Raw genomic sequence first — 72089 nt, forward strand, 5'->3', positions numbered from 1 at the left:
GTTTTGACTAGTAGAAATTCCAATTAAAGATATCTCCAATTTGATTATGACTAGACAAAACCCAGTTAGAGATATCTCAAATTATAATTGCACTAGTGGCAATTAAATTAGAGATATCTCTAATTAAGTTTTGCCTAGTCAAAACTCCAGTTCAAGATATCTCTAACTGGGTTTTGTCTAGTCATAATCAAATTGGAGATATCTTTAATTCATCGTTTTTTAAGATATCCAAAAATACATATGTAGATATCTTTAAATAATTTATTACTAGTTAAATTACAGTTGTAGATATCTTGAACTGGAGTTTTGACTAGGCAAAACTTAATTAGAGATATCTTGAATTGGAACTCGTCCTAGTCAAAACTCATTTAAAGATATCTTCAATTTAATTGTAGATATCTCAGTCTGCTTTTTGACTGGGAGGATCTTTCTTTGGAGATATCTGCATTCAGCTTTGTGACTAGGAAGAATTTCAGTGTAGATATCTTGAATGAACATTCTGACTAGTCGAAATTATTTTATAGATATCTTAATTGTGTACTCAAACCACCCCTTTGCTAAGTCCCGCCTTTTCTAACCATTTTGTCTTCGAGGAGCGCGCCAAAAAAAATCTCAGAACGGCCTGACCTGGTTTTCAGGTAATAAAATTACTGTAAAAGTAACGGTGTATGTTATAGTGTTGTCACGATACCAAAATGATGACTTTGATACGATACCAGACTAAAATACCTCGATACCAATACTGAATCGATACCATGGGAAAAAACTAAAACAGTAAAAGTAATTGAAAAATATGACAGAACTTACAATTCATTGTTTTATAAATTAATAAAAAAAAAACTCTGTTCCTGCCCTGCTTTTTGACCATTCCTTCCCCTTTATAAAATAACTGATTACATGCCAGTGTCCTTACCAAGATGTTTGCAACATTGACATTATTATCAATCATGTTAACATTTGCTAACCTTTCACAATTCTGAACAGGTTTGGGATGACCAAAATCTTATTTCATGAAACGAGTTATTTAATATTTTTTTAATGTAATTTTATAATTACAATATAGGCCTAGATAAGCAAAAAAGATAAGCAAAAAAGCAAATTACAAACAAAATGACAAATACTATAAGAGACAAATAAAATAAACAGTGCCTAATTTCTTTCTACTGTAGCTGAACAAATAAAGTCTTCACTCAATAAATTAACTATAGACTGATTCTTAATAAATGGATACATTTATTCAGTCAAGCATTGAGTGATTGTCTATTGCTAGGGAGGAGCGGAGGAACTCTGGGCGGTGCTGAGAAAATGTAGTTCCACGTCACGCAACAGGGGATTCGACTAGGAGCAAGTGCAATTCAGATATCTTCAAATATAATTGTGACTAGTCGTAATCGAATTAGAGATATCTCTAATTACCTTTGCAGATAGACGACGCGTCTTTTAAAAATAGCAATGACATCATTGCAGATATCTTAAATGGAGTTTTGACTAGTCAAATATATTTTACAGATATCTCAAATCGGATTTCTTACTAGTGCAATTATAATTGCAGATATCTCTAATTGTCATTCTGACTAGGCGAATTATAATTATCACTCGTCAAAATACAATTGTTACTAGCTTTAAATATATTTATAGATAGTCAGGACAAAGGTTTAAATGCTAAAACGGCTTGCCATACAGAGCGTTGCCATGGAAGCAGGATTCTAACAGTAGAGACCAAGCGGCAACCTCCCCGTCTCTCTCTTGAAACCAACACGGAAGTGAATTAAACGGCAATTCATCGACTGGCCGCTTGAGGCTGGCTGCAGAAGGGAGTCAAATCTGTATCTCCCGCATGTTAAAATGCCCAACTTTACAGCAGAAAAAAACATGTTTACAGCCTGGTTCTCTCTGTGGCTTTATAGATACAGCTAATTTTGCCCTTCATAACAACTGTGAGGGGGGTGAATTTTTTTAGAACTCACTCGTTTAGTTGATTAATATTTAAAGTTCTGCAAAATTAAGGGTGTGTCCACTTTTGAGTGACAGGTGTATTCCCGCTGATGTAAATGCTAGCCGGTTAGCCGTCACTTCACCTCAGCAAATTCCAGCTGCTGAACTTGCGATCTCTGCCGTGTTTGTGCTTTTTTTCGGGATTATTTCATATAATTTAATATACCCATTACCTCGCCCACGCCTTTGGATTCTGTCGTTGTCGTCGAGTGTCGTTCGATAGAACACCAGCGCTGTATTCCAGTTGTTCTCCTCGGTGAACATGCACTAATGGATGTCTGACAATTTCGTTGCTTTTTGGAGTTTTCAAAAACGTCTATAGATATAAAGGCTACACTCGTTCTGCGGTACCGTTGCTCTGGAACAGATTATAACATGCTTATGTACCGTCAGATGAACTCCTGCAGGTGTCTGTGTTTCTCCGTCCATGCAATAAATGCACATCCTTGAATGAGTGCGGGTCTCTAGCGCATTTACTTTAACTTCATAGTTAATATATCTATGTTTTGACTCATTTGAGAGTTGAGATGCGGCCAAAATCAGAATTTAAAATGGACTGAATAATAAAGCTCTACGAACTTGACGAGCGATGCCGCGCTGAAGGACCATAGACTGTTATAAAAGAGTGACTGACATGTATGCACATAATCACGGCCACACACACACACACACTCTCGGAGTAATATTGTAAAGTTACTGCATAATACATTTTCAACTAGCAGAATAGCTGTACAGAATCACGATACACAGTCTCACTTGTAGCTATGTCTTTTAACTATTATAATATTTCGAAGGGCAAAAACAGGACCTTTTAAATTGGCATTCTGATTTGAATCATCAACTGTCAGTGTCACTTTAGCGCGAGCCCCTGTGCAGTCGCAGACTTGGTACTGTCAGTAGCATATAGCATTGGAGCTAACCTGGAGCTAACTCCACCACGTCGTGCTAGGTGGGCGTGGTTTCAGATAGCCAGGCTCCTCAGCCCCGCCTCTTTGCCCATATTCTGTTATCCGGGAGTGACGAGCGGTGACGCGAGGCCAAGATGGCGACGGCCGGCTCCGCCCACTTTAGGCTTCAAAAATGCTCTTCAGAAACCTACGGGTGACGTCACGGACACTACGTCCATATTTTTTTACAGTCTATGGTAGAGACCAGGGGCCTCATTTATAAAGCTTGCGTACGCACAAAACGGGGCTGAAAACATGCGTACGCCAGTTCCTGCGCAAAAGTTGGGATTTATAAAGAAAAACTTGACGTGAAAATATGCGCACCTCCACGCAAACTCTGACCCATGCGTACGCACATTTTGAAGACAAAGCAGTTTGGCGACACTGATGGTGAGTTGAGGAATTGACTGCGGATAAAGGGAATTAACCCTTTGCAAAATGGCAAAATTAAGTTTGACATATTTCAATATTTACAAGTTGCTCATAAGTCCCAGTTACAACAAAAAATGTTGAGACAAACTTTAAGCTGGCTTGAGAAAGCCGGACCAGAGAGTTTGAAGAAGTTTAAAGTAGTTTGATGTGTAAAGTAGGTTAAAGTTTGATAGATAGATAGATTAGTAAGAAAGAAAGATAAGTTAGTTTGACAGATAGATAGATAGATAGATAGATAGATAGATAGATAGATAGATAGATAGATAGATAGATTTAGAATGGTAGTTTAATTGAGTCTAGGGATTCAGGGAGTTTAGATTTGAGTTTTTGGCTTGTACACTAATGGCCCAACCTTGTCTTGGCTCAATTTGAGCACTCTGTAATGTAAGTCTATGGGATTTTTATGATTTTTTATATACATTTTTAAGAAAACTGAAAGTCAAATCAGTTTGAAAAGATATAACACACCAAGTCAGAACAGTCTGAAGGTCTGACCCGAGTTTGTAGAGTTAAAGCTCTTGGAGGAGTTACAGTTGAAAATTTTTGGGTCAGAAGAATAACATTAAATCACCATTATGGGTGCTAAAGATACATACATGCATGTTTAGTTTAAAGACATAAAAGGAACTATATGCTGAAAGTACTTAAATTTAATTTCTTTCACTTCCATTCTTAAATGGATGTAGGCCTATCACTCATTATGGTTTAAAAAACACAAATTTCCTTGCTCCTTTAATATATGCATGGCTAATGAGCTAATTTGCATTGTCTATATATGGTTGAATGTGGGCGGAGAAAGGGCGGTAAATGTTTTTTTTTTGCATACGCAAATTATCAGGTAGGCTGTGATTTATAAAGTGAAAATTGCGTGCAGGTGTGCGTACGCACGGTTTTATAAATCTGATTTTTTTTTGGCGTACGCCATTTTTGGCTTTTGTGCGTACGTACACTTTTAGTAAGGTTCCTACGCACAGTTTTATAAATGAGGCCCCAGAGCCCGTCTACATTCTCTGGTAGAGACTTGAACGGACTGTTTTCTTTAGCGGAAGCCATATAAATAGTTTTTAAATCGAAACATTCCTTTTTAAATTAATATTTTGTGTCAAATTATTTATTTATTTGGTAGGTAGCCATGTAATAAGCGGGATAATGTATAGCGAGTTGGTTGTTATAGCGAATACAACTCCCTTCAGGCTTCGCTTCGGGCTCATAATCAGCCTTTCGCGAGTTGTATTCGCTATAACAACCTTTACATTATCCCTTATGCCTGGTTCAGATTACACGATTTTAGCCCGATTTTGGCACGATTCGTTTGACGCAGGGTGTCGTGGGGATTCGTAAACGACAACGGGCGTCGGGACGCAAGATTTGATCGTTTTATCTCGTATAGTGTGTCATAGTGGGCGACAACCTACGTCGCGTCTGCGATGCTTCACGACATCACGACAAAAAGACTAGCATGTTTGATTTTTTTTCGGTCCTCCACGACGAGAGTGAGTGAGTGAGCGAGCGAGACAGAGTGTGTGCTAGTGAGTGTGTGTGCTAGGGTGACCACCTGGCTATATTGCTCTGTTGCAGGTCAGACCTGATTTCGCGGGACACGAGGGAGATAACTTACTATTATTATAGGTGAATAAATATTGATTTTATATTAACGTTAGATGTCTTTGCTAGCTTTATAAAAATGTTAGTCTGTCGACGGCGCTGACCGGCGCTGTGAACGTCACTAATAGCCTAATATAAAACTCATTTTAACAGCACGGGTCTATTCAATCTAAATAATTAAGTGAAAATAATAATCCAATCGCTAAAAAGCACATTTCCAAATAAACACAAATTCCATTAGGAAAGACTACAGATTAAATGCGTTCTTACCGGATTCAGTAGCCTATTTTTGTGTCTTTTCCATGCGTGATGGTGAAACTTCGGTGGCTACACAGCAATCTCCTTTTTTAGGGTCACCTGTAACTGGTTTTAACCATGTATATATTTTTTTCTCCCATTCCTTACGAACAAAGACGCTTTTTCTTCTCGGGAGCTCCGGATAGATCCATTTTTCTATTGCAGAATTTTTTTTTTTTTTCTCAGTGTTTGTTTTCCCGAATTCCCGCTCTGGCTAGAACCAATAATAACGGCTGCGCACGTTCAGTGTTTTCTTATTAACTTTTTTTTTGTATAATTGTAATTTAAAAGGACGATTAAATAAAATGATGCAGACAAAATTAAAATGTGGGACACTGCTTATGACTTGCGGGACAAAGCTTCAAACTTCGGGACTGTCCCTCACCCCAGTGTGTGTGTGTGTGTGTATACGTGTGAGAGTGAGTGCGTGTGTATATATGTGCGAGTGAATGTCTGCGACGGCACGCGATGACTGGTCAGAAAGCAACGTGTAGTCTGACATGTTTCTTGTCCACGACACGACAAGATTTTAGGATTCAAAATCGTGTAATCTGACACAGTGACTATCGTAACCGACAAAAAAATCGTGTAATCTGAACCAGGCATTACTTATCGTTCACTTTAGATAGGCTACTGTAGCCTTCATATGGTATGAGTCATATCAAGCATTTTATGATGCCACTGTCAAAACAATATTAAGCCTAGGCATACCTCTTCATGCATTTACTGAACATTTGTGTAATATTTCATGGCAAGTTAATAAACTGAATATGACGGTCCAAGAGCAGACCATGCACCGGTCCATGCATCAGACCGGTGGCGCTGTGCACTTTCTGGTTTGCTGACCATCACTTTTTAATTTTCACTTGTTGTGGATATTAAGAAAATACATTAAATGTTATTACAATTAAGGATGAACTATAACATCATGAAAATGAGCATAGACCTCAACCTGTCCTGTCAGCAGAGTGTCCTGTGTCATAAAGGGCTTTGAAATAAACACACAAACTAACGTTACACACTGACTGAACACACGTGTGTTGATGACTGAGCTGCACCATGTTGCTAACGCTATTGTTAACCGCTTTCACACACGCACACAATATATTATTATTTTTATTTACACGATTATTACTGAAATAACTGCTATTAACTACACATTTACTATATAAAATTCACTCAAAAGGCTCTTTTGCGGCTGTGGCTTCAGTCGACTTCAGTGAGGCGCGGTGGTTTATGGGATGAGTAGTTCCTTCGCTCGGAAATGAAAATATGTACACAGTCTTGTACCTTTGCCTTTTTTTGGATTTTCTCTTCGTTTTTTTACTCGAAATGATATGTTGTATGCTTATGAGTTCAGCCGTAGCTGGTTATCCTCAGACATGCTCTAAAACTCTTTAGATACGGATTTTTCCAAAAGTCAATGGGAAAAATGAATGGGAAATTTACTTCCGGCACCAGAGCTCTCTCGGGCTGTGGGCGGGACTGTGATGCTCTATACACAGACAGTTCAACAGGGAGCGCGCAGCTTTTAAAGGGGCCACACCTTATTTACACTCAGTGGACAGCTTAAAGGGGTCATGACATGGTTTTTTTTATTTTATTATGTTCCCTTAGGTGCAATTATAGTATTACTATAGTTTTTTTTTTACAAAAAACTTTTAAAATGTAGTGATTTATGACCTTTTCCCACCCTGTTTCTCATCCTCTGATTCACACAGTCTGTTTTGGGGGTGTTTCCCCTTTAAGAGTTCAGTGTTAACGCCCACTGTTATGATTGGCTAACGTCAGTGCCTATGCATCAATTATTAACGCCCCCAGCCAGAATATTTGCGGATTCGGCGTATTTAAAGTAATTTAAAGTTTTAAATTCATTACTTACAGTTTGCGTCGTCGTTGTTGAGCCCAGAATAGTCGGCACGGACTTATCTTTGAGCAACAGTTATCTGGCAAAGCCAGCATCATTTTGGGATTTGTTCTCAAAACAGTCATCCTTCAAATGTATAGAACAAACGCTTAAATTAACACTGCCGTGACTGAGACGTCCGCAAAAAATAAAGTGCATCCATTTTTCCCTGACGACTGGATCTTTCGCAGCGTATTCAAAGATGTTGTTTGTCCACAGCAGGAACAGCACATCTGCGGCATCGTAATCTCCCTGTACACAGACCCACTCGCTGTCCGTCGACTGAACACTTGTGAGGCCGCGACAATGATACGAAATGACCGTAGTTGTCTTGCGCTTAAAGCGTAGTTGTCTTGTGCTGGAGGCGGTCATATGCAAACGCGGGTACGTCACTTCGTACCGTGACGTCACTTCTTACCATGGATCCAGAACGAGCTGTATTTAGAGCTTGATTAAATAAATTATTCGTTTATAATGGGGAGGAAGTCTTAAGCTATGAAACTTGCAGGACGTTTTAATGGTACAAAGACCTCTTATATACCAAAAGATCAAGGCAAATTTGGTTTCTTTGTCAGCTTTCACAGCCATACTGGGAAATGAGCAAAACAAAATATATTTTTTTATTAAATACTGTGAGATTTAATCTGATTTCAATGCCACAGTTGTGTAGTATCTATTGTTGACCGTGTTGTTCATGTTTCTACATTTAAAATGGTGTTGACGACCCAATATTGTTTGTGAGAAATACGTATATTTAAACCCACAGTAACTTTTACTTATGAAATGCTCTAACATCTTTTTCTTTTCTCCACCAAAACAGCTTTAGGAGATGGTTCATACTAAGATGCAGATCTACCTCTAGTCCACCTTCATTCCCACACCCACCTGGCCATCAATGTTTAATTAAATATGCAATAAAATATGTAGTCAATAACCAGTGTCTGCCATGCACAATCTGTTCCTTTTTCATTGCAAATGTTTTGGATTGTTCTATTAAAGCTCATTATAATCTTTGAGACCGGTATTAGAGTAGCTGCAACACTTCCTAGAGAAGGGAACTGTCGTGTAGGTGTTCTGACAGAACTCGTCCAGCAGGAGCAAGGTGTGGGTCATATTACTCCAAGATCCTCTAATCAGCACCAAGTCATCAGTGAAAGCCAGAGTAGTTACTAAACCTTATTTGTGACTATATTCAGCAGTTACTAGATTAAATTGTGTCCTTCCTTTTATATATATATATTATTTAAAGATGGTAAAAGTTGAATCAATTATCTGGAAAGTAAATGGCATTAAATCTGTGAGGTAATATGAATCAAATTAACGTGTGTATTGTTTCCTCCTAGGGCTTCTTCCTCATACATACAAGTGTTTTCCTTACCATTGCCATTTGCCACCTTTGTCTTGCTCATTGAGAGTTGTATTTATATATTCTGATTTGTATCCAGTAAGAGGATAAAGTTGCACTTAAATCATTGAAAGCTTAATTAAAATAAATCCATGTTGTATTTATGCTTAGCTTTATTTTTTTCAGTACAGAATAATAAAATAAAAATGTCCCTCGTAAATATGAATGTAGTAAAACAAAATGGATCAATGAAACTGCATTTACAATGCAAAATCTCTTAAAGGTAAAACTATTGTTTTTTCCCCCACATGTACTGGTAAGGGAAAAACGCAACAATGGTTTTAATGCTTGTCAAATTGTACGCTAATAAACTACGAACAATGAGCCATCAATGTATTTGATATAAAAAAAAATCCGTGTTTACATGAGAGTGGCACTGCGAAGCCACGTGATAATAGACCGCCGGCCGCGTCTGCTGATCTGCTCGATCCTACATGCAATTTCAAATGTTGAAGACTCATCGTATAGACATCCTATAGAGGTAAGGAAGACGGCTCAGTAACTATTAAAAACGGTCGTTCGAACGCGATGTTTACCAGATGCTACGATCTTTCACAGACGTCTCCGCGATGTACGTGTGTGCTATCTGGGTACTCATCAGTGATGCGCGGGTTGATCCAAAATGAGCGGGTGCCTGCGGTCACCCGCGGTTACGAGTCATCCAAAAATATTTTTAATGATATGAGCGGGTGCCTGCGGTCACCCGCGGTTACGAGTCATCCAAAAATATTTTTAATGATAGGTCGCGGTCGGTCGGTTAATTTGAAATAAAGATGCCAATTAAACCTTTGTAATTTATATAGTACTAGACACAATGTTCTATGAAATACATAGGTCTACACTTTATTGGCTGAATAACTGCGCGAGGATGACGCACGAGCTAATCAGAGATGACAGTGGGAAATCCTACCTTTTGAATGTTGAGCGCGTTATTAACTTTTGACTAAAAGCTGACGCGGGACAAAATGCCCGATTTCCCAACACGTTGAACTGAGCAATGCCATTGTGCCATTTTAATAGGCTACTTTTAAACGCATATAGTTCAGTAATGTCAGTTTTATGTATTTGCTGAGAGGGGGGGGGATTTTTGTTGGGAAAGTCCGGGGAGAGACGCGCACGTCGATTAGACTGGATAAACACATCTTAATTGTTAAGAAAATGAAACGAATTATATTGTACAAATATTGTACTCATTACTCCGCTACATTTCTATCCATAACCGTGAGTACTGAGTACCCGTTACTACTTCTATATATAAAAAAATTCTCCCTCAATTTGTTGTTTCCCTCTCAAGCGTGACTGGATTGTGCAGGCGCCACTGATTGGGACAGCCTATCAGCAATCAGCTTTCAGGTTCAGGTTCAGAAGTGTGTCAGAACATTGCTATATTGCCTTCTCTGCTGGTTTAGGTTTATTGATTTGATTGATGAAAAAACAGAGAAACTCACATGTACACACAATTGTTAGCTGAATTTTCTTTTCTGATATTACACATTAATGGAAGCTGAGCATTTGCTTTGATGTTCTTGAGTATGCAGTTTGTTTAACACAGTCAGGTTCAAATGTGGTTGCAAAAAATCCATTAAAACTCTAGCAGAGGTTTGTCAGAGTGTTGTCATTGTGCTATTGCCGTGTGGCCAAGTGAGAAATGTTAAATAAAGCAACATGGTGAAAAGATGAAAATTACTTGATTTTACTTTCAATTCCTTTTACATTCTCCAAGGTATTAACATTAACATTTTTCATAACTCCATGTAGGACGTTTCTGTACATAAATGTAAGCACTGTGGCAGTAGTAATGCAATATTTAGAAAATGTACCTGGTTCCACACCGTCCAGGGGGCGTGTTTTCCCGCTGTCCCAACCCGAGACCGAAGCCATGCAAAAATATATCGAGGAGGAGCTCGCCAAGGGTTTTATTCGTCCTTCTACCTCTCCCGCTTCAGCTGGCTTCTTCTTCGTCCAAAAGAAGGATGGCGGTCTCCGTCCGTGTATAGACTACAGAGCACTCAATGACTGCACGGTCAAGTTCCGTTATCCACTCCCCTTGGTGCCCGCTGCTTTAGAGCTTCTTCGTACAGCAAGATACTACACCAAACTGGACCTGCGATGCGCTTACAATCTGGTCCGGATCCGCGATGGAGATGAGTGGAAGACAGCCTTTTCTACGTGCACTGGGCACTATGAATACTTGGTCATGCCTTTCGGGCTTTCAAACAGTCCAGCTGTTTTCCAGTCCTTCATTAATGATGTGTTCCGGGACATGCTCCAACGCCACGTCATCATCTACATTGACGACATTCTCATTTACTCAGACTCTCTAGAAGACCACACTCAGCACGTCCGAGCGGTTCTCCAGAGGCTCATCCAGCACCAGCTCTACGCCAAGATTGAGAAGTGTGATTTCCACCAGACCTCCACGACTTTCCTGGGCTACATCATCAGTCCTTGGGGTGTGGCTATGGACGAAGGCAAGGTCAAGGCGGTGGTGGATTGGCCCCAGCCCACTACGTTGAAGGAGTTACAACGCTTCCTCGGGTTTGCAAACTTCTATCGCCGTTTCATCAGAGGATTCAGCATGGTGGTGATGCCTTTGACTGCACTGGTTCGTAAAGGCACCTCGCGTCTACCCTGGAATGAAGAGGCTACCCGGGCCTTTAGTCTTCTGAAGCAAGCTTTCACTTCAGCTCCCATTCTGCGGCATCCTAACCCTGAATCGCCCTTTGTAGTGGAGGTGGATGCTTCGAGTACCGGCCTGGGCGCGGTCTTGTCCCAGCGTCAGGGAACGCCTCCCAAGTTATACCCCTGCGCTTTTTACTCCAGGAAGCTCAACTCCGCGGAAAGAAATTATGACGTGGGTGACCGGGAGTTACTCGCCATGAAGGCCGCGTTTGAAGAATGGAGGCACTGGTTGGAGGGCTCTACACACCCATTCGTTGTCCTCACCGATCATAAGAACCTGGAGTATCTCCGCACGGCTAAAAGGCTGAACCCCCGTCAGGCCAGATGGTCCTTGTTCTTTTCTCGGTTCCAATTCTCTGTTACCTACCGTCCAGGCTCCAAAAATACCAAGGCAGATTCCTTGTCTCGTCAGTTCGACTCTGAGGTGACCATCCAGACTCCAGAAACCATCCTTAGCCCTGACCTGGTCATTGCCCCCGTACAGTGGGATATCGAAACCGAACTCGAGCTGGCCAACGCCAACACTGAGATCCCTCTAGACTGTCCACCTGGGAGAATCCATGTTCCCGAAGTCCTCCGTGAAAAGGTGTTGAAACTAGTTCATGCTCTGCCCAGTTCAGGACACCCAGGCATCACGGCCACCATTCATCTCCTGCAGAACCGCTTTTGGTGGTCAACATTGTCTCAGGACGCCAGCCGGTTCGTACAGCATTGCCCTACCTGCAACATTCAGAAGTCATCCCGTCTCTTACCCGCCGGTTTACTTCATCCACTACCCATCCCACAACGACCTTGGTCCCATATAGCCATCGATTTCATCACGGATCTACCGCCCTCCGATGGACACACCACCATTCTGACTGTAATCGATCGCTTTTCCAAGGCATGCCGCCTCATTCCTCTCAGTAAGCTTCCCATAGCCCTGTAGACCGCGGAGCATCTCTGCAATCTGGTGTTCCGGTTCTATGGTTTACCCGAGGACATCGTCTCAGACAGGGGTCCCCAGTTCACCTCTCGCGTTTGGACCGCATTCTTCCAAATGTTGCAAGTTAACGTGAGCCTTACCTCCGGCTACCATCCTCAGGCTAATGGTCAGGTCGAACGCCTCAATCAAGAGATCTCTCGTTTCCTCCGGTCCTACTGCCAACTCCATCAAAGGGACTGGAGCCGGTACCTTATGTGGGCGGAGTATGCTCAAAATTCTATCCGTAAGCACTCCACAGGCTTGACGCCTTTTCAATGAGTCCTCGGTTTCCAACCTCCCCTGTTTCCGTGGTCTGGTGAACCCACTAATGTCCCCGCAGTAAACGACTGGCTGAGTCGAAGTGAGGAAACCTGGAATCTGGCTCACACTCACCTTCAGCGGGCTGTCAATCGTGGAAAGGGGCAGGCTGACCGTCATCGCCGTCCCAACCCAGAGTATTAGCCAGGTCAATGGGTATGGTTGTTACGGCGTCCAGTCTCCCTGGGTCCATAATTTCTCACCCACGAGCGCCCTCTCCCGAATTCTAGTGATTGTGCATACTTTTCCCTTAGTGCACTACTTGTCCCGGATTCTGATTCTCTGCTGCCTGCCTAGACCCAAAGCCTGTCCCTGGATAATGAAAGCTCGCTGCCAGCCCACGACCCCCAGCCTGGTCCTACTCACGTCTCAGCCTGCACCCCTTTATTATCATCTTTCTGAGTTACCCTTTGCCAGTCTTTTCTGTTGAATAAATCTGTTGCATATGGATCTGTCTCTGCCCTCTGAGTCATTACAATTATATTGTAATTAATGGCAATTTCATGTTTTGTTCTATTATTGTGCCAAGAAGAGGCACAATCCAACTATTGTTTTATGTGTTCTCAGAGTGAGCCCATAGCCTACATGTGTATGTGTGTCAAATTTGTTCAGTTCATTTCAATTTTATTTATATAGCATGTTTAAAAACAATCATAATTGACCAAAGTGCTCAACAAGGTCCAAAATCAAAGAAACAATATACACAAACAATACACAAAATACAATACAAAATAACCAACAGTAGAAAAAAGGTCAAGATATCAAAGCTCAACTTGAATTGAAAGCCAAAGCATAGTAATGGGTCTTAAGCAAGGACTTGAATGTTTCAATGGTCCAAGCTTTTCTTACATGAATAGGTAGACTATTCCAGAGGTTTGGAGCAGCCACTGCAAAGGCTTGATCACCTTTGTTTCTTAACCTAGATCTGGGCACATCGAGGAGCATCTGAACGGAAGTGTTACGATTTTCAGGATGAACCCAATTGCAGACAGCTTGCAGAACACAAGGTTTATTGATGACAAAAAACAGGGAAAAACAAAACCCACGAGGGGGCAAAACATAGACTGGACAAGGGTGACTAAACTTGACTAGGACTAGAAAGATTACAGAACAACAAACACAGAATCAGAATTCTCACCAGACAATACGTTTGACAGAATATCCACTAGGTCTCACAACATCAAATAATGAACCGGCACAGGACAGCAAACACATGGGGATAATATAGGGAACACTAATGACGAAGACAGGTGAAACTGACTAGACAATAATCACAAGACGAGGATAACAAGGGGGTGGGGTTACGTAACGAGACAACACAAGCACATGGCGCAAACAGGCCATGTGCTTGCACACAAAACATGGGTCTGTCATGATCCTGCCTGAAGACTAGAGAAAATCAAGGACACGAGGGCAGAATCATAACAGAACCCCCACCTTAAGGAGCGGCTTCCAGACGCTCCTCAAGGGGACATTAAACACGGGACAAGACAGACTGTGACAAAGACACAAACCAACAATACATGACAAATAATAACAAAGGCATACACGAATACACAATGGCAGGGTTAGGGTGAAAAATTAAAAACAACAAACATGGAAGGGGAGGCGGAGGAAACACAGAGTTCATGGGGGGTGGTCCAGGGTGGATAGGAGGACTGGGGGTCTTAGGTTTGCAGGGTGAGGACTTAGGGCGAGGAATCCGGGCAGACTTGGAAGGGGACACATGAGGAGAAGCCCTGGGGGAAACAGTCCGGGGTTGAACAGTGACAGGGGGTACAGTGGAGGACTGAACATTACTCTTGACGGTGGAAACAAAAGGTAACAAAACAGGACACATGATAGGGGGTGTAGCAGGCGGCTGTGGAGCGGGAACAGGAACAGACACCGACTCAACGGCGGCCATCTTGTCAGGGGACACCGGCTCGGCAGACGCTGGCTCAGGAACAGTCACCGGCTCAGGAACAGCAGTGTGAGCGGCAGACTTAGGGACAGCGCTCTCTGCAGCAAACCCAGGAACGGCACTCTCCGCAGAAGACTCTGGAACGGCGTCGACAGAAGCTGACTCTGGAACAGCCTTCACTGAAGCTGACTTGGGATCAACGCTCTCAGACGCAGTTGGCTCGGGGCTAAAAGACATGGCAGTTCTGGTAGGAACATCCAGGATCTTGACAAGACTAGACAAATATTCAGACAAAGTCTTGGCAGCAACGACAACTGGCATCTCTTGACGAGCTGATACAGCCCGCAGTACCGCTTCAGCAGCAGAGTCGGCCGCAGCTCTCTCTTCAGCCAGCTCAGGAACAACTCCCTCCAACGCAGACTTAGAAACTGCGCTCTCTGCAGCAGGTTCAGGAACAGCTCCTCCTGCAGCAGACTCTGGAACCTCGCTCACAGCAGCAGGTCCGGGAACAGCGCTCTCTGTTGGCGATAGCTGACTGCCACCATAGTTCCTGGTCAGTCGGTTGTAGAATAGTGGGAAAAGACACACTGTCTGCTGGGTTCTGTAATGGCCGGTTCATTCTGTTACGATTTTCAGGATGAACCCAATTGCAGACAGCTTGCAGAACACAAGGTTTATTGATGACAAAAAACAGGGAAAAACAAAACCCATGAGGGGGCAAAACATAGACTGGACAAGGGTGACTAAACTTGACTAGGACTAGAAAGATTACAGAACAACAAACACAGAATCAGAATTCTCACCAGACAATACGTTTGACAGAATATCCACTAGGTCTCACAACATCAAATAATGAACCGGCACAGGACAGCAAACACATGGGGATAATATAGGGAACACTAATGACGAAGACAGGTGAAACTGACTAGACAATAATCACAAGACGAGGATAACAAGGGGGTGGGGTTACGTAACGAGACAACACAAGCACATGGCGCAAACAGGCCATGTGCTTGCACACAAAACATGGGTCTGTCATGATCCTGCCTGAAGACTAGAGAAAATCAAGGACACGAGGGCAGAATCATAACAGGAAGACCTCAATGCTTTGACAGGTGTGTGGACATGTAAAAGCTCTGATAAATAAGAAGGCGACAACCCATTTAAGATTTTAAAAACAAATAATAATTTTTTTAATTCAATCCTGAAGCAAACAGGAAGCCATGAAGCGTGGCCAAAACCGGTGTAATGTGGTCACGCTTTCTGGTCCCAGTCAAAAGTTGAGCTGTTGCGTTCTGGACTAACTGTAACCGACGAAGGGATGACTGCTCCAATCCAACATACAAAGAGTTACAGTAGTCTAGATGGGACGTAATAAATGCATGTATGACTCTTTCAAAGTCTTTGCGTAGCAGGTATTGCTTGACCTTAGCCAAAAGTCTCAGCTGGAAGAAGCTGGTTTTAAAAACTGAACTAATCTGTTTGTCAAATTTTAAAGCACAGTCAAAAATCACACCCAGATTCTTGGTAAAAGGTCGAATATGGGAACCTAAAGTACCAAGAGCATCTACACTGGCACTAATATGTTCCGCACGACCAAACACAACAATTTCAGTCTTATTATCATTGACACAGAGAAAATTCTGATCCAACCAAATTTTGAGATCACTCAAGCAGTTCAACAAAGGTTGGACACTGTCCTTCTCATTGTTTTTTACAGGAAAATTGATTTGTACATCGTCTGCAAAACAGTGGAAAGAAATGTTATGTTTTTTTAAAAATGGACCCTAAGGGCAGCATGTACAGAGAAAAGACCATGGGTCCCAAAATGGAATTCCCAAGGTGGACAGCAAAACTCACATCTGCCAAGTAAGATTCAAACCATTTCAGGACTATGCCCGTAAGGCCAACACTTTGTTTGAGTCGGGATAAGAGGATAGAGTGGTTGACAGTGTCAAAGGCAGAAGTCAAATCTAAGAGCACTAAAACAACAGATTTTTCCTGAGTCAACCGCTAAGAGAAGGTCGTTATAGACTCTTAGAAGGGCAGTTTCAGTACTGTGGCGGGGTTTAAAACCAAACTGGAACATTTCATAAAATCATCTAAAAATGATTGCAGTTGATTAAAAGCAACCTTCTCCAAGACTTTTGATAAAACCGGAAGTTTAGAAATAGGTCTGAAATTAGACAAAACTGAAGGATCCATATTTTTCTTTTTTAAAAGAGGTTGCACAACAGCATGTTTAAAAGCAGCAGGAACACACCCTGAGCTGAGAGATGCGTGGTGTTCCGTTCAAGATGCTCACGGCCAAACGCATTTTCAAATGTGTGCAGCCACAGGATTGCTTTGCAGCGATCGACCTGAAGGACGCCTACTTTCATGTCTCCATTCTTCCTCGACAAAGACCATTCTTGCGGTTTGCTTTCGAGGGGCAGGCATACCAGTACACGGTTCTCCCATTCGGGCTGGCCCTGTCTCCTCGCGTCTTGGCTAATCCTAGCTCACTCTCGGGACCAGGTTTGCGAACACAGGGACCTAGTGCTCCGGCACCTAGCCCGTCTGGGCCTTCGGGTCAACTGGGAGAAGAGCAAACTTTGCCCCGTGCAGATGATCTCTTTTCTCTGTACGGAAATCGACTCGGTCGCCATGTGCGTGCAGCTTACGAGCGAGCGCGCGCAGTCACTGCTGACTTGCCTGAGAAAATTCGAGGGCAAGAGTGCGGTTCCACTGAAACTTTTTCAGAGGCTCCTGGGGCATATGGCATCTGCAGCCGTGGCAGCGCCGCTCGGATTGCTTCATATGAGACCGCTTCAGCACTGGCTTCGCGATCGAGTCCCGAGGTGGGCATGGCATCAAGGCACATTCCGAGTACCAGTTACTCCGACCTGCCGTCAGTCCTTCACCCCGTGGATGAACCTCAGCTTTCTACGGGCCGGAGTACCCTTAGAACGAGTTTCCAGGCATGTTGTTGTCTCAACGGATGCCTCTTCCACGGGTTGGTAAGCCATGTGCAATGGGCATGCTGCCGCGGGTTCCTGGACAGGACCCCACCGCTTATGGCATGTCAATTGCCTCGAGTTGGTGGCAGTACGTCTCGCTCTGCACCGCTTCCATGCGCTGCTCAAGAACCAGCACGTACTAGTCCGATCAGACAATACCGCGGCAGTAGCGTATATCAACCGACAAGGTGGTCTAGAGTCAGAAGCATCTGAGGTCGCTTCGAGCCATTTATATCCCGAGAGACCTGAACTGTGCAGCCGACGAGCTCTCACGGCTTCAGCCTCTTCCGGGAGAATGGCGACTCCATCCCCAGGCGGTTCAGCTGATTTGAGATCAGTTCGGGGAAGCACAGGTAGACCTGTTTGCCTCCCACGACTTGTCCCACTGCGCCCAGTTTTACTCCCTAACCGAGGGCACACTCGGCACGGACGCACTGGCGCACAGCTGGCTGCGGGGTCTCCGCAAGTATGCGTTTCCCCCAGTGAGCCTTCTTGCACAGACCCTGTGCAAGATCAGGGAGGACGAGGAGCAGGTCATATTGGTTACGGCGCACTGGCCCGCCCAAACCTGGTTCTCCGAACTTGTACTCCTCGCGACAGCACCTCACTGGCCAATTCCACTGAGGAAGGACCTCCTTTCTCAGGGACGGGGCACCCTTTGGCACCCTTGTCCCGATCTTTGGAACCTTCACGTGTGGCTCCTGGACGGGACGAGGTAGGTTTGAGTACCCTACCACCAGCGGTGGTGGCTACCATCACTTCCGCTAGAGCATCATCCACTAGACATGCCTACGCGTTGAAGTGGAACCTCTTCGTCTCTTGGTGCTCTTCTCACTCAGAAGACCCCAGATCATGCCCGATCAGTGTCGTGCTTTCCTTCCTGCAGGATGGGTTGGAGCGAAGGCTGTCTCCCTCCACCCTGAAAGTGTATGTTGCCGCTATCGCCGCACATCACGACGCAGTCGAAGGCAAGTCCGTGGGAAAGAACGACCTGGTCATCAGGTTCCTGAGAGGAGCGAGGAGACTAAATCCTCCTCGCTCTCCTTTCGTTCCCTCTTCGGACCTCTCAGTGGTTCTAACTGCCCTGCAGAGTGTTCCCTTTGAGCCTCTGCAATCAGTGGAGCTTAAGTTCCTGTCAATCAAGACAGCGCTCCTGGTTGCATTGGCCTCCATCAAGAGGGTAGGGGACCTGCACGCATTTTCTGTAGACGAAGCGTGCCTGTAATTCGGGCCGGCCTATTCTCACGTGATCCTGAGACCCCGGCCTGGATATGTGCCCAAGGTTCCCACCACTCTTTTCTGGGACCAGGTGGTGAACCTGCAAGCGCTGCCCCTGGAGGAGGCAGACCCAGCCTTGGCATTGCTCTGTCCAGTACGTGCTTGCGTAGACAAAACGCAATGTTTCAGGACCTTAGACCAGCTCTTTGTCTGTTATGGTGGGAAGCTGAAGGGAAAGGCTCTCTCCAAGCAAAGGTTGTCTCACTGGATAGTGGACGCCATTGCTTTGGCTTACCAGCAGCAAGGTCGACCGTGCCCCCTTGGTGTGACGGCCCACTCCACCTGGAGTGTGGCCTCCTCTAGCGCATGGCGCCTCGCTAACAGACATCTGCAGAGCTGCAGGCTGGGCGACACCCAACACATTCACCAGATTCTATAATCTCCGAGTGGAGCCAGTGTCCTCCCATGTACTCGCGTCAACCAAGCCGGTACTAGGACCCGCTCAGGTGTCTTCGCTTGCTCGCCATTCCACTCCACGGACTGGATACGTGTGATATTCTCGTCTTCCTGCCACTTCCGCTGTACCGCTGGAACAGCCTGAGTTCAGTCTTGGCTCCTTCAGCGAAGAAACATATCTGCATATCTGCATATCTGCCGGCGCACTTCCTTTATACCCACGAGGTGGGGGCGGAGTTACGCTATGCAAATTCAGCAGACCCAAGGCATTTGCTTGCCATTGGCTCGTTTTACTACTTTTCGAAGAGGATAACGTCTCGGTTACGGATGTAACCCTCGTTCCCTGTGGTTCTGTCTTTTTCCAAATTCGCTTGATGTCCTCTTTCTGATGTGATGCTGTGTTGGTGCCTGGCCTTCCAGTAGTTCTGAGGAGGGTTTGGACTGGCAAGCCTCCCTTGAGTTGTTCTTGGATCTTTCAGTTGAGGAAATCAAGTATTTGCACTGAATTGAACTGTGAATGGTAGGAAAAATAATTATTTTCCTCATCTTTTTTTTCTTTTCTCGGATGGAGACCTTTTTCATCATCAACAGATAAAGTACCTTTTTTTACAGACTTTTCAAAGAAATCTCTTCACAAAGACTGAACATTCTGATTCAATTCAATTGAAAAATATTTGTTGTTAAATTGGGTTGCATATTGTTTATTTGGGGTTTACTTTGTTGAAACCCAAAGGAAAAAAAATGGAGACCTAAAGAACCAAAAGAAACCATAGTAAGATTTGGGAAGTTACATTCTGGTTGAAAAAAGAAATGCATATCCATATTTTTATTTTATTTTATCTGTTCATCAACTAAGCGAATCTATTTCTTCTGAAACGCTGGTCCATAGATTGGCATATAACAAGGGGTTTATTCTTCTACTAGTTAATAGCCAGAGAGTAAGCGCTACAGTATTATTAACAAATACATGTAGTTAGAAGTGTATTGTATATTTCCTGTTACACTGCTCAAATCCAAATCAATATTGTATCACCTTAAAAATGGGAGGGAAGGGTGTTATATTCGATTATAGGATTTAAAGGGATACTTCACTGCTGGAAAGATGAATGTGTATTTAAATTGGGTTATTTAAATATTAGAAATGTGTAATTATTTTAGAAGTTGGTGCTTTCTAGACTGAGAAAAGCCAGAAAATTTATTTTTTGGCTCATGTGGATGAAAGACAACAACTCCCAGAAGGCACTTGCTTTGCTGCCCTACGAGGCCACTCCCAAGCCATTCCTTCCGGTTACAGAGGGCAGTATCGGAAGAATTGGTGCAAATGGGCTACTAGTTGATTTGAAACTGAAAAGACACCGTTTTATCGTGAGTCTCCATGACAAGTTAGTCTGGCCCAGCTTGAGTCTGCCCGGGCTCTTCCTCCTCTGCTGCAGCAGCTGCTCCGGCCTCCTCTTGTTCCTCCATCATCAGCAATTGTTCCTCATTGTATTGCGGCTCGTACAGGTAGCCACGAGCATCGGACGTGTCCGGCCGTGATTTCGGGATCGCCCTGGGTGTCCGGGATTTGGCTTTTGTTTCTGCAGTTGCCACTCAGGGGAGCACGGTCATTCGGAAATACTACTGGGTTTCTACAAAGCTTAAAGGGATACTTCACAGATTAGCATTAAGCTTTGTATTAGTAGAAAACCTGTAGTATTTTCAAATTACCATGCTTCCCTGCCTCATGTCCCCCTGAGACGAGATATTTTTTGTCTAGAAAAAATCTTCCTATGATGAAAAACCGTCATTTTGCGTCATCTGAGTATTTCCTGTCCAGAGGCTAAAAACTACATTCAGTAGAAGGAGCTAGTTCCACATGTTTTCAACATGCCTATAGTGGGTGGGATTTCACTCACAGAATATACAAACAAGACATGTCCTGTTTTCCCGGACATGTCCGGCCGGTACTGCCCGGGCTCTTCCTCGCTACTGCCAAGCAGGTCTTGCTCCTCCGGCCGCCTCCCACTCACCCACCATCCCAACTGCTTCCCGCTGCACTGCGGCCCACACAGGCAGCCACAAGCACCGGACCCGCGCACCAGACCAGACCTCAAGATCGCACAAAATGTCCGGGACTCGGCTCCTTTCCACAGTCGCCATTCACTACGCTTATATTATTACATTATTTGACCCTGACACGTACGTGCCAGCTTTGCATGTCATGCATTCTGCTTCACAATGCTAAAACGCACATCAACCGATTTCTCGTTCATGTAAACACTACATTCAGATTCACCGAATTAATTCAGTCCGATTGAATCAAAAGGCGTGCATGTAAACATAATGAAAGGCGACCGCAGAAACCAAAAGCCGAATCCCGGACATCCCGAAATCCGGCGTGTAAATCCGACGCTCGTGACCACCCGCACGAGCTGCAACACAGCGAGGAACAGCCGCGGACGATGGAGGAACCTCTGCTGCAGAGCCCGCTGCAGCAGAGGAGCGAGACCTGCTCGGCGGTCAGGAGGAAGAGCCCGGGCAGACTCGTCACGGAGATTTAAGATAAAACGGCGTCTTTTTAAAAAGTTTCGTCAACTAGTAGCCTATTTCGTATCAATTGACCATTCACAAAGACCCGCCACCCTTAGTTACTGTCGCTATGTCCGACAAGCTACGCCGCTCCTACGCCTCCCATGTTCTCACGCAGTGAAAAATACATCACGGAGCAGAGAGGACACTGACAACGCGCTGACAGACAGGACAGACCAGGTTACTTTTCGGTTACTTTTGATATTAAACATATTAAACAAAGTCTCACTTCTCAAATTTGGTAATTTAAAAAAAAAAGAAATGTAAACAATAAATACCGTTTTGTGGCTTTTTAATGTGTCTGACAGATCGCTGTAGACTAGAGCATCAGTTAAAGCTGCTTGTGAACCGATCATCTCTTCCTTCTAGTTCATTTATACCATCAAATAAACATGAATGAACATAAGAATGAATGTTGTTTTAACCGCGGAAAGGTGTCAGTACACTCCGTTTTTCAAGTTCAAATCCTCCCATGTTAATCTCAGGTTAATCTACTAATTCTCCTGACTGCTTTGTCGGACAAAATGGCAGATGGCGAAGTACGATTGGTCAGATCATCTGTCAATCAAGCTCCCTGCGAAGGGTCAATTGTTTCAATATTGTGCTCTGTAACTGGTAGGCGTGGCCTCGTAGGGCAGCGAAGCAAGTGCATTCTGGGAGCCAAAAATACATTTTCTGGGTTTTCTCAGTCTAGAAGGCACCAACTTCTAAAATAATTTCACATTTCTACAACATACATGACCCAAAAATGCACATTCATCTTTCCAGCGGTGAAGTATCCCGTTAATGCTAATCGGTGAAGTATCCCTTTATTACAATTCTGCGTAGTAATTGTTTCCAATGAGACAAACAACCTGCTGATATTTGGATAGAGAATGTTGCTATTTTAAGCTCCCATTACACCCCTTGGCAGAATACTACTTTGTCTGTCTTCCCATTATAAATGGTTGCTAGTGAGTAACATTCACCATCCAGTTACACTACTTGACCACATGAGGGAGCACGCTAATATTTCTAAATAAAAAAAGGTTATATTTGATTCTCTTTTACAGTTCCAGCCAAAAGTTCTGATACACTGCATGTAATCTGACCCTTTAAATCTAAAGATATATACTTCAGTGCTTGAATTATTTCTTAAATTAATTTTATATTTGTAATAAGTCTAAATGACTTATTACAAATATAAAAATGAATTTAAGAAATAATTAAATAATTAATTGGACAAGAGTGAAGAAAATGCACCCATTAAGGACCCATTACTTAAAATAATCTAGTTTTGTGATTTTAATCCACTGCATAATAGCCATACTTCAATTTTTTTGTCTTCACTGTCATTCTAAAATGTGGTCTAAATGTATCAGTCAACAGGATGACTGTTTTTTTTCCCCCTTTTTGGGTCCACCTTAAACTTTCTTTATCATTTTCATGTCCATGTTAGCAGTTGGCATGGTCAGAAATAAATGCAGCTTTGACAGCGGAAACCAGATAGAGGAATATGGGTGTCCGGTTCAGACGCTTTTCACGTGTCAGGACAGGAGTCGTTTGATTGGGGTCACTGCACCCATGTATCATAATTCAGGACCTTGTATGGAACACGACCAATAAAAGCAAACTTTGGATGTCTTGATGATTGTCTTGATAAAAATATATTAAACATTTTTCCTTTTAAACATGATAAACAAAATATTCAAACATTTAAGTCTTAAAGAAAATGTAGATTATTCTTTCTATTGCAACCGTATGCAGCTGAATTATTCAGTTTGTGGATCATTTAAAATGTTAACTTTGATTAAAAAAGTTAGAAATGATAACAAAGTAAAATTCCATGAGTTTTAACATTCAACGTGTTAAAACATTTAATGCACTTTTCTTTAATTTGTAAAATTTAGTTTTTAGAACTCAAAACACAATATTTGCTGTGTGTAAATCATGTTCTGCTTTATCTGTTTATTTCTGAGCTAAACACTATATACCCTGAAGGTATTTAGGGTTGTGAGTGATGAGAAGCTTTATAGTTGTTGGCTATTTGTGGCTATCAATTATTGCTGTAAAGTCTTGATGAGCTGCTGAACTCAGACTATTTGTACAATGAGAGCTATTCCAAAACAGTTAAAAACACAGCAGGTGTGAAGTTGTCAACCTCTCATCTTAATGTGTTTTAAATGTTAAAGAGTCTATGAAGCCAAGCTGCCTGGCTGGATATACTTCTCTAATACGTTTTGGCATGTTACTGACAGTACTGGCATACAATTCATTCACTCTGAGGGCATTGCAATTCAGGCCTGAATGTACTTTACAAACACATGTACTGGTCATTCCCACTACAGTCCCTTACAAAATTAGCTTGCCTCTACCATACCTTGAAAATGTCTCACATATTTCTCCTCTTTTTGACTACATTTTAATTTAGTTTCAGGCAGGGTTGTAAACATTACTGACATTGACAACATTCAGAATAGCGTTACATTTTTAAACGTACTATGTTTTCCCTTATATTTTTCTAGTATTTCCCATAATTGCACAAGGATTGACCCCACCCTCTGAATTCCTTTTGAGCCACTTACATCACACAGGCATATATAACACGTCCTGTAAGAGAAATGGAAGAGAGCAAGTGTATATATAGTACATGCTTATGTAGACTGTTTGGCTCGGACAAGACTGAGCTGCAGGGCACAACAGGGCAGTCGTCACGGTTGGCATTTGGCAACATTTGCAGGAACGTGCAAATAGGATGCCAAGTTCTGAAACATTAAGGAAATGGCTTTGAATGCGGTAAAGACCTTAAAGCATAGCATATTTAATTTATTCAATAACATCTGACTTTTGCATGGAATGACAAATGTAATTTATTACTCAAAGCCAATTAGTATTGAATGCATGATGGTAAAACATATTTTTTTGACTACTAATTGGCAGTAAATATATTGAAACATATATTAAAACACTTAATTCACTTTTCTTTAATTTGTAAAATGTATTTTTAGAACTCAAAACACAATATTTGCTGTGTGTAAATCATGTTCTTATATATTATTATTATATAGTTTTTTATAGAAACATAACATTGCATACAAACATCATTATTGCCCAGGAAAAAATACAGTTCATTTTAATTAATGTTAATTATTTAGAAAATGTTCTAGCAATAAGCAAGTAAGTTAATTTTGGAAATACATTTAGTAAAAACTCAAAAATGGAAAAAGTAACATACAATGGTGCATGCCCATTCAAACTTGTTCTGGGTGCTTGCAATAGTGTTACTATCCAGTTGCTAAGGTGTTTTCAGTGGTTGTTAGCATTTTGCTATGCTGTTGCTAGAGTGTGCTGGGTAATTGCTAAGTGATTAAGTACTGGCCCAAGTCAAATGAGCCCACACCAAAGTCTCTCTATGAGATTCATTAGATCTGGCTCGGGCCCCTCCTTCATTGCAAGTTTATGGGGTATATTGTTTTATTTATTTTGAAAAGTTTTAAATATGAGCCATTTTTTTGGACTTGAAAATTTTTTAGTTATTGATTTGTATAAGTCAAGTCAAGTCAAGTCACCTTTATTTATATAGCGCTTTTTACAATACAGATTGTATCAAAGCAGCTTCACAGTGATAACATGAAAATAATACAAAAAAAACAATTTCATCATCGTCCACCTTTAAGGCAGATCTATAATATTGTTGAATATTAAATGTCCCTAAATAAGCAAGCCAGAGAGCAAGGCAACAGCGGCAAGGAACCAAAACTCCATCAGGTGACAGAATGGAGAAAAAACCTTGGGAGAACCCAGGCTCAGTCGGGGGCCAGTTCTCCTCTGGCCAATGAGTGAACAGTGTATGATTATGATTCAGGAGCATTACAGGTCAAAAGTTCAAAATGAATCAGAGTATTTGTCCAGTTCCGGTTGGGTGAAGTCGGAGTGGAGAGGAGGAGAGACTGGTTGACACTTCAGGTCAGCGGCGTTGTCGTGTCCTGGCGCTGGTCCTTCATCAGATCTGGATACGGCCTGGTTCCGGTGGACAGCGGTAAACCTCGGGATAGACAGAGAGACTAATATTAGCGTAGACGCCATCCTTCTTATGATGTACCAAGTACATCAGGATTTACGGGAAGTTTTCCCGGTCCTGGCTGTTCTAAACTATGCAGCCTAACATTGAATTATAGAAGTCTACAATGTGTTATGTGTATGCTAGGCCGAAGAGATGTGTTTTTAGTCTAGATTTGAACTGACAGAGTGTGTCTGCTTCCCGGACAATGTTAGGAAGACTGTTCCAAAGTTTTGGTGCTAAATAGGAAAAGGATCTACCGCCAGCAGTCGATTTTGATATTCTAGGTATTATTAACTGTATTTTGAGATCGCAATAGACGCGAAGGACTATAATGCGTTAAGAGCTCGCTCAAGTACTGCGGAGCTAAACCATTTAGTGCTTTGTAAGTAATCAGCAACATTTTAAAATTTATACGATGTTTAATAGGCAGCCAATACAGTGTTGACAGAACGGGGCTAATATGGTCATACATCCTGGTTCTGGTAAGAACTCGAGCTGCTGCGTTTTGGACCAGCTGTAGTTTGTTTATTAAGTGTGCAGGGCAACCACCCAGTAGAGCATTACAATAATCTTGAGGTCATGAACGCATGAATTGTTCTGCATTATTCATTGAGAGCATATGACGTAATTTAGATATATTTTTAAGATGGAAGAAAGCGGTTTTACAGATACTAGACACATAACTTTCAAATGAAAGATTGGTATCAAAGAGCACACCCAGGTTCCTAACCGACAGAGCAGCCATCAAGTGTTAGACAGTACTCTAGGTTATTCCGTGTGGAAGTTTTTTGTCCAATAATTAGAATCTCAGTTTTTTCTGAATTTAGTAGTAGGAAATTACTAGTCATCCAATTTTTTATATCAGCTATGCATTCCGTTAATTTTGTGAATTGGTAGGTTTTGAAGGGTAATTGCTAAGTGATTATTATAAAATTAAAACACGTACAGTACAACAGAAACAAATGAGAACAGTTTGTGTGTTTATGTGTGATTATGAGAAATCAATATGATATGTAAGAACAAGTTTTCTGGTCAACTTTTCAGGTCAGTGAAAAATGTACCTAATTTGCCTGGCCTTTAGGCAAGTTTATTCAATGACTGATACAAAACAAAATTAATAAAGAGATGCTTAAATAATGTGGCAAAAAGGTGTTGGAAACCAACATAGATAACATTGCTAGACATAAAGCTTTTATGCAGTGGGGCTTGTTCAAGAATGTATCCACCTTTTTCCTCTGTCCCATGACTCTGCTCAAATTATGGGAGTAACTTCTATTCATCTGTAAACAATCAGCAAAAGGTTTGCTCTGTGAATGCAATAATATCCATTTTCAAAAACTGGGTACAATGAGATGATATTATTGAAATCACCCTTCAACCATTGAACATTAAAAGTAAATGTAAAATATTTAACTTTAGTCATCTCTGTATTGTGTAACATATGTTGCCTTAATCAAAAAAATTTCATTAAGTGATAATATTTCAGTGATTTACATGAATTTGACAAACAATAAATATTGTGTTTTTCTGCTTTAGAAGCATTCCAGTAAACCCTTCTCATAAAAATCAATATTTTTGTGTATTATTATTATTTTCAATACATTACATTTTAATGCATCTGTGAAAACAAACCTGGAAGGAGATTTGTGGAGAAAAACAAGAGGTTCTTAGTGAGACAGTGCTTATGATTTATGGGGATTTAAAAAAAAACACTGGTTGGATTTTTATCATTATAGGGTGGTTGTGTACACACACTGCCAACACACATTTATTTTCAAACACCATGTAAAAGTGAATTTTGCATAATAGGTGCCCTTTAATGGAAACCTATTTTCCCCTAACCTACCCTCGACCTCGTCCTGCTCGCCACAGTGACTTACCAATTAAGAGAACAATAGCAGCAACAAGTGCAATGACAAGTCCCAGTTAGCCTAGTACGGTGGTGACAGGGAGGGGACATATTCGGTTAACTTATTTTTGTCGTGGCCACAACATATAAACTCGTGGGAACGTGATAATATGTTGTTGCCACAAGATATTAATTTGTGGGAAAGTCATATTAAGTCGTGGGAACATGAAAATAAATCGTGGCCACGAGATCATTTTGTTGAGGTAACGACATCATTACAGTAGGCTATGTCGTGGCCACGCGATGTAAAGTCGTGGCCTCGAGATCATATGTTGAGGGAACAATATATTTTTCTCGTGGCCACGACTTCATATTTTGAGAGAACGACATATATTTCTCATGGCCACGAGTTAGGGAACCACACCGGTCAATAATGTATAAGCAGTCGGAGATGGAGAAGACTGATTGCAACACCATGCATCAGTCGTGTCGCGAGTGAAAATATATCTCTGCTAAACTAATACTTGGCATCTAACACACACACTGGCGAGTAACATCTAAGAATTTATTAGCCAATGGCTAATTACAGACATTATTTAGTCACCCAGACCCAGAGTGAAATTTTCTTGCATTGTAGAGGGTTGTGGAGTGAGTTTCATCGTGTTGACTGTTGTACCCGAACGTGACGCGCTGTTTGAATGCTGAATGAAATTGTGTTTGGTTGGATGGGACAAAACAAAAACCACCTAATTCTGAAAACAGAAACATATTAACTATGTTTTACTGCTTTTGTTGCAGTAGCCATACATCATATTCATGTTTTAATCCAAGGTTTTTGCAATATATTTGCTATGACAATTGTATGACCTTATTATTAAAACTAGCAAAAGCTAATGTCATTTTCCTCACCTCATGCATTGCAGGGTCAACTTTCTGTTTGATTTTTGCTCCGCCCACCCACGTGATGTCACACCGATGAGAGCATGCAATTTTGATTATGTGGTCTCACAACTAAAGCTGAGCCAAAAAGTTTTTTTTATTTTCACTCATCAGGAGAGAAAATAAACTCTGCAGTTATACTGTCCCATTCAACCTTATGTCCCAATCACCATTAATTCACTACACACTCTCAATCTTACTGAATAAGCATGTCTAGTGTGTTTTATCAAGAAATGAAAGCTTTAGCATAAGTTCTGCCGGGAAGACTCAATTACTACGTCATCTTTTGCTTCACTTCTATCCAATCATATTCTCATGCTCACTGTATAAAAGCTCAGTACTTACACATGTTTGAGTTCGCAGATGCTGACGCTTCCATTCACCTCCATCCTCCCCACCACCACCAGGATGGTCCCTTCCCAAACCTTGCAGGGGGTCGGCTGCGCCCCTGCCTTCATCTTCAGGCAGGAATTGCAGATCCGATACCCTCGGATTATGCACTACGGACGGGGCTTGCTGAGCTGTCAATAAATGTACGATTGTTGAAATAATTCTCCCGAGTCTTTCTGGTAGAACTGGAGTATGTCAGAAAAGAAAATGAAGACTCAAAAATATATTTCTTAAAGATTTACCCATTTAAAGTTGTTTTTAATTATTCAGCTTGGATGAAAGTATGGTGTGTTATAAAAAAAACTAAAGTATACTATGCAGAAAATATGATATATAAACTTTATTTTAGTTTATGTAATACACAGGTATAGGCAAGCACTACCCAAATCAAACCCGACTGTGCGGTTTTTTTTTGTCTGCAAAGACAAAAAAAAACTTGTAAACATATCGAAGTATGACTAAAACGACATGATCGGAACTGTTTTCTTGATTGTGTTTGTTGTTTACAATTTACATGCAAATGTTGTTCACCTCCCCGTCTAAACAAACTTTCAAGACCATCAATGACCAACTTCTAAAAACAAATTTATAGTTGTCTTTATAAAAAAATGCCTACTTGTATGTATCCTTGGAGCCGCTACTGTGACGCAAATGCTTCCAGTGTGAATATGTCACCGGGTGAACAAACCCGGAACAAAAAAAATTTGACTCGTTGCCAGGGGGAAGAAATGCCGGTGTAACACCGGGCTGGCTTTTGGTTTACACATGATGGCCGCCAACTATAATGAGCGCCAGCTGAAGTCAATGATTGGCGCTTCATTGAAACACACGCCCGGGAAAAAGGAGTATAAGGAGAGGGGCTTGAAGCACAGTGGGAAGGAAGGTTCTGGCGGTCTTCTCGAGTGGATTGCAGCAGTGGCAGTGTACTGTTCTCATCTGTCATGAAACAGCAAGCTAAACTCGTTCCTTCAAAAAGTTTCCCTCCAATGAACAGGCGATGTGTTGTACTTGGCAGATAATTTTAATGAAGAAAAGGTAAAACTGAAATAACAAACACAACCAAATACAGGTAAGTAAACAAATAAATAAATTCAGCACAAACAAATAATATGTTGCTCCTAAATGGGGTCTTAAGTTATTATATTAAATATACTCACTGACGATGCCCCATTACCGAACAAAGATGGATGAATAGAGATGGCGTTAACTACAACATGTGCCTCTTCAACATGACCGCAACTGCAGCACAACAGGAAATGAATCCACCCACTAGAAATTCAAATTACAAAATAAAACACACACCTTCAAAATAAAGGCATTCTACATTAAACAGTCTCTTGTAACTTTCTTAATTACACCACACTCCCCGCCTGGCATCTGTAGGATGCCATATATACTTTAACCTAAACAACCTCTGACTCCAAGAGTAAAACGACCTCAGAGACCGGTCTCAGGTAATTCCTGGGGGGTTGGTGGGAGGCCACCTTTACTTCCACTTTCCTTACTAGCCCATCATCACTCTGAAAGGCCTTTGCTATTACCCCCATTGACCATTCATGCCTTCTTGCTTGTTTGTCCTTTAGCAGCACTATGTCTCCATCCTTGAGATTTGGCTTCTTGGTATGCCACTTTTGTCTGCTCTGAAGTGTATTCAAGTACTCCAGCCTCCATCTTGCCCAGAATGTGTCTGCTAACGCCTGAACTTTCTTCCATTCATGTTTCAATAGATTGGTATCCAAGAAGTTCCCAGGAGGAATTGGTGGAGTCCCAATCTTCTGCGTAAGCAGCATTGCTGGTGTAAGTATCAGCGGCGCTTCCGGGTCTGAGGAGACTGGTATCAATGGCCTACAGTTAATTATGGCCATGACCTCTGCCATCAATGTGCACAGGACTTCATGGGTAATCTTCAACCTCCCTTCTTGGAGCAACATTGAATCCAGTATCCGCCGTGCCGTTCCTATCATGCGCTCCCAACTGCCTCCCATGTTAGACGCATGCGGGGGGTTAAAGACCCACGTGCACCTTTTACTGAGTAGGTAAGCATTGACACTGTCCTCTTGAGCGTCTGTGGCAAGCTTTAACTCGTTGGTAGCACCAACAAAATTTGTCCCACGATCTGACCTAATCTGCTTTGCTGGTCCCCTGATTGAGAAAAACCTGCGGAGGGCATTTATGCAGCTTGAAGCAGTCATCGACTCAATCACCTCTACATGGACAGCTCTTGTAGACATACAAGTGAACAATATCGCCCACCTCTTGCTGTTAGCACTTCCACCTCTAGTCCGGCGTGCCACGACTTCCCAAGGCCCAAAGACGTCCAGCCCTACATAGGTAAATGGAGGCTCTTGCTGCAGGCGCTCTGGGGGAAGGTCCGCCATCTGCTGCTGTTCCAACCTGCCACGCAATTTTCTGCACGTCACACATTTGTAGATAAGGCTGCTGATGGCTCTTTTTGCTCCCACTATCCATAGGCCACTTCCACGCACAGCGCCTTCTGTGAAGTGCCTTCCCTGGTGTTTAACCTGTTCGTGGTGATGGCGAATAAGTAACACAGCAAGATGATGCTTGCCAGGGATAAGGATGGGATGAGTCTCATCTTCAGGTAGGTTTGAATGGATGATGCGTCCTCCTACACGTAGCAGACCCTCTTTGTCTCTCACAGGATGCAACTTCTTTAGAGGACTACTCCCAGGTAAGTCTTGTTTCCTTTCAAAGCATGTCATCTCTTCTGCGTAAACCTCGCGTTGCACACTCTTTATGATGACGTGTTCTGCCTTGGTTAACTCAGCACTTGTAACGCCTTTCTTGCAGTAGTGCCATCCAACACATTCTGCGTCATGTGCTGGTTCGTGTAGGCTTTGTGCCACATGTAACAGTCGAGCTACGGCTCTTGTCAGTCGACTCCATGACGAAAAGCGTTCAAAGCGCTTAGTGTCCAGTTGTTCTCCTGAGACCTTTGTCGAAAGCGCTGTGACCTTTGGACGAAGTTCCACATCTGAGTCTGGATTGACCAGTTCAAAGGCAATAATGTCCGATGACGACTTCTCAGGTTCCAACAAAAATCTTGGTCCCATCAACCAACTGGTCCCTTGCAACTGACTTGCAGGCACGGATCTCGAGCCAAGATCGGCTGGATTTTTTTCTGTGGCTACATATCTCCACTGACTTGGATGGCTGGACTGTCTGATGCGCTGCACGCGGTTATTTACATATACGTAGAACCTTCGCGATTCATTACTTATATAACCCAACACGATCTTACTGTCTGTGAAGAACGTGATCCTGTCCAGCTTAAGCCCTATTTCCTCTCTGATCTGGTCCGCAATTTCTGTGGCCAACACTGCGGCGCAGAGTTCTAGTCTCGGAATGGTAAGCTCTACCAGAGGTGCCAATTTAGCTTTGCCGAGTACGAAACTGACTTCTGTGCGACCTTCGTCAGTTTCCACCTTTAAGTAGGCAACCGCTGCAATTGCCTTTACCGAGGCGTCAGAAAAGACGCATAGCTCAGTACCTTTGGCCTTAATTAGTGAACATGTAGCATAGGTGCGACAGATGTTCAGATCATTAAGCTCTTGCAGTGAGTCCTGCCACCGTTGCCACTTTTCAAATTTCTCCTGAGGCAGAGGTGTGTCCCAATCTGCACCTTGAGTGACTAGTTCTCGTAGAAGGAGCCTGCCCTCGACCGTCACAGGCGCCAGGAAGCCCAAAGGATCAAACAAGCTGTTAATGGTCGAAAGAACCCCTCTGCGCGTGAAAGGTTTCTGGGGCTTGGGAATGTTAAAGGTGAATGTATCCCTTGTCATATCCCAGGCTACTCCCAGACTGCGCTGGATGGGTAAGTCGTCAACTGCAAGGTCCAGAGTCTCCATACCCTGGGCTCGATCTTCTTTGGGAAAGGCATTTATTACATCGATCTTGTTTGATGTGATCTTGTGGAGCTTTATGTTGTAGCCTGCCAGCAGATTTTGGGCTCTCTTTAGAACATCAACTGCTTCAACCTCAGTCGGAAAGGACCGCAAGGCATCATCCACATAGAAGTCTTTCTTAATGAATTCACAGACATCCCTTCCAAAATCCTTCTCTCCCTCCTGTGCTGCTCTCCTCAACCCGTAGGTTGCCACAGCAGGTGATGGGGAGTTTCCAAACACGTGGACCCTCATCCGGTAATCCACCACTTCACTTTCAGGATTGTTGTCCTTGAACCACAAAAAGCGCAAAACATCTCGATGCTCTTCCTGGACTAGGAAGCAATAAAACATTTGCCTAACGTCCGCAGTTATGGCAACCGGTTCCTTCCTGAACCTAAGAAGAACTCCCAGAAGACCGTTGTTAAGATTGGGCCCCTGAAGCAAGACCTTATTCAGTGAGACACCTTCGAAGCAAGCACTTGAATCGAAAACAACCCTGATTTTACCGGGCTTGTGCGGGTGGTAGACTCCAAAAATGGGAAGGTACCACACTTCCCTTCCCTCTGGTGGTGGTGCCAACTCTGCATGGTTGTTATCCAAAATCCCTTGCATGAACTCCAGGAAGTCTTCCTTCATGCTGGGTCTCTTCTGGAAAGCTCGCTGCAATGACATAAGCCGTTGGTGTGCCTGCTGCCTGTTGTTAGGGAGCGGCTTCCTTGGGTTTCGAAAGGGCAAGGGTGCCACCCAGCTGCCTCTTTCATCCTTAACAAACCCCTTGTCCATTAGCTGTAGGAAGGTCAAATCGTCGATTGAAGGTGCTAACTGATTGTCCTTTTCAGTTCTTTGGAAAACTGTTGCACCAAGGAGGCCCTCTTGCTGCTCCAGAGAATGAGGCCAAGGTTGAGAGCTGTTCTGATGAAGAGTCTGACTGAAATCCTCCTTAATTTTGACAAGGTTCTCACAAGGACGCATATAACTGGGACGGCCATTGTCCATGATACATGTTTTAAATGTGTTTACTTCTGTAGGGGTGTGGGCTCCACCCAGGCAAACGTCACCGACAATGACCCACCCAAGATCGTGCTTCTGTGCAAATGGAGCGTTGTCTGGGCCATTAAACTGCCGACGCACCTTGTGGACCTGGAGAATGTCCCTTCCTAACAGAAGCAAGATGTCTGCAGCGTCATCGAGAGCAGGTATTTGGTCAACCATAGCTCGCATGTGGCTGTGGTGGTACGCTGCTTCTGGGGTTGGGATTTCTGCTCGGCTGTTTGGCACATTATTACACTCTATTAGAGTTGGAAGGGCGATACTTAGCTCTCCTGTGAGTGGCTCAACCATGTAACCATGAGCTCTTCTACCGGTCACCTTGACAACCCCAGCACATGTAGTCAGGATGTATGGTATTCGTGGTCCTTGTATTTGAAAGGTGTCAAAGAATTCTGTCTTGGCCAATGAGACGTTACTCTGATCATCTAAGATCACGTACATCCTTTTACTCTCCTCTGGACGACCTTCAGGATAAACATTAACCAGACATATCTTCGAGCACGACTTTCCTCTGAAGCCTTTACCACAAACTTGTGTACACAGTGGTTTAGCCGCTAGGATTTGTTCATCATTGGGGGTGGTGACTGGCTCCCCGCCATGAACCTCGGAAGGGCTCTGCTCTTCGGAGCTTTTCCGATCCTTGTAAGAGATCAGCTCCTTTGACTGTCTTGGAGCAGGACCAAAGTGCAGTGCAGCCACATGACGTTCACTTCCGCACTCTACGCATTTGATTGAAGCGCCACAGTCCTTTGCCTGATGGGAGACTGAAGCACAGCAGCGAAAACACACTCCCTTATCCCTTAGGAATTTCTTCCTGTCATCCAAGAGCATAGCTCGAAAGCTCTTGCACTTCTTAAGCGCGTGTGGTTTTTTATGTATGGGACATAGCGTGTTCACGTCTTCTGTTTGGTTCCCATCTGTATCTGTAGTTGTTCCCTTGTAGCTCACACTTGTCTTGTGCACAGACACAGGATTCTTGTAATTGAGATTCCCCATCCTCTCCTTTTTCAGAGTGGGTGCAACTGTATTGGTCACATAAAAACTTGGATCGTTTCTTGCCTTGGCTTGTCTCCTTACAAATTCAGAGAAGACTGAAAAGGGTGGGAAATGTACCCTGTGATCTTCCTTATATTTTGATCCAAATGTCATCCATTTATCCTGTAAATGGAAGGGCAATTTTTCTACAATGGGACTTACTCCCCTTGCCGTGTCCAGATAGGCTAATCCTTGGAGATAACCATCTTCCTTAGCAGCTTCAAGTTCGCAAAGTAAATCCCCAAGTTCTCGAAGTCTGTGGTTATCGCGGTTGCCTACTCTTGGGAAGTTGTCCAGTTTTGCGAACAAAGCCTTCTCTATGGCTTCTGGAGCACCATAAAGTTCATCCAGTCTTTCCCAAATGAGGTTGAGACCCAGCAATGGTTGACGGACGTTGGCAGCTTTCATCCTGCGAGCTTGATAACTTGATTCGGGACCTAGCCATTTTATGAGCAAGTCAATTTGTTCGTGGGCAGAGAGATCAAGTCCCTTTACGACACTTATAAATGTTGACTTCCAGCCGAGGAAGTTTTCTGGCTGATCATCAAATTTTGTCAAACCACCTGAAACCAGCTGACTTCTTATTAGGAACTTAGCTAAGTCTGATGTGTTGCTATTTAGATCCTGGCCAGGGGAGGCATAAGGAGCATAGTGGCTGAACACTTGTTGCTTTTTATGATCTGAAGTATGAACTTGTCGCCTTTCTTCAACCTTGATTTTCTGATGTAGGCTTTGAAATTGCTGACTGGAACGCTGCTGGCTATCTAGCTTAGGGGTATGTTGGTAGCCGTCCGGCTGATATAACTTAGAGTGATGGAGATGTGCCTGACGTGGGCTTGAGTGTTTTGGCATGTCACAATCTCCATAAGAGTGCTGTGGTTTAGGACTGAGGGACTCAAATGCTTGACAAATGGAGCCGCGTTCTTTATCCAACGTTAACAGGGCAGATGGCCTCTGTTGACGTATATCAAACTGCTCATCTGGGTGCAAATCATCCCATTGTGAGTGCCTTTCCACATATTCACTCACTTTGTCTTGTGGACTTTGCGATGGTAATGACTCAAAGTCCCCCTGGCTCCCTTGAGAGCGTAATTCGACGGCAGCATTTTCCATGACAATGGCCTTCGCATTAGCTGCCTCTGCTTCTGCCTCTTGCTTGAGCGCATCTAATTCTGCCTCTAGACGAGCTTTTTCGATTTTAATCTTCATTTCCTTTCTGATGAAGGAGGCTCTGGCTTTCGCTGCTTCGGCCTCTGCCCGTGCTGTAGCAGCTGCTACGTTGACCATGGATCGTTGAGAACGTGTAGATCGACGTGCACTAGATGACGTGTGTGATTTTGCATCAGCGATCTTCATGTTGTCTTGTATTTTTGGGGTCTCATCCATTGAAACTTGAGACTGAGGTTCTTTCTCCGAAATCATCTTTTTCTCAGAGGACGTCATTTTACTGTACTGTTCTCATCTGTCATGAAACAGCAAGCTAAACTCGTTCCTTCAAAAAGTTTCCCTCCAATGAACAGGCGATGTGTTGTACTTGGCAGATAATTTTAATGAAGAAAAGGTAAAACTGAAATAACAAACACAACCAAATACAGGTAAGTAAACAAATAAATAAATTCAGCACAAACAAATAATATGTTGCTCCTAAATGGGGTCTTAAGTTATTATATTAAATATACTCACTGACGATGCCCCATTACCGAACAAAGATGGATGAATAGAGATGGCGTTAACTACAACATGTGCCTCTTCAACATGACCGCAACTGCAGCACAACAGGAAATGAATCCACCCACTAGAAATTCAAATTACAAAATAAAACACACACCTTCAAAATAAAGGCATTCTACATTAAACAGTCTCTTGTAACTTTCTTAATTACACCACAGGCAGTGAGCGGCAAGCGCAGGGAAGTTGAGGTTTTAAGCCTGATCGGTGTTCCATATTGGGTCCCCCGAGGCATGCTCAATAAGTGAGTCTTTGAAGAAACCACAAACAGCAACGCAACGAAGTAAGTGAGAAAAACTGCACAGAGAAAGAAGGAGAGTGACTGGCAGAAAAGAGAGTGGAAACCCGCTGTAGGATTCATGTGATTCACCGAGGAAAAGTTAAGTGCACCTGTTTATGATTCACCCTTCTGAGAACACCAAATGTGAAGATTTGCCATCACCCGTGTACAACTAACCTGTGTTTGTGGGCAGTGTGTGTTATCCTGTTGACAGAGCGAAGAACAGTAACTGTAATGGCTGGGAAGATCGTTGAACCCATGTTCATCTTCTGAAACCACTATTTTTTGGATCATCCACCCTATGAAGAGAAGAGAAACGAGTTGATTAATCGCTGTGAAGATAGAGTGAGTTTGCAGTGTCTAGAAGAGTGAAACAAACACGTGTGAGGATTTACAAGAGTGATTTATGCATAAGTGTGGTGAGATCAAACAACTGTGTTTTCTCTGAGTCTCTGATGGATGCAAATTGACCCATATCTTTGAAGATTCTTTCAAACTGATCTGTCCCCTCAGCTGTGTCCAGGGTCCTAAGATTGTGTGCATGGTGCGGAGGAGAAAAGCTCAACTCACCTATATTGCCACAGTTCACGATTGCTGTATTCCACACCAAAGAAAGTCCAGTCTCACTATTTTCCTCAACGATGCCGTTCTATCACACACAGAACGAGAGCGAAGGCTGGTAACGATCCCCGTTTTCTGTCTCACCTACTACTGTCCGTCTCACTGTCAAATTGTCTGTTCCTTGCATGAAACAAAGAAGCAGTTACTGCTGAGAGTTGAGAGGTGGCTCTGCGAGCACGTCAACACATCCGAACCAGAAAAGTCACTGTCTGTCCCACGAGCCTATCCGACGAGTCTGACGACGAGAAAAGTCACTGTCTGTCCCACGAGCCTATGCAACGAGTCTGACGACGAGAAAAGTCACTGTCTGTCCCACGAGCCTATGCAACGAGTCTGATGACGAGAAAAGTCACTGTCTGTCCCACGAGCTTATTCAACGAGTCTGACGACGGGGGAAGTCCCTGTCTGTCCCCCGAGCCCACCTAGAAAGGAGTATACTTACCTGAAGAACGAGAAAGTACCCACCAGCACCCCCTTCCCTCACCTCACCAAAGCTACAGCCACGAACATCCCCACCCCTGCTTTTATCCTTTTTTTAAACTTAATAAAAACTTACCTTTTAAATTCACTCTGTTGTCTGCCTCTTGGTGTCCTCTGGTGTCTGCTCCTCCGGAGTGTGGTAAATAACCCTCGGCCCTAACATCGGTGACAAATACTCTTGCGCAGCTGCAGTGGCAATGTAGTTATGCTGACATGAAGCTGACGCAAAACTCAAGCTTGTGGTGTGAAATGGCCGTTAGGCTACGTTCACACTGTCAGTCCAAATCCGATTATTTGTGTGTCCGATTGGAATCTGATCTAAAATTATTGATGTCCACAATTGTGTATCGCAAATGTAGCACGCCCACCATCCGACTGGCAGTGCTACATATTTTGGGGGCTCGTCTGGGATCTAGCGCCACCTGCTGGTATGCAGGTTTCCAAATTCCAAATTGAATCCAAATTCATATGGACTACAGAAGGGCTAGGTGACGGGTGATGACCATGAAGGGCAGCTCAACGGCGGCAGGAGAACCAAAGCACGGCAGTGACAGGCTTTCCTGGCTGAGGAGGAGTAGTGCAGTGTGGTACAAGCCAAGTGTGAACCCATCAGCAGATGGATTGTTGACAAGATGACTTCGAGCGAGAGAAAAGCAACAGTTTGGGAAATCAAGAAAAGACTTCATCAACTCACCCATGATTAACTGATCAGCCTGGTGGATTGTCTGGAGCCAACTGCAGCACCAGGAAAGCACAGGTTGGATATATCTGATGAGAAGAGTTGCTTTGAGTACATTGTTTAGTACATGAACAGTGATTTTCTGCTAGAGTTAAAAGATGGAGGGTTGTCTCAATTGTTACTGTTAGAAGACAATGCCGATGTGATAATCCAGAAACAGAATGTAAAAACGGTTTTGCATGACACTGAGTCACTTACACCACCACAACAACTTACACACACCACTGACATGCAGACACAGCCGATGGAGTATAACCGATTGGTAGACTGCTATGAAGAGTTAGGGCAAAATTAGCACAATACAAGTTAGAGGTTAACCCAAGTAAAGCAGAATCTCCCAAAAGTAGCGGTAACTTACCTGTGAATGTAGCTGGTGAGCCCTGCGGTGGAAAAAGGGAAAGTATGATCTCCCTCCGTAACCTTCAACTACTGCAGATTGGTGACAGTACTTCTGATATAAGTTACACAAGTAAACAATGAGGGACTGACAATTCCAGAATTAAAGAGTTTCCTTCAGTCACATCTGAATGAGAGAAGTAGCTCTGTGCTCTTCCAGGAGTTAATGTGTGGTAAACAGAATGACAATGAAGTCAAGTCAAGTCAAGAATATTTGTATAGCGCTTTTCACAATACAGATTGTATCAAAGCAGCTTCACAGTATTAAATTAAAATAATAATAAAACGTCCATGTTTGGTAATGCTAATCAATAGTATTATTAATTGATTCATTAAATTGAATATCCCCAACTGAGCAAGCCAAAGGCAACAGTGGCAAAGAAACGAAAAACTCCATCAGGTGACCCAATGGAGAGAAAAAAAAAACCTTGGGAGAACCCAGGCTCAGTCGGGGGCCAGTTCTCCTCTGGCGGTTATGAACTAGAGGCCGGATTTAACTGTAAGATTAAAACATTTATATGAATGCCTGGCTGAAGAGATGCGTCTTTAATCTAGTTTTGAACTGGGAGAGCGAATCTGAGCAACGAACAGTATCAGGAAGGCTATTCCAGAGTTTTGGAGCTAAATGTGAAAATGCTCTCCCTCCTTTGGTGGACTTAGATATCCTAGGTATAACCAAAAGCCTCGAATTTAGCGATCTTAAAGAGCGCGATGGATTATAGGGCGATAGAAGATCCGTTAAATAGACTGGAGCTAAGCAGTTTAGGGCTTTATAAGTCAGTAACAATACCTTATAATTAATACGGAACTTTATAGGTAACCAATGTAGCGATGATAAGATCGGTGTTATATGATCATATTTTATTGATCTAGTAAGAACTCTAGGGGCTGCATTTTGGACTAACTGTAGCTTGTTTATTGAGAATGCAGGACAACCAGCTAATAGAGCATTACAGTAATCTAGTCTCGAGGTCATGAATGCATGAACTAACTTTTCTGCATCAGAAACTGATAGCATATTACGTAGCTTAGCAATGTTTCTAAGGTGGAAAAAGGCCGTTTTTGTAACATATGAAATATGATTTTTAAAAGACAGGTTGCTGTCTAGTATGACACCCAGGTCTTTTACTGTAGAGGATAAAGTAGCAGGACATCCTACTATGTTAAAGTTGTATTGTAAGAGGTTTTGTGGGTGGTTTTTTGAACCGATAAGTAATATCTCTGTCTTGTTTGGATTTAATAGAAGAAAATTACACGTCATCCAATCTTTTATATCTTTAACACACTCTGTCAATTTTGATAATTTAGCGTTTTCATCCAGCCGTGATGAAATATATATTTGAGTGTCATCAGCATAACAATGGAAACTAATTCCATGTTTCCTTATAATATTTCCAAGTGGGAGCATATATATTGAGAATAATAGAGGGCCTAGCACAGATCCCTGCGGCACTCCATAGTTTTCTGAAGTTATGATCGATTTTTCTCCATTTAAATAGACAAAATGGTAGCGGTCAGATAAGTATGATCTAAACCAGCTTAATGCTTGTCCTTGAACGCCAGTATAATTTTGTAGTCGATCTAAGAGTATTGTGTGATCTATAGTATCGAACGCAGCACTGAGATCAAGTAAAACTAGTATTGAGATACAGCCTTGTGTATCTCAATACAATGAAACCCCTCAACAGTTCCTGTATAGACTGATTGGACTGAAACAGAAACAAATTTTTCTGTCCAAACAAGCGGTCACAGACCTGGAGTCTGATATATACAAACAAATAAAACTTACATCCTAACAAATATGAAGCGGAAAAGAAAGAAGAAGAAGAAAAATACAAAATCTAACCCCACCCAAAAACTCAACCCAAAAGTGTTGGGACAAGCTGCACGGCAGAGAGTGTCGAATGCCCTCAGCGCCCACTGTGAGTCCATTCGAGGTAAAGACGCAGATTGCAGTAGACAAAATGACCAAACTGAGATGATTCGTCGGTTGAGTTCAATAGTTCAAGCTCTTACAAAAACTGTTGAATCACTTGTAAAGGCGATAACAACAGAAGGTCAGTGTAAAGTCATCGACTCCCAGCTGCAGCGAAGGCAACGTTGACGTCGACGAATGTGTCCCAAATGTAGGATGTTACCTCTTGCAGTCATTGCTTTGTGTGTGGTGAGGAAGGGCATCGTGCGGTGGGCTGTCTAAGAAGGGAAAAGGGGTTGGGAAACGATCAGTGGCCACTGATGAGGGGCGAACAGTGACCGAGCAACCATAGCCCCAGCCTAAGGAGAAAGAAGCTCAGATGGGTAGGTTGGCTGATTCACCAAATCAAAGACAAAGTCCCTGTGACCGAGTAGCCCAGCTCATTGGAAAGAAAGCCACCCTCAAATCCCAGGTGAAAAGGAAATATATTTAAAGTGTGCTTATTTTGATATACTTAATGTATTTTAAGTGTATTGTATTAATTATGTATTAAATGTGTTATTTTGGAACAACTTCAAGTATACTAAATGTACTTTTATATGTATTTAAGTTCAATTTTAATGTAATAGTAATATATTTTAATATACTTAATTGTGTTAAAATGGAACTATTTTAAGTATATTTAGTGTAATTTAATAGCACTTCTTTAAATTGTATTTTTAATACATTTTAAATGTACTTTCGAAATACAACTTAAATATATTTTTAACATCATATTAATGTGTTCCCAGTATATTTTAAATATAATATCAGGTTATTAATAATGTATTAGTAGAACACTATGATCCACTATTAGTATATTAAAAATATATTTTTACAAAACAATTCAGTATGAAAAAAATATATTTTAATGTAATAAAAATACAGTTAAAAATTACAATTCAGTTAAACACAGTAAAAACAATAGTACAAAACACATTATTAATGTATTTAATACATTAAAATATATTTTTATATATGAAAAAAAGTTAAAAATTATAATTCAGTTAAACACAGTAAAAACAATAGTACAAAACACATTATTAATGTATTTAATACATTAAAATATATTTTAATGTATTAAAAATACAGTTAAAAATTATAATTCAGTTAAACACAGTAAAAACAATAGTACAAAACACATTATTAATGTATTTAATACATTAAAATATATTTTAATGTATTAAAAAAAAGTTAAAAATTATAATTCAGTTAAACACAGTAAAAACAATAGTATAAAACACATACAAACGCTCTTTGAAAGATAGTAAACATTAATGCACTACATTAGTACAGCAACATATGAAAATGAAACAAAATACATTAACATAAAATTATATAATAAGTATTAAACAGAACAACAACAAAAAACGAACTTAAAAGAATAGTTCACTTTAAAATGAAAATTCTGTCATCATATACTCACCCTTAAGTTGTTTCAAACCTGTATGTATTTATTTCTTCTGCTGAACACAAAGGAAGATATTTAGAAGAATGTCAGTAACCAGACAGTTTCTGGGTACCATTGACTTCCATAGTAGGAAAAATTATACGATGGAAATCAATGGGACCCAGTCTGGTTACTGACATTCTTCTAAATATATTCCTTTGTGTTCAGCAGAAGAAATAAATTCATACAGGTTTGAAACAACATGAGGGTGAGTAAATGATGACAATTTTAATTTTAAAGTGAACTATTCCTTCAAGTCAAACAAAGTTAAATACAATAGCTGCAAACAGTCCTTCATCCTTCAAACGAATTGAAGTGATTGGTCTTGGAGTTTGCCTCATTGTTGCATTTTCTTCTGATCAGTGCTCGCACCTCAGACACTGTCGTGGTCGGAAACGGTTTGATCACAGTATCTATGAAAAGGGAAAAAGATTTTTATTTTTTTAAATATTAAAGCAAAATTAACATCCGTTAAAAAAGTCACTGTTCCCTTTCGAAGGGAACTTGCACTGCGTATCTAGGCGCCCCTTTTATACTTCTGGGTCGCACTAATAGTGTCATAGGTTGTCGCCAAATTCGATTGCCGTGATTTCCCAAAGGCATTCCCCCAAAGCGTCATGCACCGTCTCATTCCCTGTTCTCAGGGAACAGAGGTTACAGTCGTAACCTAGACATTTTTTTAAAATGGCATGTAATGCTTAGTTCATATATTTTAACAGAAGACATCCAATATAAAATGTTAATAAAATGCAATAAAGGAGTTAATAAAATATCTACATAAAATAGCACAAACATTACGTCTTGCTGAACAACAGTGAGGTCTACATGTATACATGACACTGTATCACAGCAAAAAAAAGAAAAAAAAAGAAAATGTAACTGTTTACCTGAAAAAGTACCCAGCCAACAAGTATAATAATTATAATGTATAACAAATGCTAATCTTTATTTTTAGCATTATTATTTGTTTTAGTCTTTGACTTAGAGAGCAAAAAAAAGTGATGTACAGAAACACATACTAGAGATGCACCGATTACAATTTTCTAGGCCGGTTTCGATTCTTCACTGAGTTTGACCTGCCGATACCGATTTTAGCCGATTCCGATTAAATTTTTTCCAACCCCTTTACAGCACACACACATATTTGAAGAGTTCAGATTCAAACGCTTTTAAGTGCCATCTGAAATTTTATTCTAAAATTATCATTTTTATCAAGCTCATATATTTAAGTTCAGTAATTTCACTTAAATGACAAATAATAGGTAATTTTCGTTGCCATTTAAGATAAATTACTGAACTTAAATATTCAAGCTTTATAAAAATGATCATTCTAGAAGAAAATTTCAGATTGGCACTTAGAGGCTTAAATTGCATCTGAACTCTTCATTTATTTAATTTTTTTAATAAAACACCATAAACTTTTACCCAAACTGAATAATTAAAACAAGTTTAAATGGGTAAATTTTCTACAAATATTTTTGTGTTCATTTTCTAGCCTACTCCAGTTCTTGTTAAACACACTAAACATGCAAATTCTGTGCATTTTTTGTGTGAAATCATATTTATTTTGTCCATCAAAAGCGTGTTTTCACTTTAATTGAGCGTGAGCTCCTGCCTTAATTACGTAACGCTCCGGCTTGACGCTCACGCACTGCTCCTGCTCCGCATATTTTTTCCGGCGTGAATGTCAATCAATGAGAGCATCCACACCAAAAAAAAAAAAAAACACGTTGCTCACGCTTGCGGTGTGTGAAATGGCCGTAATTCACGAGGTTTTCTACACGTGTGTTCCGTGTGCATGTGTGATTGCCGATGTTGCGCGATGTTAATCATACGGCGCCCGAGGTCATGGCCGATCACGCGAAAATGGAATCAATCGGATCATCTCTACTTACTCTCTTCTCTGCTTGTCTCTGCATTCAGATTTCTGTTTTTCTTCTATAGTAGCTAGTCTGAAAAACAACAAATAAAAACCGAGATTTATATTTATATATATACACAAACATATAAGGCAGGCAAATTATGAAGAATGATTTGTTTTGTTTTTAAGAATGACAGTACGCTGAGTACAATGTACTTGGTGGGTAATATAATCAAAACCCTTCACAGACTCAGCAGTTTCAGACGTATGCTCTCTTATAAGCATCCCTTTTAACAATTTAATCTTTGTACTTATTTGTAATAAGAAATATATATTAGAAAGTTATCAAAAAGGCAATAAGGTTGTCAAGCTTGAACAAATATAAACACCAATCAACACACACTACCCTTATTGGCTGGTCAGCTCAAGACAAAGGTAACTATATTCATAACATGTTATTTTCAAACTTTTTAAAGATCATTTCATTAACATCATAACAACGAAGGCAAATTCTTCAGGAAATCAGAAATAAATACACAGCTTCAGCAAATAAAAATGATATTAATGTAATGATGTACATATTATAATAACTAATAATTTTTTTTGCAGATGCATTGGACAATGTTTTAGTTGTTTTAAGACTCCACGTAGATTTTAAACAGATTCATCAAAGACTTTAGACTTTGACAGTGCAGAAGTTGCTAGAATTCAGTGTCAGCATTATGTTACAGCGGTTAACGTCAGTATCCCACGTGCAAGTCATATTAGCAAATGCATAGCAGACCTTTCCACCTAGGAAAACAACTAAACAGTGAGCTATTTATTTATGCAAACAGCAACTAAAACTTACCAGTAACTTCTGAGGCAGAATCTTCATCTCTTCGAGTCTGCTTCGACTTTGACTTGAAAATCTTGGCTCTGATGGTCAAATGTAGCTGAACTGAAAAAGACGTGATGTTACACTTTGTGCCAAAAATACGAAATGGTGTCATGATCACTCACCCTTAAGTAGTTCCAAACCATTTAAGGTTTTGTTTAAGTTTATAGACGTGCACCAGTTCACGGAGACGGAGAAGCAGAAAGCACACCCTGTTTATTTTCTTTATTTTACATAAGCACAATGTTTTATTTTGATTGTACATTTATCAGCTTATTTTTTCATATTTCTTAAGTCTGTATGACCAAAAATGACGGAGTATTTTAAATCTATTTTGCTGCTATGTAAAAAAAAAACGAGCAAAATGCGCCGGTGCGTTTGCCGACCCCAGAGGGTTAAAGCCTGGACCTCATTGCCGGTCCAGTGGTCGTATTTTTTTGTAAATTCCATATTAAATTCCAGACAACTCTTACTGCACGAAGCCAACAACCACAATTTTTTTAAATGGCGGCTAAAATAAAATGCTGCGTGGAGTCGACCAATCAAAATATGACGTGAACTTAACCAATCAGCATGTTCAGCGCACAAGTCCCACCCCCGAAAGTTCCTAAACTTTGAAAAAGTACTACCTCGCCAGCAGGGACTTTCTGACGGGTAAACGTTAACCCGGAACTTCATTTAGACCCTGGTTCCTGCGGTGTAAACACACCGAGTACCACCCTAAAAAGTTCCTAGTTCCTGGGGAAAGTTCCTGCGGTGGAAATATCCTATCCTACCTTACAATCTTATGCTGCCTTTAGTGGATACTAGAGAATTAGTACCTAATTAGTATTAGACTTGTGATGCGTAATACCCTCAGTGGACAGTAGGGGGAGACAATGTGCTGATCGGAGACTATGTGGGTAACTATGACTCGCGGAGAAGAAGCCGCCATTACAGAGAGTGACTCGGTAAAAACACAACTCTGGCTGCATCCCAATTCGCCTACTTATACTACGCCCTAAAAGTATGTACTCTTTTTGTGAAGAAAAAGTACATACTTTTGAGTGTGAAGCAAAAGAGTAGGCAAGCTTTGGGACATACTACTTCCTCATCTTTAACTGACAAATCTGTCGCATGCATCCTGTCAGTAAACTGCCCTGTCAATCATATTGTCACAGTTAAAATCTTCCATTCAATCTTATTTCATTTCCTACAGTTTCGGAGAGAAATGTAGTACACGTTCATCTGCCAGTCGCGGGTCTTCCATGCGGAGACTCTCCTCATGTGTTTGCAATTTGAATGTAATGATGCATTTAAAAGTTAATGGTATCTTTACAAAAGTTCATAATGCTGCTGCAGATGCAATATTGAAATTATTTGTTGAGGATAATCCCTTGAGATGAAACATCTCGTTTTCAAGGGGGTCCTCGAGACAGAACAAAAAAAACAACAACACATATACATTCACACTCGCAAAAGCTCTCCCTCATCCCACCTCACCCACCCCGCATACACATATGTATCTACATGCATTCGCACACCTACACCCATAATCACATAAAAAGATAAAGAAAAAAAGTCCCTTATATTTAGGTGTAGAAGACAAAAAAATCCGTCAAACATGAGGAAAACATTTACAGCAACAGTTTGTTTGCAAGTAAACAAAAAGAGATGTTTTGACGGAACACAAGGAAATAATCGATCTTAGAGACCCTGGCAGACTATTCCATTCTGAAGAGGCTTTAAATTTAAATGCACGTCTACCACTCTCCTTGAAGATATTTGGCACAGTAAAGGAGAGATATTCAGTGTGTCTTAATCTATAGCTGGGTCTAAAGGGAATTAAGTATTCCTTCAGGTAAGAAGGATAATCATAATGCACACATCTAAAAATGACCTGATACCAGTTATACTGTCTTCTGGCCTTTGGTGATAATAATTTCAGTGAGTCATACATTACATATAATGTAGACAACATTGAATAAATACATTTTCGTCAAGTTAGATACTGATAATTAATCACTCAAACCCCTACCTCTCTACATAACCACCAGACACACGCGTCCTCCATGTCTGTAGTTTTTTTAAACACTTTTCAGTCGTGTTTGTAGTTCTAACCAAATCCTCGTCCAACGCGTGATGGGTTCTGGGCAATATTAGCCGTTAGAGTGTGCATCGATCTGCACTTCGGATTCTGACCGGAAATAGTAGACCATCCGGGTATCTTTGGAACACTTATTTCAACATACTACGATTTGGGACGTATTTATTCTACTTTCGAATACTATTTAGTATGGAGAATATGCGAATTGGGACGCAGCATGTGTAAAATGGTCCACCAGCACCAGAATATATTCATATCCGCCCCGACTCCGCTCCAGGTGCAGATAATCAATAGACACCAAGTCCAGTGGACAACTTGAGGTAAGACTTTCCATCGGAGCTCTGATCTGCACCACAGGTTTAGTTTGCTTCACGCATCGGCACTGCTGGGTGACAAAGTGCTCGATCTCCTTCATAAAAGGCCAGTAGAATCTGTTCCTTGCTAAGTCTAGAACTCGTTCCGTCCCTACATGACCCATGTCGTTGTGCAACTGTTTCAAGGACAACTGCTTAAACTTAGCTGGAAGAACAAGTTGAGATCTGTGATTGGTCTTATGATAGAGCAGTCCCTCTTCAAGATAAAGTTTCAAGGGGGGGGGGGGGGGGGCAATAAGTCTCTCCAACACACCTTGGTGCACACTCATCCACTCTACTTTCATGCAGGATGGTAACTGGTTCCCTCTTTTCTCAGTTTTACCCGACATCTTCTGCTCCCCAAAGGCTACTGATCACCCAAGACTAGAGGAGTTTTTACAGTGGCTTAACGATCGGAGAGAAGTCCTGAATGAAGTTGCGGTAATAACTAAGGAACCCCAACAATCGCCAAAACCAGAGGCGGACAGAGTACACAGCTTCATTACTTGCAGTGCTTTAAGTGGCCCAAAAGAGGTGCCGGTACTCTTTTTTTTTTTTTTTTTTGCTGACTCCCCTCCTCCCCTAAGGGTAACAACAATTATATTGAATGGGTTTTTTATAAAGAAGTCAACAGACGACCTTATACAAAATAATATATCCTTTTATTAGTTTGTGGATTTGCTTGAGCTAGAAAGAGCTACTGAACATAAATAAAATGTGCAAAAGGTTATTGAAAAAAATTTGAACAAAATATACATAAAATAAATTATATAACATAGTAACCATAGAACAGTAGGACATAAACATGAGTCTTGAAGATGCTTAATTTCTTTAACGTTACCCCTGAAAAATATGCAGCGATATCATTCTGGCTTGGTGGGGTGTCAGCCAGCGAGTCCTCTGATTCTGACCTTGTTCTTTTACTACTAGTCTGAAGCCAGGAGAGCATATTAAGTGTTCATTGTATTTTAACAGATCACTGCAGCTATTATATGTTTATATTACTATATATATGGTTGCGCGTTTCACACACCCTCTCCGGACCACGTTGAGTTGTTGACATGACAACGGCAAAAGCGACGCATGCGCTTTTCACTTGTAAAACTCAAGGGTGTATGGGTATTGTAGTCTCTGCTCTCGGTGGGACGAATTAGGAAGCGTGCATTGTGAAGGGCGCTCTGAAAAGTGTGCAAATGAGAGTACCGGTACGCTAAAAGCACGTTCTGGGCGCACGGAGAGGTGGCGGTACGCTCAAGAGCTATATTTGGAAGTGGCGGTACTGAGTTCCGGCGCGTACCGGCCCACTTAAAGCACTGATTACTTGAGTAAAAGTATACCCCTTGCTAAATTTTACTCAAGTACAAGTAAAAGTACTACAGTCAGATTTCTACTTAAGTAAAAGTACTGAAGTACTTGTTTTTTAAAAGTACTTGAGTACCAAGAGTACAAGAGTACATTTTCTAAATATTGCATTACTACTGCCACAGTGCTTACATTTATGTACAGAAACGTCCTACATGGAGTTATGAAAAATGTCAATGTTAATACCTTGGAGAATGTAAAAGGAATTGAAAGTAAAATCAAGTCATTTTCATCTTTTCACCATGTTGCTTTATTTAACATTTCTCACTTGGCCACACGGCAATAGCACAATGGCAACACTCTGACAAATCTCTGCTAGAGTTTTAATGGATTTTTTGCACCCACATTTGAACCTGACTGTGTTAAACACACCGCATACTCAAGAACATCAAAGCAAATGCTCAGCTTCCATTAATGTGTAATATCAGAAAAGAAAATTCAGCTAACAATTGTGTGTACATGTGAGTTTCTCTGTTTTTTCATCAATCAAATCAATAAACCTAAACCAGCAGAGAAGGTAATATAGCAATGTTCTGACACACTTCTGAACCTGAACCTGAAAGCTGATTGCTGATAGGCTGTCCCAATCAGTGGCGCCTGCACAATCCAGTCACGCTTGAGAGGGAAACAACAAATTGAGGGAGATTTTTTTATATATATATAGAAGTAGTAACGGGTACTCATGAGTACTCCCCAAAAATGATACTCGAGTAAAGTACAGATCCCTCAAAATTGTACTTAAGTACTATACTCAAGTAAATGTACTCCGTTACTGTCCGGCTCTGGCCAAAACTCCCCGACAGTAGTGGGCTTTTGGTCTTTCAGGGAGAGGACTGCTTCTAGGTCTTTTGGGTCGATGCAGACACCGTCCTCCGAAACTAGTCTTCCCACATATCTGACCTCTCTCTTGAAGAGTTCGCATTTTGCTGGCCTCAACTTTACTCCATGATGCCACAGTACTCTGAGGACTCTCCTTTGCCCCTGAACATGGTCACTGAACGTTTTGCCAAAGCAAAGTATGTCGTCGAGATACAGGATACATATTTCATCTCTCAGCGAGTTCAGCATCCCCTCTATACTCCTCTAGAATGCCGCTGGTGCATTAGCCAATCCGCAGGGTATGTGCACCCACTCATATAGCCCCCAAGGGGTTGTGAATGCCGTAAGGTGGCGATATTCCTCCGCCATGAATCACTGATGGTAGGCCTTTCCCTAATCCAGGATTGAAAACCATCGGTAGCCTCCCAGGGTGTCAATGAGGTCCTGGATCAGGGAAAGTGGATGTCGGTCTGGGACTGTCTTCTGGTTTAACAACCTGTAGTTTATGCACAGTCTCAGCGTGCCATCTTTCTTTCAAACGAACACCACCAGGGCTGCATATGTAGACTTCGACTTGACTACCCAACCTCGAGCTAGTAAGTCCTGAACGTATTCATTCACCTCCTTATATAGGGGTTTTGGGATGGAGGCATAAGCTCGCTGAACAGGGATGTCGTCCTTTAGGTTAATCGTCATCTGTAAGTTTGGGATGCACCCAATATCATCATCTCCACAAGCAGACACGTTCAATTCTTCATACAGCATGTCTTTGACTAATTTCTGCTGTTCTTCTTCCAGATGGCTTGCATCGACCGGCAGATGCCACAAGCTGTCTGCCCTGTGGACGTCCTTGTGTTCTTGGGAACCTGGTTCTTCTCCACTGCTTACTGGTAAGTCATCTCTGTTACAAAGTAAAGATCCGCACACCGACAAAGCTCCCATTTACATAAATTTATTAGTGTAACGTTTCGGGTCTTTCACAGCCCTTCCTCAATCTGAGGAAAGGCCGTGAAAAGCCTGAAACGTTACACTAATACATTTATGTAAATGGAAGCTTTGTCAGTGTGTGGATCTTTACTTTGTTACTTGTATTATATTCGATCCAGCACCTGTACTAAACTTGGATGTGCGTAATTAAACCACTTCATAAGTCATCTCTGTTTACCAAGTTTTTCTGCTCCGTTTCAATAATGCTTGATATTGGCTGAATACTTCCTAGATGTGTACGTCGTCTGATAGTGACTTCACAAGCAGTAGGGTTTCCCAGGGGAATCCTAACATAGTAAAATGACTTGTCTGTCTCCTTCACCCACGTCTAGTTGAGTTAACAATGGACTCTCCTCACTGGACTCGAACAGTACTACTGGCTCAGAGCATTACAAGTCAACTGGAACTTCACACTTAATATGAGTCACCTGACCGGGTGGTACGACAACATCTCCAGGGCCGACTGTGACAATAGCCCCGGGCAGAGGTGGGTAGTAACGAAGTACATTTACTTCGTTACATTTACTTGAGTATTTTTTGGGAAAAATTGTACTTTTAAGAGTAGATTTAAATGTGGGTACTTTTTACTTTTACTCGAGTACATTTCTAATAAAAAAACGGTACTTTTACTTCGTTACGTTGAGCGATGTTCCTCTCGTTACTTTATTTTAATGCAATAGGCTACGTGTTGTTAAATGCGTAGTTTATTCCAAGCGCGCTGTATCTTTTTTCTGGGCATGAGCGATGCTCAATTCACAAATTAATCACTCTTTTGAGTCGATTCTGTTCAAAGACTTCATCAAACAAGTGGGCAGATCTGTCTAAATCGGTTCGCGAATCAGTTTGTATGATCTGTTCAGTTTCCTGCACGCACTGAATCGTCTGAAGCGCTTTCAATTCACACTCGACTCGGAGTCGTAACAGGAAGATTTAAGAACATCAAGAGCGTTGGATGAAGTGGCTGTGGACCTACAGTACAGTCGTGAACGCAAATCTGCAAATGCATAATTTTTGCCAGCGATGAAGATCTCTATTATCTTCGTATGCTGAGGACGATATATCCTGTGGAATATCGTTCCACAGGACGATATTCGATTTAATTTCATTCAGGTAATACATTTTACAACCAAACAGATTATTACGATATGATAGCACTACTTCAAAGTATGACATTACCCGTTTTTTTTGGACATATACATTACTTTATACAATAAATAAGCTACCATTGTCCACATATGAAATGAACACCCGCCATCCCGCGGTAATATTGCGCAGTCGCGTGCGAACTCAACTTGAAAACGAATGCCTTTGCCTGCCTTAGACACTGTTGACCAGTTTAAACATGCTTGCAGAAATATACATTTGATTACATTTTGGAGAACAGACAGAAGAAGATCCGTCGATGTGCGTTTGATCGTCGTTTGTGTTCAGATGTTCAGTAGCGGTCAGCGCGAGCACATGTGAAGAGTTTTAACTCTTTCTTCTCTGTGTCAATGTTTCCCTTTACATGCCTTTAAATGCAAAACTCTGCAGATAGGCCTACACTATATTTCGACATTGTCTAATAATCCAACTGTAGTTGTATAAGTTACTATTATACAAACCAAAGGACAGGCAATGATTTTCGGGCTACAGATGGCAGAAATAATGCTTGTCTCTTCTGTTTTTGTGGCAAAGATAGCCTATCTAATTATGATAATAATAGTCATTTAAATAAAAAATATCTAAATAATATCATGTTTTATATATATATCATAGTATATATAGGCCTATGATCCGAAGTAACTAACTATAGCTACTTGAGTAGTTTTCTCATTGGATACTTTTGTCATTGGATACTAATTATGATAATAATAGTCATTTAAATAAAAAATATCTAAATAATATCATGTTTTATATATGTATATCATATATATCGGCCTATGATCCGAAGTAACTAGTAACTAACTACTTGAGTAGTTTTCTCATTGGATACTTTTTTACTCTTACTCAAGTAACTATTAAGATTGTTACTTTTACTTTTACTTTGAGTAAATATTTCTAGAAGTACTTGTACTTTTACTTGAGTACAGTTTTTGGATACTCTACCCACCTCTGGCCCCGGGGTTCACATGGGGTTGTTCCTGAATGAAGCTCACTATTGCGTTGGCTTGTTTGCCTTTGATGTCCAGGGCAATCTTTAGGAGTTCTGCAAAAGCATATAGACCTTGCCCAGTGTCCTTCTTTCCTATTATTATCTCCTTGACCACATTAAACCCCAGCAATGGCTGCTCTAACGGCATCTTCCCCACGAGGAAAGGCACGTGAATAGCCAAACTTGGATCATCATTTCTGGGCAGGTTCACTGTCAATTCTACCCATACCTCGAAAGGAAATGGTTCTCCATTAACCCTCTAGGGTCGGCAAACGTGCCGGCGCGTTTTGCTCGTTTTTTTTATTTTATATAGCAGCAAAATAGACTTAAAATACTCCATTGTACTTATAATACATTTTTGGTCATACAGACTTAAGAAATATGAAAAAATAAGCTGTTAAATGTCTACTTTTTTATGTGTCCACTTATAATCGAAATAAAAAAATTGTGCTTTTGTAAAATAAAGAAAATTAACAGGGTGTGCTTTCTGCTTCTCCATCTCCGTGAACTGGTGCACGTCTATAAACTTAAACAAAACTCAGCGAATACTATTCACCCAGGCATGAGCAATATATCTTTATAATCACTTAAGTACAATGCACGAAGCACGGTTGGCTCTTTTAAAGTGACTGCTGAATGTAATGATATTGGTGAAATGTACACTCCTGAGCTCTGGCCTTATAAGGCGTTATTATGAGCCACGTAAGGCCAGTGTTGTCGGTTTATGTTGTGTGCCGCCCGAAAGGGAGGCAAATGGGGCCTCTGTGGTTAACCTGTCAGCATAAAAATGTCAATTTGGGTACAGTCCTACAACTGCCGTGGCCTGCGCCTGGGACAGAGTGCAGGGGATAAAGCTTGACGTTCTGTGGTGGACAGTTTGCTTGCAAAATGTGACATTTTATGTTTGCAAGAGACTTTTATTGCTAAACAAGATCTAGAGAAATTGAACACACTTAATGAAAATTTTCTTATTGAATCCATTTAAACAAGTCATGTCAAGCATTCTTAGTCATGTAGCACTTAGGGTCCATTCACATTCGCCCCCATTCCTACATATTCCCGGTTTACCCCCCGGTTTTATAGTATTAAGCCACTAAGGTAATAAAAACATAATGGTTCATTAAGTAAGGTCTTTATACACCACTGAAAACATAGTTATGGATCTTGTATTGCATTTCTGTCAATAGATCCTCAGAAATATTACACATTGCACCTTTAAATTATTAGGTCAAGATCAGTGATTTATTTTCCTTTGTTGTTTGATTATCATTAATGACAGACTGCAGCAGGTATATTATGCTGCTGTCAAATTAAGAGCTAATGTACGGATCTAATATACTGTTACACATTTTGTTTCTCAGCTGTGAAAGTTTACTTAAGACATAACCGCTTGTGTTTCCTTGAATACTCTCCAAAAATAAATGTTTGTGTATGTGTGTTTATGCTCGTATCCAAAGCCAATTTGCTTATGCCCAAATGGATAAGCAAATTGGCTTTGGATACACACACACACACACACACACACACAATGTTCAAGTGTTCAATTTTATTATTTTTCATGTAGATTGTTGCCACACCGCCGCCACGACCAATCAGACAGGGCTCGTGCTTATAACAGTATCCTGGTGGAGTAGACTCATTAAGACCGAAATAATCATTCGATTTAAGCCAGGTTAAAAGCCCAAACTTAACATCCGAATTAGGCAAATAAGTGTGTGTTGTAAAATGCAGTCTACTCTTACTAAACTGTGGTACATGTTTGATATTAAACAGTGTTATACATGACTAACTGTAAAATTTATACATGACTAACTGTACATTTCTGAAATGCATTTTCTGTAAAGCTAATTTGAAACAATATGTAGGCCTATTGTGAAAAGCGCTATACAAATAAATTTGAATTTAATTGAATTTGAATTTTAGAGAGAAACGCAAGTGCACCAGAGTGAAGGATTTGGACTTTAAATACAATCGGATTATTAGGGTCCATGTAAATGCAGCTTCTGTCTCCACTTTAAAAGGGATGATTATTCGCACATGACCTAGACACACATGAAAGACAATACTTATTACACTCAAGAGAACCACCAAAGAGAAAATGTAAACAAAACTACTTCTCACTGGCAAAAACCTTTCCCTAACTAGCTTACTACTTGTTTGATGGGTTGTCTTGATGACACCCAGGGGTGCGTTTCCCGTACAACTATATAGCTCACTGCTTAACTACCATAGTACGATGCATCGTTGGAGAAATCAACTAGCTAGTCACGACTGTTTCCCGAAACTGTATTTCGCAAAGTATCGTTCAACCACGTTGGTTTATGACGTCTCGTACGTGGTGGACTAATAACTTATTTTAATTAATCTGTTTGAGATCGAATTAATGCTAGATTTTGTCATATAAGTTACAGACATGGCATCTGAAGACCATTTAAACATTTTCTCAGTTATTTTGCTTTATTACCAGACTCAATATTTGGCTCGTTCTTACATAGTTGAGCACGTTCGCACATGTGCAGTCTTCAAAAATGGTGCTTTAAATCTCTTGACAAACTAGAAGACGTAAATTACATTTGTATGTATTCTAAATAAAAAACACGGGTTGTACTGAATGTCAGCTTGCTTATTTTGCTAAAGATAAGGATTTATTCAGTCTGCATCTCATGTAAACTAGAAACTATGCTTCTAACCACAGCTCGAGAGCTGTCGTTCAAACCACACAAGTTTGCGATGTTGTTTGCGAATGTTCATTGGAATGATGGTTTCGGGAAACACCAAATCGTTGAACTATGCTGATAACGACGGAACTTGCGACCATAGTTGGCTAACGATGCTTTCGGGAAACGCACCCCAGATCAGTACAACCATCCCTTGTCTTTGCTCATAAATACTTTCCGTTTACACAGTAACACAACATTAAACTTCAGGTTAAATGATGAAACTTAGGTGTAAAAATAAATAACCTACAGTATATATGTGGTGCACATATATGTGCATTATACTGTACGTGGGAAACAGCTGATACCACATTAAAGCAGAGATAATCTCTCTTTAATTTTTTATTAGGTTAAAGGGCACACTGTGGTTAAAGCAGTCCAAAATGACCATGTGTGTTTCACTGGCTGGAATAGAAATGGGATTTTCCAGCATCTAAACTCATGTTTCCATTTAAGAAAGTTCTAATAGAAAATAACTGAAAAGATATACCAGAAATGAATCTTAAGATGTGGAAAAGCATATTTATATGAACCCTGTAGCAGATTTATACAGGCGAAGCTGGGGAGGGTTCTGGAAGTGCGCTGCAGACTGCAAGCAAACAATACCAACTTTTTGAATGTTTGAGCTTTTTGTAAATAATGACATGATTTCTACCAATAAGTTAAAAACCTATCAGCCTGCACCATTCAGACCTTCATGCCAGAAGGAGGATGGTTGTGGTCACCCTCTGACCCTTGGTACTTTTAATTGAGTCTAATGGGCTTCTGGGTGTTCAAATTAGAATGTTAACAGCCATGGCTCACTTGAACATTCCATCAATGTAAGTCTATGGGATGTTTCTGAGTATTGATCATCATTTTAGGAAAACTGAAAGACCAATCAGCTAGAAATGATTTGGCAACCCGAGTCAGAACAGTCTGAAGGTCTGAGCCAAGTTTGGTGGATATATCTTTATACCTTCTAGAAGGAAGCTCTAAGGCCACGTACACACTGGAGCTAAATTCAGTTGTCAGTTCACCTTTTAGTGTTTAATCCTGTTCTGCACACACACAGTTCAGTAATTTAAGGTAGTGACAACTGCATTTACAAACATTTCACAAAAACTGAACATTTAGGGACTTACAACGAGAGATATGAAAGATGGCAGACGAGATTTTCTGTTTACAGCATGGTAATTCGCATTGTTTGCTGGCTTTGCCCACTCAAGGGTGAACATATTGTGATTTTGAATAATTTTAGTCTCTATGTGGCTGAGGCTTAGACTGTAGCTGCAGACCAAGAAATGTCTACAATCTTTGAATATTTGCAGAATTTATAACAAAAGGATTTTTGCAGGATGGGGATGTGCCATTTTTATCATTGGCTTTCTTCTACAAAGAAAAACGGACACTTGTTGTGTGCTTTCACTGTATTAGACATATTTTACAGTATTTGTATATATTCTTCTATATTCTTGAACTATATATCTTGTCAGATCTGTAACATATGTTATTGTTTAGTCCAATTGCTGCCACATTAGCCTGCTACAAGAACTTCCATGGGTGAAAAGTTAAAATGTTTTCTGATTCATTAAAGGGAGAGGGAGAGGGAGAGGGAGGGGGAGGGGTGGCTGAATGTATCCTCATCCCCAAAAAGGATTTATTTACTTCAGTGTGTGTCATATGTCAAAGTAAGATATTAATAGACTAAAAATAAATCATTATAATACACATGAACTGAGATGGAAGCTGTGACCTATACATTTTGAAGCAATAAAGGTTTAACTTATAACTGATTTCTCTGTGAGTCTGTCCATACATTTCTTGTGTCAAAGCTCATGGGTAAAAAAAATGGGTCAAGAAAGCTCATCATCGTATATCAAAATATATGAGGTTGCCCATGTATAGATTCTGCTTAGTGTGCATGATCAACTTTTATAAAAGCCAAGAGGGTAGACCAGAAGAGATGCAGAAGACCTCAGAAGTTCCATCAAGTGGTAAGAGCCTATGCTGACTGTTGAAAGGAATTTATCATCACTTATGCGTTTGTAATTATGTTTTTATTTATATTAATACATTTTAATGAATTATTTTTTTTTTTAATCCAAGGGTAGTGAACATTTCATCTGGTCTCAAGGACAAAAGGCAAGTGAGTTTAAGATTCAGTGTGTGGATTAGGGTAGATGAAAACAGTTGTTATATGCTGTATTAGAGACAACTGGAGAAGCATGCTTTAAAAAAAAAAAAAACGTATTTAATTTATTTACAAAGAAATGTGTTTAAAATGTATTAGTAAGATGAATTTAAAGAACGGGTCCCATTGGCCCTTTATTTAGATGCTAAACAAAGGTACCTATTCGTTTTTTTATTGTGTTGTATTGAATTCTGTTTTTCTTCTTAGACTTTTGAGTCCATGAAAGCCCATATAACCTCTTGTGGGAAAGTTATACAAATTTGGCCCAAATATAGAGGACATTCGACACATTTCTGTGCAGACTCAGTTTGTGTAATGCTATAATAGAGCGAAACATGAAATTGGCTCTAACTACAGAACTGTTGGTCTGATTAAATTCAAAATTTGGATGCAGTGTTGATATTATAATCCATGATGACATTTGCATAAATATAAATTATTAGAAATGTCTTAAGTTTTATCATACAATATTAAATTAATATAATAAAAAAATCTGTCACGTAAATTTCTTAATATTTATTATGCATCAATTGAGAGAAAAAAAACTACAGTTATCTACAGAGGATAATTTTTTTGTGAGCATTAGTGAGTACACACATGCAATGTAATGTCCGTTTCATTCATACTCGTAGCAGGTGGACGCACTCGGGCTGAGAGTCCACAAGTTAGACTCATAGTCGGCAGTGAAAATCTCTGTATTGTCCTGAAACTTCATATATGCCACAATTCATATTGTACTGTATGTGCCGTCCCCTGACACCAGGATTTAAATTTCATCACCAGAAAGACATATTCAATCGACATTTTTTGCCATTAATGGGCCCCTTACCTGCTTCTTGCTTGCTATCTAAATGTTTATCTAGTATTGTTTTATGTGTCTGTATTCATGTGTAAGCCTAAACTTAGGAATATGCCTCTTTCCTAACACAATTCATGTGTTTTATATTTTATGTCTTGCCTTTGTTGAATATTTATGAAATTTGTAATGGATAAGTTGATATTTTCTCTCTTTAGTAAGCCGCCACCATGAGTACGGACGCGGAGATGGCCGCTTATGGCAAAGCTGCCATTTACCTTCGTAAGCCTGAGAGGGAGAGGATGGAGGCTCAGGCCAAACCATTTGATGCCAAGTCTGCCTGCTATGTGGCTGATGTCAAAGAGTTGTACCTCAAGGGAACAATCAAGAGCAAAGAGGGTGGCAAAGTCACAGTTGTTTTGCTTGACACTAAGGAGGTAAATTTGAATTTCCATTTCATGTAGATGCTCATTAAATTACTTATTACATTGTTTTCTTTTATATCTAATATCTAATTTATCAAATTGATAGGAGAGAGTTGCTAAGGAAGAAGATGTCTACCCAATGAATCCTCCCAAGTATGACAAGATTGAGGACATGGCCATGATGACCCATCTCAATGAAGCCTCTGTGCTGTATAACCTCAAAGAGCGTTATGCTGCGTGGATGATCTACGTAAATTCTGAAACGACATAAAAAACATTTAAGTTAATTTTTTTCTGTGTTGTTGGAATCTGACCATGTCTCTGCTCATTTCAGACCTACTCTGGACTCTTCTGCGCAACTGTGAACCCCTACAAGTGGCTCCCAGTGTATGATGCAGAAGTGGTGTCTGCCTACAGAGGCAAAAAGCGTATGGAGGCCCCACCCCACATCTTCTCTGTCTCTGACAACGCCTATCAGTTCATGCAGACTGGTAAGACATTATGGAATTGAATTATATGGAATTTGTTAAGATGAATTAGATGTTGCTGTTAATATGATACATATTTACCGCATATTTTACAAATTTCAATCAACAGATAGAGAAAACCAGTCTGTCCTTATCACGTAAGTATTTTAATTTAATTTCAGACCATGAAATTTTTTTAAAGTATAACATAGATGGAAAATTTATGGAGATATTTACAAAATAGAATTTAAGATTGAACAAAGATTGAATATACTTTGAAAAGTCTACATGTCTTTAAATCTTCTGTATTCTAATCTCTTATAAACCAGTGGAGAATCTGGTGCTGGAAAGACTGTGAACACGAAACGTGTCATCCAGTACTTTGCCACAGTTGCAGTGTCAGGTGTCAAGAAAGAGGCCAGTAAAATAAAGGTACGAGATACAAAACTACTTCATATATATTATTTTAAAAGATGGTGATTTACGCTCATCTCGCAAACTATACGATACGTGAATTTGTGAAATGCCTATAAATTGTCTGTAGTCATGAAATAGAAAAACAATTGAAAATCCTTCAAACATTACAGGGCTCTCTTGAGGACCAGATCATTGCTGCCAACCCTCTGCTTGAGTCTTATGGTAATGCCAAGACTGTGAGAAATGACAACTCCTCCCGTTTTGTAAGTTAACAACTGTTTATTTACAGTACATATGGTCAGTTACAGAGTTTTCTATAAATAGATTATAATAATTATTATTTATGTATTATTCTATTATGATTTAAACAGGGTAAATTCATCAGAATTCACTTCGGCACAACTGGAAAACTGGCTAGTGCTGACATTGAGACATGTAGGTGGACATGATTTCATTGATCCATCCTGAACATTTGTCTTTGTCTGTCACTCTTCAGATGATTGTGACTCAAGTACATTCTCTCAACAGATCTGCTGGAGAAGTCTAGAGTGTCATTCCAGCTTCCAGATGAGAGAGGCTACCACATCTTCTTCCAGATGATGACCAACCATAAGCCTGAGATTGTTGGTAGGTGCACATATTTCATTCATTCAATGTTTCAGATAATATTGTAAGATGCTCTTTCATAAATCCTGTGTATTTTACAGAAATGGCGCTCATCACCACCAACCCCTATGACTTCCCCATGTGCAGTCAGGGTCAGATCACAGTGGCCAGCATTGATGATAAAGTTGAGCTGGATGCTACTGATGTGAGTCACTGCTATTTGAAAATTGACATAGTCTTTTTAAATATGGCAAATCATATATTTTATTATTCTCTGTAATTTACAGGAAGCTATTGACATTCTTGGTTTCACAAGTGAAGATAAAGTGGGCATCTACAAGTTCACTGGAGCTGTGCTTCATCATGGCAACATGAAGTTCAAGCAGAAGCAGCGTGAGGAGCAGGCTGAGCCTGATGGCACAGAGGGTGAGACTTGTGTTATCCTGGGCTTTATAATAGTCACCATTGCATCGACTTTGCTAATAAACCACAGAAACTGTGTATAAAATGTTTAGTGTAAATATAAACTAGAAGTTGCGTGCATATCAATACATCTAAAAAATAAAAGGGAAAGTACCTGCCTGATTTATTATAATTTTACACAAAAGAGCAAAGATAATTTATTGTAAAATGTATTTAACAGAGGCTGACAAAATCGCCTACCTTCTGGGTTTGAACTCTGCTGATATGTTGAAGGGTTTGTGCTACCCCAGAGTCAAGGTCGGAAATGAGTATGTGACCAAAGGCCAGACCGTGCCACAGGTATAGTAACATTTCCAGCATGCCATGTGTTTAACCTAAATTTCTGGATAATTATTGCAGAAGCAGAATAAAATATCTACTCGATTCTGCTTACAGGTGTACAACTCTGTTAGTGCCTTGGCCAAATCTATCTATGAGAGGATGTTCTTGTGGATGGTCATTCGTATCAACCAGATGTTGGACACAAAACAACAAAGAAATTTCTACATTGGTGTGCTGGATATTGCTGGCTTTGAGATCTTTGATGTAAGAATGATTATTTTATCTCTTTTTATGTCAAAATGAATGATATTCAGAAGGTAGTAAATGTTTCTGTAATTTTTTTGTCCTCCAGTACAACAGCATGGAGCAGCTGTGCATCAACTTCACCAATGAGAAACTGCAACAGTTTTTCAACCACACCATGTTTGTGCTGGAGCAAGAGGAGTACAAGAAGGAGGGCATTATTTGGGAGTTCATTGACTTCGGCATGGACTTAGCTTCTTGCATTGAGCTCATTGAGAAGGTTATCAATGGTTTATGAATTTATTAATTTCCATTGATCCTATTCTCAAAATCTCCTATTCTTGATAATAAACATCATTCTTTTATAAACAGCCCATGGGTATCTTCTCCATCCTTGAAGAGGAGTGCATGTTCCCCAAGGCTTCAGATGCTTCCTTCAAGAACAAGCTGTATGATCAGCATCTTGGCAAGAACAAGGCTTTCGAGAAACCAAAGCCTGCCAAAGGCAAGGCTGAAGCGCACTTCTCCCTGGTCCACTACGCTGGAACTGTGGACTACAATGTCACTGGCTGGTTGGACAAGAACAAGGATCCACTGAATGATTCTGTTCTGTTGCTGTACCAGAAGTCTTCTGTCAAACTGCTGGCTACTCTCTACCCACCTGTTGTTGAGGGTAAAGAAAAAATCTATTTAACAAAACTTTGATTCAGTTTTGAACTTTCTTTCTTGTTTTTGCATTTATACATGTTCCTTTGTATTTTTATCTCAATAGATACTACTAAAAAGGGAGGCAAGAAGAAGGGTGGCTCCATGCAGACTGTGTCCTCCCAGTTCAGGGTATGTATAGAGATGACATCACAGCAATATTGCTTTATTTGAGAAAAACAAAATACAAAACATGCCAACCTTTTTCTATTCTCCACAGGAGAACTTGGGCAAACTCATGACCAACTTAAGGGCCACTCACCCTCACTTTGTGCGTTGCCTGATTCCTAATGAGTCAAAGACTCCAGGTAAACTATTTAAAAAAAACATACAGATATTTTGGTTCTCAATATATATAATGAAGTTAATTTACCAAGTTCATGGTGTAAACTGTTCGTTATAGGTCTCATGGAAAACTTCCTGGTTATCCACCAGCTGAGGTGTAACGGTGTTCTGGAAGGTATCAGAATCTGCACAAAGGGTTTCCCCAGCAGAATCCAATACGGTGACTTTAAGCAGAGGTAAATGGGACCACATGATAACAACATTTCCTAGGGGGCTCCTAATTAAAAGATGTGAAGTATTTTGCTACATTTTCCACAGATACAAGGTGCTGAATGCTGGTGTTATCCCAGAGGGACAGTTTATGGATAACAAGAAGGCCAGTGAGAAACTCCTGGGATCCATCGACGTTAATCATGACGACTACAGATTTGGACATACGAAGGTTTATATTTAGCTTTAGCAATATTTCAAAGATTCAGTGATCATGGTCATTTAGCTCATACAGTTTAAATCAATATACTATGATTTACTGTTTTACATAAATTCAGGTGTTCTTCAAAGCTGGTCTTCTGGGTCAACTTGAGGAGATGCGAGATGAGAAACTGGCTGCTCTGGTCACAATGACTCAGGCTCTCTGCCGTGGTTACCTGATGAGGAGGGAGTATGTGAAAATGACGGAGAGGAGGTGATTATTGTAATGAGTAAAGATGACATCAATGATAACTGTGCAAATTTAGTGAGGATTATGCCATGTAATGATGAATTATTCACAGGGAGTCGATTTACACCATTCAATACAACATCCGCTCATTCATGAATGTCAAACACTGGCCATGGATGAAGGTTTATTACAAGATTAAGCCTCTGCTTCAGAGTGCAGAGACTGAGAAGGAGCTGGCAAATATGAAAGAGGACTATACAAAATGCAAAGAGGCTTTGGTTAAGGCTGAAGCCAAAAAGAAGGAGCTTGAAGAGAAGATGGTAGCACTGTTGCAAGAGAAAAATGATCTGCAGCTGCAAGTAGCATCTGTGAGTATATTTTATAATTAACTGAATTTTGGCTCAATTAAAAATGAGCAAGGTTTTTTCCAATGAAATAGCAATCTATTTTACTAACAGGAATCTGAGGGTCTCTCAGATGCTGAGGAGAGGTGTGAAGGTCTGATCAAAAGCAAAATCCAGCTTGAAGCTAAACTCAAGGAGACAACTGAGAGACTGGAGGATGAGGAAGAAATCAATGCTGAACTGACAGCCAAGAAGAGGAAACTGGAGGATGAGTGCTCTGAGCTGAAGAAAGACATTGATGACCTGGAGCTCACCTTGGCTAAAGTAGAGAAGGAGAAACATGCCACTGAGAATAAGGTTGGAGATTGAGTTGGTTTAAGATTATATTTAATCTCTGTCTTATATATTGATATAGAATATGAATTATAATATTTAAGCTTGTTTGGAACAAAAAATCACACAGGTCAAGAACTTGACTGAGGAAATGGCAGCTCAGGATGAGAGCATTGCCAAGCTTACGAAGGAGAAGAAAGCCCTCCAAGAGGCACATCAGCAGACACTGGATGATCTTCAGGCCGAGGAGGACAAAGTCAACACCTTGACCAAATCCAAGACAAAGCTTGAGCAGCAAGTTGATGATGTGAGTTGATTATGTAAATTAATTGTATGAATTCATCAAATCAACTCTTTTCTGCTGTGAACATATTTTATATATCATTGTCCTGTAGCTTGAGGGTTCCCTTGAACAAGAGAAGAAGCTCCGCATGGACCTGGAGAGAACCAAGAGAAAGCTTGAAGGAGACCTGAAATTATCCCAAGAGTCCGTCATGGACCTGGAGAATGACAAGCAGCAATCTGAGGAGAAAATAAAAAAGTAATTAAAGCAGGAAATCTTTAAAAACATTGAAAACTTTTGTTGTACTTATTGTTGTGTTATGTTTTTTTACAACTACTTATTGTTGAACAGGAAAGACTTTGAAACAAGTCAGCTGCTCAGCAAGATTGAAGATGAACAATCTCTGGGCGCTCAACTCCAGAAGAAAATCAAGGAACTTCAGGTATTTTGAGATTCTTTCAAACATTACATTATTATGATCAAATACAGATCACCTAAAATCTAATTAACTACTTACCACCATAGGCCCGCATTGAGGAACTGGAGGAAGAGATTGAGGCTGAGCGCGCTGCTCGTGCCAAGGTTGAGAAGCAGAGAGCTGATCTCTCCAGGGAACTTGAGGAGATCAGTGAGAGGCTTGAGGAGGCTGGAGGAGCCACTTCTGCTCAGATCGAGATGAATAAGAAGCGTGAAGCTGAATTCCAGAAGCTGCGTCGTGATCTTGAAGAGTCCACCCTCCAGCATGAAGCTACTGCTGCTGCCCTCCGCAAGAAGCAGGCAGACAGTGTGGCCGAGCTGGGAGAGCAGATCGACAACCTGCAGCGTGTCAAGCAGAAGCTTGAGAAAGAGAAGAGCGAATACAAAATGGAGATTGATGATCTTTCCAGCAACATGGAAGCTGTTGCCAAAGCAAAGGTTGGAAAATATTCTAAAGTATATATGTGACCCTAACTGGCAAAATGAGTTGTAATACGCATTTCATTTTCATTCACAAAAATGTTTTCATTAAGCCCTCTTTTATCGATCCCAATGCTCCAAATAGTAATTAAACATCTAAAATGATCTTTATGTGTACGTTTTCTGAGAGGAGTACCTTCCTAAATCTTTCCATTGTTTTAATAATGGCATGAGTCTGAACCAATAAAATGTGATTTTTAAACTCATGCTGATGTAAACAAAACATCTGATATGTAACATTATATTAGATGCATGCATTATACTAGGTCTTAATACACAGGCTGTTGTATCATGGAAAAAAAGTATATATTTTTTTTCTTACAGATATTTTGTTTTGATTTGGTGTGTGCCAAATTCGGTGGTATTTTAAGGTTTGGTAGCTAGGTGATTTTGTAATACTAGATTTTTCTCAAAATGACTTTGCTGACTCTATTGACTTAGACTCTTAGTTGTAGCGCAATCCTTTTTTGTCTGATTCCAACAAATCATACATCATCATACATGAAGGTTTTTAAATAACAATAACCTATTTTTTGAAAATGTGCTCATTGTGACCAATTTTTGCCAGCAAGGGTCACATACAACACATACAAGTCTTGAAGTTTTTTCAAATATCTAATGACTTTTGTATTTGCAGGGCAATCTTGAGAAGATGTGCCGCACACTTGAGGACCAGCTTAGTGAAATTAAGTCCAAGAATGACGAGAACATTCGTCAGTTAAATGATCTCAGTACTCAAAGTGCAAGATTTCAAACTGAAAATGGTAACTCATGAACAAATTAATATTATATCAAAAGTAATTCTTGTAATTAATTAACGATTATCATCAACAATAATCATATTAATTAACGATAATTATCAACACTAATCAATAATAATTATCAACAATTATTAATAAAAAATAATAGTGTATTAAGATTATTCAGCAGTAAATTTCTGACTGTAACAGTCTTATTAGAGGACTTTTTTAATGATGACTTATACAATCTTACATCCATTTGTTTTGAAATAAACTGATAGAGACATAGAAAAGTCTGACACAGTGAATCTAAATCTATACAGGTGAGTTTGGCCGTCAGCTGGAGGAGAAAGAGGCTCTGGTTTCTCAGCTCACCAGAGGCAAACAAGCTTCCACTCAGCAAATTGAGGAGCTTAAGAGGCATATTGAAGAGGAGGTTAAGGTAATACAGCATAATCAATTCATGCACATACTTGTCAATTACTGTTCTGTAGAGACAAGCTAATATTATGCGACTTTGTCCCTAAGGCTAAAAACGCACTGGCCCATGCTGTGCAATCAGCCCGTCATGACTGTGACCTGCTCCGTGAGCAGTTTGAGGAAGAGCAGGAGGCAAAGGCTGAGCTGCAGCGGGGAATGTCAAAGGCCAACAGTGAGGTTGCTCAGTGGAGAACAAAATATGAAACCGATGCCATCCAGCGCACGGAGGAGCTTGAAGAGTCCAAGTATGTCCATTATTGTATAATATTCCCAATTCTCACAGCTATTTTATAGATTAGAATTCAAAATAATGTGTATTATTTTACAGGAAGAAGCTGGCCCAGCGTCTGCAAGAGGCAGAGGAACAAGTTGAGGCAGTGAACTCCAAATGTGCATCTCTGGAGAAGACCAAACAGAGACTCCAGGGTGAGGTGGAGGACCTCATGATTGATGTGGAGAGAGCCAATGGTTTGGCTGCCAACCTTGACAAGAAGCAGAAGAACTTCGACAAGGTAAACAGTTTTAGTCATATTAAATTCTCTTTGTAAAGTATTGCTGAAATGGGCTTTGTTCAAAAATGTTTAAACCAACTCTATCCTAAAATATCTCCACCAAAGGTCCTGGCAGAATGGAAGCAGAAATATGAGGAAGGTCAGGCAGAGCTGGAAGGTGCTCAGAAAGAGGCTCGTTCACTCAGCACTGAACTGTTCAAAATGAAGAACTCATATGAGGAGAGCCTGGATCAGCTGGAGACCCTCAAGAGAGAGAACAAGAATCTGCAGCGTAAGAATGAAACCGTTACATTAGAAAAAACTTAAAGGGATTGTTCACCCAAAATGAAAATTATTTTACTAATTACTGACCCTCATGTCGTTCCAAACTTGTAATACTTTTGTTCATCTTCGGAACACAAATTAAGATCTTTTTTATGAAATCTGAGAGCTCCATTTATTTATTTTTGTTGAGAGCTAATTTTTATGATATTTATAACCTTTTTGAAGAGTCAAAGAATCAATTGTGTAGCTGTATATGGAGGGACAGAAAGCTTTCAAATTTCATCAAAAAGATCTTCATTTTGTGTTCCAAAAATGAATGAAAGTCTTACAGGTTTGTAATGACATGAGGGTGAGAAATTAATTAATGATTACATTTTCATTTTTGGGTGAACTATCCCTTTAAATGTTCTTAGTCTCAGTGACCATTAAAAAGTAAGCACATATGATTAATGAATGTGCATTATGATAAATATGATATGTTTTTCTCTCTATAGAGGAAATTTCAGATCTGACAGAGCAGTTAGGTGAGACTGGTAAGAGCATCCATGAACTGGAAAAGGCCAAGAAGACAGTGGAGACTGAGAAGTCAGAGATTCAGACTGCCCTGGAAGAGGCTGAAGTGAGTATCTGGAGATCAATATGGAATTCTTGCTAGAACCATCATACTGTGTTTTTGTATTCATCAATACACTATGTGCATTTTCTTTCTTATATTTAAATGTTGTTTTATTTTTCATAGGGTACACTGGAGCATGAGGAGTCCAAGATTCTTCGTGTCCAGCTTGAGCTAAACCAGATCAAGGGAGAGGTCGACAGGAAGATTGCAGAGAAGGATGAGGAGATGGAGCAGATCAAGAGGAACAGCCAGAGAGTCATTGAATCCATGCAGGGCACTCTGGACTCTGAAGTCAGGAGCAGGAATGATGCCCTGAGAATCAAGAAGAAGATGGAGGGAGACCTTAATGAGATGGAGATTCAGCTGAGCCACTCCAATCGCCAGGCTGCTGAGGCCCAGAAACAGCTCAGGAACGTTCAGGGACAACTCAAGGTATGCATAGGAATTCTTCTTTTTGACTTTGGGATTTATTCATATTTTTTTGTACACAATCTAACATATGCTAAATACAGCCTAGAAACCACATCGAAGGCTCATTCTAAAGCTATTGTTATGTTCAGGATGCCCAACTGCACCTTGATGATGCCCAGAGAGGACAGGAAGACATGAAGGAGCAGGTGGCCATGGTGGAGCGCAGAAACACTCTGATGCAGTCTGAGATTGAGGAGCTGAGAGCTGCTCTGGAGCAGACAGAGAGAGGCCGCAAAGTGGCTGAACAAGAGCTGGTGGATATCAGTGAGCGTGTTGGGCTGCTGCACTCTCAGGTAAGGGCATATTGTTTCCCTGAAATTAAGGGAATTGAGAGCATCATTCAAAATGTTCTAACTGTTGCTTTCAATTTTGTAGAACACAAGTCTCATAAACACCAAGAAGAAGCTTGAGGCTGACCTTGTTCATGTCCAGAGTGAAGTTGATGACACTGTACAGGAAGCCAGAAATGCAGAGGAGAAAGCCAAGAAGGCCATCACTGATGTGAGCCACAGTAGCTGCCAAATGTTTCATAAGACGATTACATACTTAAAAAACGTGGATCTAATGCATTTCTGTATTAATGCAAAAGGCTGCATTGATGGCAGAAGAGCTGAAGAAGGAGCAGGACACCAGTTCTCACCTTGAGAGGATGAAGAAAAATTTGGAGGTCACAGTGAAGGACCTGCAGCACCGTCTGGATGAGGCTGAGAATCTGGCCATGAAAGGAGGAAAGAAACAACTCCAGAAGTTGGAGTCCAGAGTAAGCCTCTTTATAGTTATGATATGGGCAACATGAAGTATGTTATATTATGATTTGTTTGAATAAAAATCATATTTTCTTTAGGTCCGTGAGCTTGAGGCTGAAGTTGAAGCTGAGCAGAGACGTGGAGTTGATGCTGTTAAAGGTGTCCGCAAATATGAGAGGAGAGTGAAAGAGCTCACTTATCAGGTATGACCATATTCCTCACAAGTTTGTTATAATAGTGTATGTACTGACAATTTCCATATTTTTAGTAAAGGATCAATGCTTAATTTTGTAAATGTGTATTTTTGAAGACTGACGAGGACAAGAAGAACGTCACCAGACTCCAGGATTTGGTTGACAAACTGCAGCTGAAGGTCAAAGTCTACAAGAGGCAGTCTGAAGAGGCGGTATGTAAAATCGAACAACATTTTGACACTGTAATTATTTATATTGGAATGCTAATTTAATGATAAATGAACCATATAAAAAAAAAAACTTTAGGAGGAGCAAGCCAACACTCACCTGTCCAAGTTGAGGAAGGTGCAGCATGAGCTTGAGGAGGCTGAGGAGCGTGCTGACATTTCTGAGTCTCAGGTCAACAAGCTCAGAGTCAAGAGCCGTGATTCTGGAAAGGTTAGACTAATTAGATTAGTTTTTTTTTTTTGCATTATTTATTCACTTGTTTATCCAAATACATGAACTACCTCTCAGAAGAAGTAGTGGAACTATAATAATTGCATTTTGCTGATGTTACATATCCTGTATGACATTTGCACATCTGTATTCTCTTCATTATGTAAGGTGAATAACATTTTTATTAATAAGACTAATGTTTGCCTCTTCCTCCTTTCCCAGGCCAAAGAAGAATAAATCTTTAACACTTGAAGGGAGCATTTACAGAAGTCATATAATATGAATGTTTATTGTAAAAGTACCTTTCTAAATAAAGTTTATTTGAGCAAATAATTAGCCTTTGTGTGATTTTTCAACTATTACAACACTAATATCTGATCTATGTGGTTACACTAAACCTTATTATTCACATCACAAGAGTGCTGAATATTAAGAGTGTCTTGAATCCAAAGGTGAAATTTGAAAGGTTCCATTAAAGTTCAAAAGGTTTCATAAAATTTAATTCTCATGTTTACTGAATGCATTCGCTCAAACATTTCTGCTATAAAGTTGCCACCCTGGATTAATGTCATTGACTATTGCAATATGTTGTGAACTAGCCTTCCAGTTAGGTCCGTGTACGGTCTGTGTAACGCTTCACAATTCAGTTTTCAGACCATACAATGCAAATGAAAAAATGAAAAATTTAAACCAGACATTAATTTTTCTTGTTTTTCCAGTTACATTATCAATGGATATTTGCCGTTTTCTCCCTTTTTTTAACCTTTATGCCTCATTATATATTTTACGACGTTGAGTGCATTAAGGGACAAAAATGTCCAATCTAAACACTGTTATAAAACAATTAAATATTTTTAAAAAATTCCACTTTCACTGAATTTTCAGAATTTTAACCCCTTAAATGCCATTTGTTTACATGATGCCACTGTTTTTATCGATGGAAAAAACATAAAAAAATGTAAAACAATTGTGTACTACATGCTAGGTGGATTTCTTGGGAGGGAATTATCACAGCCTGGTATATGTCCATGATTAGCAGCAACATTGATTTTTACGCATTTTTATTTTTTGTGTTATGTCAGATAAAATAAAAAAAATCACACTTAGCGCATTAAGGACCAAAAATGGTCACATATTAAACACTGCCTAAAAATATTATATATTATTATTATTTTCCACTTTTACTAAGTTAGATCTTTTAACCAGCATCAGTCCTCATCATAACTACCAAATATTTATTTAATTTCAGGATTTTAACCCTTTAAATTCCAGTTTTGGTGACGATACCATCAATTTGTATAAGAGGAAAAAACACAAAAATGCAATTATTTTCCATACACTAAATGCAAAGAGAAAACTTTAGCTTTGGATTATCACAGTCTTGAATATGTCAAAGATTAACAGCAAAATTATATTTGGTGCATTTTTATTTTTTGTGCTATGTCAGATTTTTTTCCAAAATCACACACAGCGCGTTAAGGACAAAGTTGATCCTATTTAAACCCATTAAAATAAAAACATTTGAACCCACTGTCATAATATCATAAAATCATAATTTCTATTCAAATATCCTGTCATGACCAAGCCTTGGGGTAAAATATTTACTTTTTACTGTTTTCCACCAGTTGGTTAGTCTGGCTAACGTGGAACCACATGTACATTTTCTCGTATTTGAGGCGTGGTGTACGAATGCCCAGAGCCGTTTATTGGGCGCTACGAAGGTCTATCAAATGCGCCTGTACGTAGCTCATAGCCAATCGTTTCAATTATACCAGATGACGTATGTAGAGCGACAGAAATTCGACAAGGAAGAAGACGATGGGTCATAGATTTATGTGTACACACTTTTTGTCAAGGCGGAGAGATGCGCTTTTCATGCACAGTCTGTTCCTTTCCTAGGTTACATCGTCTCTTCTGAGGGAGTGCGTATGGATCCTGACAAGGTTAAGGCTGTGGTAGATTGGCCAAGTCCAGATTCCCGTAAGGCCCAACAGAGGTTTCTGGGGTTCGCCAACTTCTATAGGCGTTTCATTCGCAATTTCAGCCAACTAGCCACGCCTCTGACCGCCTTGACCTCCCCCAGAACGACGTTCAGGTGGTCCGATACAGCCGAGGCTGTATTTGTCAACCTCAAACGCCATTTCGTTTCGGCTCCCATCTTAGTCGCCCCTGATTCCTCACGTCAGTTCATGGTGGAGGTCGACGCGTCAGAGGTGGGGGTAGGTGCAGTTCTATCCCAACGTTCTTCCTCAGATGACAAGATGCACCCGTGCGCGTTTTTGTCCCACCGTTTATCACCTGCCGAACGTAATTATGACATTGGTAACAGAGAGTTGTTGGCCGTCAAGTTAGCGTTGGAGGAGTGGCGTCATTGGTTAGAAGGGTCGGGGGTACCTTTTATCGTTTGGACCGATCATAAGAACCTTGAATATATTAG

The 72089-nt window shown here is 40.6% G+C and overlaps 1 protein-coding gene and 2 long non-coding RNA genes across 3 annotated transcripts; 1 reads left to right on the forward strand and 2 right to left on the reverse strand.

The window, feature by feature from the left end:
- Window positions 1-24733: 24733 nt before the first annotated feature.
- On the reverse strand, window positions 24734-37652 carry LOC306995679. Its single transcript, XR_013796911.1, has 3 exons — window positions 37487-37652; window positions 37094-37215; window positions 24734-29046 (listed from the first exon to the last, which is right to left on the reverse strand). It is a non-coding gene; the product is annotated as an uncharacterized lncRNA (long non-coding RNA).
- A 4579-nt stretch (window positions 37653-42231) lies between these two features.
- Window positions 42232-45409, reverse strand: LOC306995681. Its single transcript, XR_013796913.1, has 3 exons — window positions 45268-45409; window positions 44452-44508; window positions 42232-42969 (listed from the first exon to the last, which is right to left on the reverse strand). It is a non-coding gene; the product is annotated as an uncharacterized lncRNA (long non-coding RNA).
- A 12267-nt stretch (window positions 45410-57676) lies between these two features.
- LOC306995669 (myosin heavy chain, fast skeletal muscle-like) lies at window positions 57677-69985 on the forward strand. Its single transcript, XM_079607463.1, has 41 exons — window positions 57677-57728; window positions 57841-57880; window positions 58944-59158; window positions 59253-59396; window positions 59481-59637; window positions 59744-59771; window positions 59943-60045; window positions 60201-60293; window positions 60402-60465; window positions 60559-60657; window positions 60738-60841; window positions 60924-61062; window positions 61280-61398; window positions 61495-61644; window positions 61733-61903; window positions 61996-62296; window positions 62396-62460; window positions 62549-62636; window positions 62732-62849; window positions 62932-63055; window positions 63162-63298; window positions 63387-63642; window positions 63733-63975; window positions 64082-64258; window positions 64347-64492; window positions 64586-64676; window positions 64760-65149; window positions 65829-65955; window positions 66255-66373; window positions 66460-66656; window positions 66740-66923; window positions 67029-67194; window positions 67682-67806; window positions 67927-68235; window positions 68364-68567; window positions 68650-68775; window positions 68864-69034; window positions 69119-69223; window positions 69331-69426; window positions 69521-69652; window positions 69875-69985. The coding sequence occupies exons 3-41, from the start codon at window positions 58952-58954 to the stop codon at window positions 69887-69889; spliced, it is 5790 nt and encodes a 1929-aa protein (XP_079463589.1). The 5' UTR covers window positions 57677-57728; window positions 57841-57880; window positions 58944-58951; the 3' UTR covers window positions 69890-69985.
- The last annotated feature ends 2104 nt before the right edge of the window (window positions 69986-72089 follow it).

Source organism: Phoxinus phoxinus, assembly GCF_949152265.1.
Source record: "Phoxinus phoxinus genome assembly, chromosome: 3".
Lineage (NCBI taxonomy): Eukaryota > Metazoa > Chordata > Actinopteri > Cypriniformes > Leuciscidae > Phoxinus > Phoxinus phoxinus.

Coding starts and splice junctions, on each gene's coding strand:
- LOC306995669 (XM_079607463.1), top strand. CDS start 58,952: ATGAGTACGGACGCGGAGATGGCCGCTTATGGCAAAGCTGCCATTTAC. Junction 61,063..61,279: donor TGAGCCTGATGGCACAGAGG/GTGAGACTTGTG, acceptor TGTATTTAACAG/AGGCTGACAAAATCGCCTAC. Junction 63,976..64,081: donor AACATGCCACTGAGAATAAG/GTTGGAGATTGA, acceptor AAAATCACACAG/GTCAAGAACTTGACTGAGGA.